Consider the following 72,089-nt stretch of genomic DNA (forward strand, 5'->3'; position numbering starts at 1 on the left):
AGCGAAAGAAGGCTGCTGCTCAGTTGAACCAGAACTCCAATCTGCATGCCCACTTGCTCTGCAGTATTTGAAGAAAATGCAGGATTTGCAGCACTCCTACCATAAACGAATCCAGGCTCTGCTAAGCCCCAAAGAAATTGAGTTGCAAAACAGAAGGTGTCTCACACAGCCAGACACATCTATTTGTTTACACAGCACAGCCTCCAATTTCCATCTCCTGAAGTACTCAGTTACAGGAGTAGTGTAATGTGTAAAAAGGACACTTAAAATGAACAACCAGTAAACACAGCCAATTTGCAGGACTCTCAAAAGCATAAGGAAGCTTTCACCAACTTCCGAGTTTAGTTAATAAAACCCAAATCTAAGTATTAGGCCCTTCGGATAGGAACCACCTCTCACTGTACTTCTACAGCACCTGCAAAAGCAGGCCCTCAACTGGTAACTGAACATGCCAGAAAAATCCCAACACAAATCACGAGTTCGGCTTTTAAATGCTGCATTGGGAACCTTCTGTCCAGGTGACGGCCTGCCATGGCAGGATTTTTATTTTTAAACAATATGACATTCAAAAAATTATTGTTCAAGGCACTGTAATTTACACCTATAGATTAGCACTGGATTTAAGAAAAATCCTAACAAAACAATTTACTGCCTTTCCGTCACTATGTTTGCCAGAGTGAAAAGAGACTGCCACCCAGTGGACTACAACCAAGTACATCAACTGCAAGCCATGACATTCAATACAGAATTGTTGAAAATTTTATTTTTAAGAAAGTGCAGTTATTTTTAGGATTTTTACCGTCAATATAATAATGTTTCAAATACATAAATTCACTTGTCATTCTGTCCTGCACCTGAAAAATCATTATCTGGATGAAGGCACTGTAAATATAAAGCTTTTTGGAATTAAAAGAAAGAAATAATCTACCAAATCAAGCTTTCAACAGAGAAATAGTTAACTAGTGCGATCACTCAGTTCAGAGGTGGGTTATGTTCTAAATGCAGCTCGTGCCATCCTCGGGAAGGTTTAAACAGAATTCATCTGTAATATGGCAATGTTGAACAGCATACACAGATAGTTCAACACCTCTTGAGGTTTGGAGTTCATTTGTATTTGTAAAATCCTTCTCCAGTCTTCTTACCCAGCTTCTTCTCTTCTACCAGTTTATTCAGGAGTGGGCTGGGTGCAAAAAGAGGATTGTTGGGCTCTAACGAATGCCATCCTGGTGGAAGAAAAGAAGTGGATGAATTAGTAACAGCTCTGTTTATATGCAAAGATAAGAGAGATGTGCACCCCCTCAGACAAATATTAACAAGTCAGAAAACTGAAGGAGGTTTGGAACTTACTCTAGACTCTCTGAGACCCTTCAATACAGCTTCATAAAGCACAGATCAGTACTGACAACTATGAGCAAATCCAGCAATTATTGCTTAGGTGTAGTCTACTCTGAACACCTTATCATCTCCATGACTGAGGATTTTTAAAACTTTAAAAAATATTAAGGAAAACTTTTAAAATATAATTAAGTACAAGGAAATAAAACAAAGGCTATGCTGAAAAAACATTCAAGTGGAAGAAATTCCAAGCTGAATTTCCACCTGTGACAGACATGGTCAGTCAGAACAACATAACACTACTGCACAGTATCAGCTAAAAGCACAACAGGTTTCATTGAAGATGCCATTTTGAAAGTGATATTCTGCCTCAGAGAGTATTTAAGCTACTCGTTCAAAATAATACAACAACTATCAACAAGCTGTCACCAATTATGTCTTTTTTTGTTATTGTACTGACATTCATCCACTTCTCACCTAAGGTGAAGGTGAGACGGTGTACTTGCATCTTTTACTGAATTTACTGGGTTTCCTATTAACTGAGAATAAAAACATGGCTGGCAGAAAAAGCATAGGGAGTCTCAATATTTGTTGCTTTTCATCAGAATTTCTTACCTCTGGTACATGTCTCTCTTCCCACTGATTCTTTTTACTTACATAAAGCTCGACTAATATTATTATTATCTTCCACTGGAACTTGACGAAGGCAGCAGAACCACCGTTTTGTCCCCCTGTACCCAGGGTACAGGCACACAGCACAAATGCTGTACTCTTACAGCACTCTGAGCTCAATTCTCATTCCTTTCTCCTCAACAGTTAAAAGGCAATGCCATAAACATTCAGTTTAAACTAATTAACACTCAGAATTTCATTAGAACATTCATATACAATTTAGCTAAAAAGAGGAAAAATAGAAGAAAATAAGCATGCAGTACCATCTATAATATATTTACTGGTATCCAACCCAACATAGTCCAGCAGTTCAAATGGACCCATGGGATAGCCAGCCCCAAGCTTCATAGCAACATCAATATCTTCCTTTGATGCATCTCCTAGAGAAAAGATTGACAGTTTGATGAACAGAGAAGATTCTGCATCTACTTGGCACCACTTATAAATAATTAACAGGGTGTTATTTCACCCCGGTGCAGCTCTTCAAAGAAATCTCTGCACGTTTCAGAACCACAAAAACTGGAGTCAGCATACACATGCTGTAGTATAAAGCCAAATCTCTCTGGAAAAAAAAAAAAAAGGAGAAAAAAGCAGCCCTGCAAGTCTGCTTTCCGTTTTTCCAGCTTCCTCCTGCATTTCAATATAGATCACTATGCTACTGAAGAAGCCACAGCTACAGTGCTCGACCTATCAGAAAGGCTAGAGGAAGAATTGGTCACTATGAAGAATCAAGAGCTACTTTTAGAGGCAGCTGAACAGTTTAAGTAAGGAAAGATCTCAATTTCAGTTTCATGAGATCAGTACCAGCTTTGGAATGATGCACAGGACAGAGCTACCCTTACTCTACAAGAGCCCCAAGGCAAGTGACATCCAGCTGATGGACAAGGCAGGCATGGGGCAAGGAGCAGTGGCAGCTGAGCAACATGCTTAATTACAGCAACTTTCACCAGAGGATACCCATCAGCATCAGAGCTGGCAGACAGGAGTGACCTGAAGAGACTACGCAAGTGCAGTAAAACTGGTGAATTCCAAAATTGTTTAAAAAAATAAAAATAAAAATAATCAGAAATGTGTTACTTTTACTTCAGTCTGTACCTCTAAAAATACAAATCCTGCATTGCCACATTGCCATAGTTAATATTCACCTCATTCTTCTGCTGGGAATGCATATTTTATACTGCCATGAAAGCAGACGCACCTCTACTGTGTATTTCTAATACATATTTTGATAAAGGCAGTGCAGTTCTTTGCAGATCCTATAAAAAGGACGAAGTTAAACAAGCCCCAGAGGTACTTGTTAAGTAACCTCCGTGCTCGATGCGTACAGGCATTCAGTGTCCAAAAGCTTGGCACACATAGCCTATGCAATTTATACACCTGAGATCAGAGAATCTTAGGAATAAAATTTTCAAAATCTCTTGTAAAGGCAACAACTTCAGTGAAAGTTCTGTATGAAGTAATAATTTTTATATATCTCCTTTTATTCTTTAAAGCTGACAATTTGAGGGTTTTTTAAACCACATTCTATTTCTGAGAAACTAGGAAAATTAGCCTTACTTAATTCTAACATAGTTTCAGTTCTCCAAATTCAAACACACATAAATCCTCAACTCATCTGAAGTTGATGCAGATGTACATTCTTCCTTTATCAAAAGATTTGTCCCGCTTTGTCCAACTAGGGACTTGGCCACCTGACATTATACAGTCGCATTATGATACAATTAAAAATAGTAACAGGCCAAACGAGGGTTGCAACTCTGGTTCAGACAAGTCTCCTAGTATAAAGCAGACTTCCAGAGAAACTTGTCTGAGTGCTTTTTTGGTTCTCCACAAAGAATATGGCAGTACAGACCACAACACATTAATATTTATCATATGCCCCCTGTTTAAATCGCTGTTAAGACACTAAAAGTATTTTGCCTATGCAAAAGCGCACGTTTAACCCAAGGAGACTTTGTATAAATAGAGACTCAAGGACTGACCCAATAAAATGGTATTTCAGTGCTTGGGCTTGCCAGGAAAGAGACTCAATTTCATACTAATGGGGATGACAATCTGGCTCAAGTGTCTACTCTGAGAATTATCGCAAGGATATGATAAAAATTGAACCTGATTCAATGAAAAATACGAATTAGAAGACAGCCATCAGGCTTTTCAAAACATAACTTCCTTTTTAAACACATTTCACTAGAGTTAAGAATTCACAAACAACTTTAGCAAGTTTGGAAATATCATACTGTTGAACGAAATACAAACAGAATAAAGATGAAATCAAAATATTGTTTTGCTTAGGCAGAAAACAGTCAATTTTAACATACAATCTCAGTGACTGCTTTCTTCTACATTTAATTAAAGTTCTATTGTCTCCTGAAATATACATAATGATGCACATTATTTAATAAAGGCACGTCTTTTACCCACACTGGAACACCCATACACTTTATTTAAAATTGTTTCTAAGAGAATGCTGCCCCCTCACATCCACGCTTTGCGTTTCAAGTCACTAAATTTGCTCTCTTCTCCCTTTGCAATGTAATTAAGTACATCTGTTGATGGATAAACAAGTAGTGTTGGTTTGTTTTTTTTTTTTCTTCCTGGAGATCAAACCATCCTTTCCACATGCTATAAAGGAGATTTTTAATATTTAAAGCGTATTTGGTGGAATCCTGATAATGGAGTGCTTTCATCCGTAAAAAAGCAGTGATTTCAAAAACAAAATGTTTCAAATGACATTCTTAGTAGCACGGAGCTATGAGCAGAGCACTTGAAATAAAAGCAATTATACTCCATAATTTCCTCTTTATCCGCTACATTATTGGCTTGTTTCCTTTTCAAAACAGTTACCAATGCTTTGAAAAATTTAGTGGTTCTTTGGGGATTTGTGATTATTTCTACCTATCCTGAGTATCAAAGTAAAAGAGATCAGCAGTGAGATGGGAGCTCCTAAAGAACCGCTGTCGAAAAAAAAGGGCATAAAAGAGGAACAGGAGGTTTTATGAGGAAACAGTTGATCCCAAATCACTTGTATGTCAGTACCGTAGTGTGACACTACTTACGTCACTTGACAACTGGAGTTTTATTTCACAAGCCCAATTTAAGTGAACACAGGAGAACTTTGCTAGTGGTCCCATTACGGGATTTTCAATCACTTCCATTAACGTCTCTTGGGATGGAGAGAAGGGGGTTCCTGATTAGTTTCCAGAGGATATTTTTTACAGTGGCACTACACTAACCTTGTCGTCTTCAAACCAGAAACATTTTCCACCACCAGAAGTTTCCCACACAAGTGACTAGTACTTCTAACTCTGTATATACTGACATTACAAAGTGAAGACAAGGTCCTTCCAACTACACATATTGGCTCATACTCCATGTTCACTACTCACTTCCAGCCTTTAAGGTTTGAAAGTTTTGAGGGAATCTCAAGGCTTTTCAGAAGGGATATAACATTTAGCAGTGTCATACATCAAAACTCCCTGAAGTCAATGTCCCAACAAATACCTCTCTCGAAGAGTCGAACGGCTTCCATCATATATGGCACCAAGAGGCGGTTTACAATGAACCCTGGAGTATCCTACGAAAAGAAAAAAAAGAGATCCTAAATAAACATTCTCTACCAGTACTACAATCAAACGCTACATGACAGATTAAACAAGTGGATGAAGACACTGAATCATCAACTTCTGGTAATCTCTAAACTATATTTTTAATCTGATTTATCTGCTTAGTATTAAGACAAAAGATGAATTTCACAAACAAGGAATGGCACATAAACATTCCTCATGACTAAGAACATAAGACTACTACAAGCCCAGCTCAGTTAATGTTAAAACAATTTAATGTGGCCAGTTGGCAAATGCCTTTTCTTTATCAAAATTCTGCTGATACCATTTCCTGAAGGACACGAGAAGAGCAGTTCTTCCCTAACAGGATTTTTTGTGTTTCCAATACTAGAAACACTCCTGGCTAAATACCACCACTCACTGGTAAATCATGCTTTTGAAAGTTAGCATCACACTTCAATAGCAAACACCTACGCTATCAATGAAAAGATAAGATACATGCTGTCAGAAGAAGATAACAAACTGACACAGAACTTTTTACACAAGCTTTAATCAAAATCAAACATATAAAGAAAAGAGGAAGAGCTTTGCAAATATAGTAGTATGTCGTACACTGCTATTATTTCAGATGTTTATTGTTCATTCTGTTTCATCTCAATATTTAATCCAAAGACTACCAAGTAACTTTCCTTCTACAAACAGGATTGAAAGAAAAAAAAAAAAGGTTCAGAGATGGAGACTGCATTACCCTCTACCCAAACTAATTTATAACAATAATTCGTCATATATTCTGCACTTCACATACTGCAAAACTGTGACACAAACAGAAAAAAGTCCACTAAGGCCACAGAGTCATTTAGCAGTACAGCCAGAATTAGAGTCCAGCATCCAGACGCTGAATTACTGCTAACTACCAGATTGCAGGCCCTTCTTTTTATGACCAAATGTCTCCTGAAAGCTGTGAAACTCAAGGCAATAGCTTGCATAAAGCTACTCAGACCACAACTTAATGGATTTAGAAAAAGTGTTCTTAGGAAGTAGGGTGTTCCTCTAGAGGAAAAAAAAAAAAAAAAAGCTGTGAAGTAATGAAGATTAATATGGGTCTAGTTACTGCAGTCTTAAGAAAAACTTGCAATGAGCACACACCATGGAGGATCCATCCAACTGCCTCACAGTTCAAGAGGTAGTAGTCTTGTCTCTAGTATGGCTAAAGATGAGCTCTTGCTTAAGCTCTCCAGTCCAGGCTTCTGCAGGACTGGAAAAGAAAAACCAAAAACTGTAAACCCTGATACTTGTGAGTTTTGCTGCTTCTCACAAGATGTCTAGAGTCACTCTACTTTGAGGAATTTCTGGTCAATGTGGGCATTTTCTTTGTCAAAATGCTTTTACTAGGGAAGAGAAACTGGACAAAAAGCAGCCTGGAAATTCTGGAAGTATTCTTACATCTACTAAAACCTACCAGCTTAAAATTAACAGTTTTCAAGAACAGATCTTCTGAACCCTATACAATCAAAACCTACTCACCTTACAGCTGACAGGACTCTTTCCTACTGCTTTACTGAAATCCACAAGAGATTCAAAAGTCCTTTGGCTGGTCATTGGAGTCTTGATGACCTGGGCAGAGGGAAGATGGGGAGAACATAAGCACGTTCATGAGCAGAATCTCTTCCATTTTCCAGTACAGCAATGATTGAACTGTAATCCAGAACACGATTCAAGATATTAAAAAAAAAAAGTGTTTTTCAGAAACCAGTTTCAGTGGATATATATGTAACAGACACAGAAATACAGACACAGGATTTTGCACATTTTGAAATTATGTGTTTCTTTAAGATACTTTCCCACTCAGCCAGTACCGATGGCAAAAGGGACCATCCTTTGGAATCTCATTTAGAGATTAGAATGTAACAGGACAGCTTTAAAAGCACAGTCTCTGTTGCCTTAGGAAACATGACGGTATTCACCCTAGAGAACCATATTAACAGACACAGTTTTGACATAAAAGGTTATAACAACTACCCTGTGCCCAATGTAAACACAACACAATCACTTAATTCTAAAGAAAATTCAAAATTTGTCTTTCAAATATATGACAGTCTCTTAGCTTTTGAGTAGTATGTTTCCATGTTGATTTTCTTCATGACTGAGTCTTTTGTCATGTGTATACTTCACAGGAGTTGGGATGCATGAAGTCATTCATTAGAGACCGAGACCTATCCCCACTCCCCTACCCCTCCCCCCACCCTCCAAAAAAAAAAGACGACTTGCAGAAGCTGCACTGGTTGTGATATTTGTGTTGAAACTGACCTCCATGTGCAGTAACTGAAAAATGCTATACATAAGCAGCTATGGCTGACCTCCTTGTTCCTACAATTACGTCACACAGAGATTTCCCCCCCATCCTAATGACTGATGTAAGGTCAGCGCAAAACAACACTGTTAGGACTGAGGAAAAGGCTTATTTCTCAGCAGAAAAAATAGTGTTCATTTACTTTGACACTAGATAAAAATATCTGAGATACTTACATAAGATTGCAAGAGTTTCAAAACACTTACCTCCACAAGCTTCATCATAGGCACAGGATTGAAGAAATGGAGACCACCGAATCGGTCCTGCCGGGTGGTTGAGTTAGCCAACTGTGTGATTTGCAAGGATGAAGTGTTGCTTGCGAATATCGTATGCCTGGAAAAAAGTAACATACGAATTGCATAAACGACGGCTATTTTTCTGACAGCAGGAGAACGATGCGCTGAACATAACTAAGACATCCGTTGGCTAACCATCCACAGAATTCTCAGAAATATCCCTGCAGATTATCACGGTCCTTTTGCTGAGGTGTAAGTACAGAAGTGATGAAATAACCACTGGAAGGGTTGTGTGAGTTTCTGCCTCCTGAGTTAAGTATGTTGAATTCCATGTTAAGTATGATGAATATCCATCACTACATTAGGTGATGGAAAAAAATACTCTGTAACTATAAAATTTTTGTTAACTCCCCGAATCTATTCCAGGCAATCCCTTCAGCAATCCTGGAAACTGAATGGTATTTTTTGTTGTTGATCGTTTACATATCTATGGAAATCTAATCATTTGCCACGTCAAAAATGCACGTTGGAGCCTTTAGAAAAATTCGGATTTTTTTTTTTTTTTTTTTTAATAATGATCAACGGTAGATGTGATGAGCAAACCTAGCACCACAGCAAAGAGCTGATGTTAAAAAAAAAAAAACACAGAAAAAATATAAAAACTGCCATGCATAGGACACTGCAAAGGATACACAAAATCACAAGAATTTTAAGACATATGAAGTCCTTTTCCAAAAAAAAGACACACTAAGTGAAATGCGTAATGGTTGTTTTGGGTTTTTTTCAGAACTATCTCAGAGCCTCAACAGCTCTGCTATACCGACATCAAACGAAACCTTACGGAAATGGCTTTTTCTTCAAACCACAAAAATCAGAAACTAAATTAGAGATGAAACCCTACCTTCCATTCTGGGCTATATCCTACTGACCTTTCAACACGCTATCCCACTGGACTCATCAAACGTTCATCTATTTGGGTATTCTGTTTACATTTCACTAAGATATAACTGAGCTTTGCGACAGAGCTTTCAGAAAAGTTATGTCCAAATTGTGGGGACATCTTAGAGTGGCATTAAAAGAAAACATTTAGAGATTAAAAAACCCACACTGATATCCATTTTTTATAATGTTTTCTCAGTTTTGGGGAATTTGTTACGGAGAAGGAAATAAAAAACATTGAGAATTCCTGTTAATACTTCTTATAAATACTCTTTTGTTATTTCCCTACTATAAAGTGGGTCTTATATTGTTCTGAGGTGAAGTACTGAAAAAAAAAAACATTCTACATGTCATAGTTTTGACCTTGCAAGGTTAATGCATTCAAAAGACACTTATCTTCACTGAAAATCTGCCACTGTATAAAAAGAATTCAAATATTCATAAAAACATTAAGCACATTGATTTGTGAGATGTAACCATTGCTAGGTTTATACCCAAGCTCACTTAAACTAAGAGATTTTACCTCAGCATCACTCTGTGGGTGAACACTGTAGCCTCACACCACACAAAGCCTTGGGAGAAAAAGCCTCAAATGTGTAATGTGTACAAGGGACATTTTATTTATGCTTTCTGCTCTGACCGACCAATTGACTTAAACGGAGTTTAAAATAGAATCCACATGCCTCTGTGACTTAGAATGACATACTCCACGCTTCAGGTGACAGCAGAGCTGGCAGGCTTTTGAAGGCTGCGGCACCGGTGAAGCCCCAGTGACGCTCTCCCAGGCACCAGGGCGCTTTCTCTTGGTGCCATCTAGCAGGTCAGTGGAGACATGAAAACCAGAGTCCAACGCCAGAGAAACACACCATCTCAATAAAACGGACTCGTACAGCCCGGCCCTGCTACACAGTGAACAACGCTTCCTTTGCACCAGCTTGGTAACCCACTGGTTCTAACACAGCCAGCAGTTCAAAACCACTGGCCAGTTCCTAGCAGAGTTTCCACATCTAAAAATAGATCCTAGACCGAGAGATGTCGACGAGCATTCCCACCACCCAGAAATAAACCGAAGGCAAGTAGGCAAGAGCTCTTAAAGTGGATATCCAAAAATTCATGTTCGTTATGATACTGTTTGGAAAAGTGCTGCCGTGTTTAAAGGCCTAAACGCCACAAAGAATGAAGGGATATTCTACAAAAATCGTAGTCTGAACTTCTTAAAATGGAAACATGAGGCTGACTCAATTCAAGAAAGGAAAACAACTGAAGAATAGGTAGCAATGCTTTACCACTTGCTCTAAAGATGATGAGCACGTAACACAGTAACATCCCCCTAGTAGGGTAATTGCAACACTGAGAGGAGTGTAACACACACAAGCGATTTTGCAAAGCTCTAAGAAAATAAAGTAGGCACTCAGACTGATGGCATCCAAGAAACAGCACTGACCACTTCACCTGGACAGTTACCCTGATGTGGAATACCTTGAGTTCCCAATGCTCTCCCAGCTCATTGCATCTTCTCTGAAAACTCACGAGAAATTCAACCCCTGCCCTTGAATAAAACTTCTTCCAATAAAGAACAGCTTTCCCACCCTCCTACATTTATAGATTCACTTTCAGAGGAATTAATAGTTCTTTTATAGAGAAAAAGGAAGAGAACATAAGTTAACTGTGCTTTGTTTTTTTAATGCAACATTTTGGTTTTGTGCTATCCCCAGACTTATCTTCATTGGAGAAATCATCCCAGTGCAAATATAGGAGACAATTATGTAGCTGTTGCAGCTGAGGAAACACCTAAGACACGGGATACAGTACAAAAGAATAAAACCGCAAGGTTTCTGTCATGGTTTAGCCCAGCTGGCAACTAAGCACCACGTGCCCGCTCGGTCAGTCCTCACCCCGCAGTGGGATGGGGAGGAGGAAATATGACAACAGGCTTGTGGGGCGAGACAAGGACAGGGAGGGATCACTCACCACTTACAGTCAAGGGCAAAACAGACTCGACTTGGGGAGAAATCAATTTAATTTGTTACAAATCAAATCAGAGAAGGATAACGAGAAACAAAGCCAGATCTTAAACACACCTTCCCCCTCACCCCTCCCTTCTTTCTGGGCTCAACTCTGCCCCCGAGTTCTCCACCTCCTCCCCTCCCAGCAGCGCAGGGGGACGGGGAATGGGGGTTGCGGTCAGTTCGTCACACATTGTTTCTGCTGCTCCTTCTTCCTCAGGGGTAGGGCTCCTCACACTCTTCCCTGCTCCAGCGTGGGGGTCTCTCCTGGGAGACAGTCCTCCATCTCTAAGCCCCTTCCTCGTTACCAAAACCCCACCACACAAACCCAACACAGTTTCACACAGCTTATGTTCCACAGGCATAATCCATCACCTTGTCTGAGCAACAGTAATAGCCCCTCACGTTTCCACCAGCTGCCCTCACAGTGGGATTTCAGTTCAGACAAGTCCTCCCTCCTCAGAAGCCCCGTGTTTCATGACCTCTCCCTACAACAGACACTTCACAGTGCCATTAACGTCCAGGGCCCCACGGAAGCAGTGCTGCTCCTGAGACTCAAAGCTATCTTTAAATAAATCTTGTCTTTGTTACCAATCAGCCACAAGTCTACCACCCCCACTGAGCTGACGCAACAGTTAGTCCACACGTTGGTTTCGAAAATTTTGAAATGATGAATCGTAGCGAAGGCTGTAGGACACCTGCGCTGACAGGGACAGCTTTCCATTCCACCGCAGTTCCACGCAGGATCAGTAAAGCCTACTGCTTCCTTCTCACACGCAGAAAAGCACTTTCTAGACGTTTCTGCCTTTCCCCACGCTACTCACATCATCTGCAACTCTATATTCCTCACATAACCACAAATTACCCTTTGTATCTAACAGCTAATATTTTAAAAGCTTGGCTACTAACTTTCACTATTTTACTAGCTTTTCTTTCTTTTCATCTAGACTTTCTACGCTGCAACCCATATTCCTCCCCATCCACTCCCCTTTTCTTTATCCTCCATGTAAGGTATCTGTTTGAAACATTTATCATAATTTCTCTTAAAAAGTAAGGCTTCTTGTCCAATGTTGTTTTTTCCAACCCTGCAAAATCATGCCTTTTGCCACAGGAAGGAGCACATCTGAACAACTACCAATATCTTTTAACACTCTGTAATGTAAAATTTGATCTTTTAAGGCAGCTATGCTTATAAAAAGCTCAGTTTTATGAAAAACAGCCTCACGTGTACAAATGTACATATTATTAAATGACACTCCAAGTCTCTGTGCCCTTTTCCTTGCCCCCAGGTTCTAGACGGTTTGCCATTTAGTACACTTCAATTTGCTCATTAGCTTTCCCTGCTGAATATGGACAAAGACTCAGGCAACCAATGGTTTGTTTCCACAAAATAAGCACAATCTAATCATGACAAGGTATCTTGATGATGGCCAAAGGCAGCTACTTACTTTTGTCTGTCAGACTACAGGTAACAGCAAGTTACCTTCTGTTCAGTGCACTGCTGTTTGTGACCATTTATCATTTTCAGAAGTACCAGGTAATTTTGATTACCGATCATATGAGTCAGCCTGAAAATCTCCCCAGGCTGAAGACAACTAATGAAAACATCTTTTCTCCCTTGACATCATATTCAAGCCACAGCTTGCCTAGTTCCTTAGTCAGACAGTTTAAAATACCTCTTAGCCAATACCCCCAGATTTAGCTGTACTAGTTAAAATCTTAACCTGCAAGCAGTCAAGGTCTTGTGATTCTGAGTCATCTATTACAAGGATCAAGCTTCCGAGTCTGCACGCTCACTCAACAGTGGTTTTGGGTTTGGATAGAGTTCAACAGTAACTTCCAACAGTTATCAAATACAGTTCAAAGAAAGCTCCAGGGACTGTAACTGAGTGAGTGCATGCTAAGAAATTATTTACACTTTTCTGTCACACACAATAGCCAGCAATGAGCTATTTCCAAACTCTTGTAATACAAAGTAAACTGCGTTCACTTAAGCCACTGTTGAGCTGACTGTGACTTACAGCTAAGAGGTTGAGAATTCTTAAAACTTTTTCATGCTAGGGTACCGAAAACAAATATTTTATCATCCCAATTCCCTATTCAAATATGGGAATGCATGTGTTAACAATACTCCATGTGTACCAGGTCAAGCTTGTTTTACCATTGTGCATTTGCATTTGGATTTGAACTTGCTGAGTGGGTGGACAAACCTTATGACTAAACATACCCAGAAGCACATCAAATGAAGCAATGCAACGAGTAAATAAACCCGTTGAACAGACCTGAAAGCGTTTGTAGCATATGTACCTGGCACAATAACCACTCCGTGCCACACGACAGTCCAGAGTTAGTCTAAGGGAGGAAAACTCTTAACAGTGTAAGAAAAAAAAAGCAGAAGATACAAAGTTCTAAGTTTTAAATCGTAATAGGAAAAACATACGTACTCCGGAGCAAACTTATCCAGCCTCTTGAAGAGCTCGTTTTTAATTTCCTGGTTCTCCACAATGGCTTCAATCACCAGATCCGTGCTGTGGACCACTGATACTGCATCTGTGCTTGTTGTGAGGTTCTTTAAGGTCTTCTCAATGAAATCAGCACCAGCCTGAAACATTTCCAAGAAGATGCAGTGTCTATTTACAATGATTTATTTTCACATGAAAATCCCCTTCCATGCTCTGAAGTGTTTTTAAGCCCTCAAAAACTCAAGACAGTCTGCCACGTTTCCAAATCAGTGTGAAAGTTCCAAGCATATATAGATATACTTTCACTGACAAAATTTTCCTAGTCAACCAAATCTGCTTTGAAGCAAACAGGAGATCTTGGAATTCATTCTTTTAGGGAGACTATTTGCTGCAGTCCAACCTTCAGCATAAGAGTCTGAGTGAACAACGGGTTGGTCAATCAGTAATGTCTGAGACAACCCGGGCTTGCCCTCCCTAACGAGGAACTTTTCCAGTTTCAAAACTTTGCATTGCTTTCATTCAGTGATTATCTGGTTTCACTCCTATGAGCAGATATGTGCTTGTTCATGAATACTTCAGGAAATGAAGTGGCCTGCGCTCACTGCAGTTTAACTGCAAATGTGGGGAAAAATGACTCTATTTTCTGACTAGTAAATCTGCCAATCACTGACACAGTCTGCGAGGACAGAAATCAAACAGAACCGCAAGACTCTGAACCAAGGGTAAAGGCAGACATAGTACAAGTGAAAATATACTTGCGTGTTAGAATATAATGTCACATACAAAGCACACGCATCGTGTGGACAATTTTCTTGGGATTAAAAGACTCCCCATAATCGTGTGCAGGAAATTATATTGCTCTGGTTATCCTGGTATTACTATAATTTTTCATCTCTACTCCCTCATGCAAACAAGCCCTTTTTCATATCCTTTGTCTGCTGAATCATTCATGCTGGTAATCATCAGTACCAGTATATATTACATATGTTAATACGCATTAAAAGAATTTAATCTGCTGTGAAATTTGGAGAAACAGGTATAGCAACAAATAACCCTTAGGATACTTAGGATATAAATTCAGATGCATCAACAGTTTCACAGTGATTTGCCGTACATATTACTCAGTAACATAAATGCAAAGTGTCTTTTACATCTAATTCATATTACTTTAGGGTAGTTAAACTTGCACTTTAATTTTCTTTGCAGTAATCCTGTGCCCAAGTCTCCAAAAAAAAAAAAAAAAAAAAAAAAGAGTCCTTACAAAGGTATTAAGACAATTTTGTCACTATTGGCTCTGGAGAAAATTGGTGCATTCCCAGGGATGCACTCAAATATAGCTTGCTATTAAGTTAGGATTAATAATTTGGCACCATCTCACATTTGGCATCTGTTTTGAAAGGTCACCTATTTTTTTTAAATCTTTATCTCAAAGCTGAAGCCTACAAAGGAAAGAAAATAAGGTAAGACATCTTTCAACCTCCTTGAATAAAAAAAAAAATCCAAGTTTTTCAGCACACTAGAAAAAGTTTTCTTTTTAACTCAGTATATTAACATGCTCTATAATACATAACTGTACACACTATCAGAACTTCAGTATGGTGGTTTTATTCTCCCAAGTTTTCCTAGAGGTATAAAGAAGATGTCAACCTCAGGCTTATCTGCAAATTTCTTCTTTGTCACTCTCTTCAAACTCTCTTCAATTCCCTTTGTAGACTTTTTAAGGATTTCTTCTGACTGGTCTACTAACACCACAGTGTGACCACTGGCTGCTGCAACCTGAAAGTCAAAAAAAAAAGATGAAACATTAGTACCATAAAACAACCAACCATATTGATCTGTGTTGGGGCAGACAACACACTAGGCAATGAATTAGGCAAAAGAGACCTAAAGAACATTGAATCAAGAGTTATGCACTTTACTACAAGAATCATAAAAACTTGCAAACAGTTGGGGCGGAGGGGAAGGGATAAATGTCTCCAACAAGTTTAGGGAAAAGGAGAAAGAAACCAATTTCTTCCCCCTGCAGAAAGCGACCTGTGCCTGGAGGCAGCTGGATTCCGTGGCTATGGCTAGAGAACGAACAGCTGTCTTGGAAGAGGAAGTGGCTTAGCTGTGATCCTTGGCTCTTGTAAGGAAAAAGGGCTGTGGAGACCAAAACTGGAACGCTGACAGGGCGAGCTGGGGGCGTAAGAGACGGCTAATTCTTGTGTTCCTGGGATGTAGCGTAACCCAGCTCTGCTGCAAGGCCATGAGCGCGTCCCTGCAACCTGAGGAAGGTGACAGTGGAGCTGGGAGTAGCAGTGAAGTGTTCCCCACTCCAGGACTCTGCACAGACCTGAAAGGCCCGCAAACTTCCTGCGCACTTGGTACAAACGCTGGCTCAGCTACAGACTGCACTACTGGGTTGTCGTTCTGGTTGGTACTCGATTAATTTCAAACATATCATGTAATTTTCTCACATTGCAACAGCCTATTAAAAACCAGCTGCTCATTATCCGTTACATCACTATTCATTAATTCATGTTTCTCTTGTTAGTTAGCAACAGCCCGTCTTCATTTTCAGAATTCTTGAACTAACCGAGTTGTAATATAATTGTGGAAAAGAGATGTTAAAACATGGTTCCACTGACTGTTTTTAAAGTCACACAACTTAGGAGCTTAGCTTCTGCAAACTTTTACTTTACATCTAACCTTGCACCTGGACACTGAAGATTCTCCTGTGCCCACAGGACCTGCTCCAACAAAGCTAGCTGAAATGAAAAATACAGAGATACTTCCTGAAGAAAAGCATGGTGCTATTCTCATCCAAGTTTCCTTGCTCATGCAGCAAATAAAGGAATGCCAGACAGCCTCTGGACAGCAGCAGCAGAACTTTAACAAGGTGTCAGTCTGCAGCTGAACATTTATCAGTCTTCTTTTTATTATTTTTTTATTTTCACTATGGTCATTTCATAAAAACAACTGAATCATTAAAAAAAAAGCTTAAACCAAGCTTGGACTTGCACTCCTAACACTTCACCTGTTGTTGATTGTTTGCAATGGGAAAGCAAGATCCTTCACTCTTCAGAAGAAAAATCAATACCAAGCACATTCCTAAGAGATGCTTCGCTGATTATCCGTTTACGATTACACCATCATTGACTAGTTGGCAAAAAATCCTAGAAAAATTAACATCCCCCTTTTCCCACCTCGTTCTTACCATATTTACACAGACAGGAAAGAAGAAAAATGGCAAAAGGTCATACCATGTCCCTGCAATTCAAACACACGCTTGCTCAGACTCTACTATCCAACGATCTTAAGAACACTACCTAAGAAACATAAGAGTGCTAGAGACTCAATTAATACTCTTTCTATACAGAAGTGCTTTTCACATGGCAGAACCACAAATTATCAACTCCTGGCTTTCAACCATACGCTTTAGCAGAGGTTAGCTTCTCCTGACAGTATGAGAAAGCCAGGAGAGAGAAGAGATCATTTCTTCCCTGTTCTAAAAGAGAGGAGAAGCATTATTAACAATAAAGCGCAGAGGAGACCCCACTCTGTTAGAATCATCTCGGCTTTAAGATAATTTTGGATTGATAAATCAGAGGCAGATGGTCAGCAAAACAATCCTTTGTCCTTAACAGTGGTAGCAGACCACAACCCTTGTTACTGCTAAACACCAGACACGTTTCTGTGGACAAGCTGCTCTCTGAAAACACACAGTCTAACAGAATATGCACATCAGTTCACTTTCCCTGCAGAATTACAACCTTTGCATCGTGTACATCTTACTCAAACATGAGAAAAACTTTCTTCAAAGCTGTTCTTTGATGGTTTCTTCAGTGGAAGCCTCAAGCTCTAGTATCAAGGTACAGAGGAGTGTTTTACCAGACAAGTTAATAAACAACTAGTTAATTCCTTAGCAAAAGAAAAAAAACAGCCCCAGTATTCCTCCTGCTAGAGATTTGCCAGGAACGTGAGAAATCTTCAGTTCTGAGAAGGAAACCTATTAATTCATTAAAATGGAGAATTGCTTTTTATGAACTCCAACCTCACAGTCAGTTTCCACTTGGGGATGCCTGCATACTCCAATTACTCTTGTGAAGTTTGTGAACTACCCTAGTATCACAGAATCATAGAATGGTTTGGGTTGGAAGGGACCTCAAAGATCATCTAGCTCCAACCCCCTTGCCATGGGCAGGGACACCTTCCACTACACCAGGTTGCCCAAAGCCTCATCCAACCTGGCCTTGAACACTGCCAGGGATGGGGCATCCACAACTTCTCTGGGCAACCTGTTCCACTGCCTCACCACCCTCTGAGTGAAAAATTTCTTCCTTATATCTAATCTAAATCTCCCCTCTTTCAGTTTAAAGCCATTGCCCCTTGTCCTATCACTAAATGCCCTTGTAAAAAGTCCCTCTCCAGCTTTCCTGTAGGCCCCCTTTAAGTACTGGAAGGCTGCGATAAGATCACCCCGGAGCCTTCCCCAGGCTGAACAGCCACAACTCTCTCATCCTGTCTTCATAGCAGAGGTGTTCCAGCCCTTGGATCATCTTCGTGGCCCTCCTCTGAACCCGTAACTTGGGCAACCGGCTTTTTCTATGAATTAAGTAAATATCTAAATTTAAAATCACTGATGGGACCATTCAGTCTTCTGTCCCAAAGCTATCAAGTTAAAGACGAACTTGAAAGCCAAAGGCCTGAGATTAAACACTGGGAAAATAAGTCCTATTTAAATACTAACCATTTCATAATTCTGCAAATGACTGACAGCTAAATGTTCATTTTAGCTGCTGTATTCTACTTTAATAACTTGCAAAATGTCACTTGATCTGCTCCCTTGGCAAGTTAAAAGCAGCTTCTTTCTTAGACCAACATTTTCCAAACACTATTATTACACACTGTCTGCTTTATAAACAGTCCATGTAATGTCTTAAGAACCAACTTAAGCAACTTAAAACATTGACCTCGGTGCTTCTGGCCTACCTGTCTGACCCGAAGATGGGTGGACTCGCAAGGGAACAAGTCTGAAAGCTGAGCAGCGGCGGGGCAGCAGCTTCCCGCTCCGCCGCAGCGCTACGCCCCAAATCCGCAGCAGTCCGACAACGCGGCGGCACGGCCGCGTCCCGCCACGGCCCCGGCAGCCGCCGCCCGGGGTGCGGTGCGGCCCCCGGCAGCCCCGCGACCCGGCGTGCCTGAGCGCTGACTCACCGGACGCTGCTCGGCGGAACGAGAGCGGGGACCGACCGCTTCGCCTTCTCCCGCGCTCTCCCCCGGCCCAGGCGGGGGCCGGGCAGAGCGCAGCGCCGGAGCGGGGCTCAGCTCTGAGGAAAACACCGAAGCGGAAAGGCAGAAGCGAAGGGGCCGCGGGGAGGGCGGAGCTGGGGTTCGCCCGCCGCCTCAGCCCGGGAAGCGGCCCCAGAGCGCGAACCGCGGCCGCTGCCAGCGCAGCCTGCGGGGCAGGAGAGCGCCGGCACCATCCCCGCCTCACCCGAGCGGCCCGCGCCGAGGCGAGCCCCGGCCCCGAGCGAGGCGTGACGGGGCCCTCCCGCAGCCCGCGCCGAGCCGCGGCCGCCCAACGGCCGCCATGGCGCCGCCGCCTCGCTCCCCCTCACCCCCGGCCCCGCCGCCGGGCCGGGCCGCGCCGCGCTCACCTGGGCGATGCCGGCGCCCATGAGGCCGCCGCCGATAACCGTTACGTGCTTGACAATCAGCTTCTTGGCGGCTGCCGTGGCGGCGGCGGCGGAGGAAGAAGAAGAGGAGGCGGCGCGCACGAAGCGGCGGGTGGCGAAGGCCATGGCGAAGGCGCGCGGCGAGCAGCGCAGAGCCGAGACGCGGCCGCGGTGCCGGGCGGGGCGAGCGCCGCGCTCCGCCCCGGGGGAAGGCGGCGGCCGCTCCCGGGCCCGGCTGCCCGCCGCGGGGCTTTGGATCCTTCACCTCCGCGGCTGTCGCTCCCTCCAGAGGAGCCCGGCGCGACCCCGAGGTCGGCACAGCGCGGACGCTGCCGCTGAAGCTCCCCGCTCACCCCCGGCGGGCGGCAGGCTCGGTGCGGGGGCTGCGCTGACCCTGCCCTTCGCGGCACAGGTCGCTGTGCTGCCTCCAAAACGTTCCCGTTTCTCTCGAGGGAGCTCGTTTTCCCAACGTTAGAGCACCCCCGTAATAAGTGTTTCCAAACTAGAAGGGGATTTCACGTTCAGGCTAGCACACACGGCACAGCGAATGAAAGAATATCAAATCCCGCCTTTATAAATGCTAATGGCCGAGTCCTAGCAGACACAGACCGCCATCGTTTTCATAGAATTACAGAATGGTTTGGGTTGGAAGGGACCTCAAAGATCTTGTAGTTCCAACCCCCCTGCCATGGGCAGGGAAACCCTCCACTACACCAGGTTGCCCAAAGCCTCATCCAGCCTGGCCTTGAACACTTCCAGGGATGGGGCATCCACAACTTCTCTGGGCAACCTGTTCCAGTGCCTCACCACCCTCTGAGTGAAAAACTTCTTCCTTAGATCTAATCTAAATCTCCCCTCTTTCAATTTAAAGCCATTGCCCCTTGTCCTGTCACTACACGCCCTTGTCAAAAGTCCCTCTCCAGCCTTCCTGTAGGCCCCCTTTAGGTACTGGAAGGCTGCAATAAGATCACCCCGGAGCCTTCTCTTCTCCAGGCTGAACAGCCCCAACTCTCTCAGCCTGTCTTCACAGCAGAGGTGCTCCAGCCCTCAGATCATTTCCATCCAATTCTTTTATCGCTAGAGCGACCACCACGTCAAGTCAGCAACAGCAGCAGCTGACAACACAGCAATTACAGCACATTCTACTTGAGTCAGCATCAGGTAAACATTAAGCAACTTGTTTTCTTCAGACAAAAAAAAAAAGCAGAGTATTCTCCTATCTCTGCACTTTGTACCAAAAGTGCAACGCAAAAAATTCCCCTTTTCCTCAGCCTCATCTGACAGCAGGTTAGTCAGGAGCAGCAAGTGGCTGCTGGAAACAGCTTTACTCAGAGGCTCACTGTTCCTTGTGTATAAAACTGACAGCTGAGCAGATAATTAACGAGATTCCCTAAAAAAACAGAGACGTACCAAGTTACCTGCAACCTAACTCCAAGGTGTAAGACACTGAATTTCCACACACAGCTGTGCTTGTGAGCACCCACACCCACTCCTTCCCCACGAGCACTTCGGCTGTCTCCTGCTCAGCCCTCTCCTCGTATGTGCAAGGATATCCTGCCTCTCCCTGGGCTCCTCCTGGGTCAGATGCCCCAGCTCTCTGTCCCCTGTCCCAGGCTCTCCCTGGGCACCCCCCTCCCTGTCTGCCCTCTCTCTCTGACCCCTTCTACGCCATGAGTCCAACAAAACTACATCTCTACTCTGCCTAGTTTTCTCTCCCACCTCATTTCTCAGACGGTGCATCTCCTCCTGGTGGCAACTCACTTGACCTTTTATCTTCCTCATCTCTGCTCTTCCTTCTCCTTTTATTCCGAGTAACCGTTTTTAAAACTGCATTGAGTGAATGAACAGACATCCCTTTCTGTCGTTTGATCACAACATCCCTGGCATTCTGTTTTCCCAGTATCAATTTATTCCCCCACCTCCTTCACTCCTCATTCAAAACATTTCGTAACATCTCACTCAAAAGCTTTCTTTGCAAGATGTAAATCACCAAACATCCCAAGCTTAGTCAACAAGTGGAACTCATTATAATGACTATGCAAAGCTGTCAAACACTTATTTGGGAATTACTTTATTGAAAATAAAATTACACTGAAGCAAAGTCTGAAGTAATTTTTAGAAATAAAGACATTTTCAGCATTCAGAAATAGTCATCCAGTTATATACACAAACATTTTTTCAATAAGGCATTTGAGATGCTTCCTCTGCTAAAAAAAACGAAGGGGAAGGATACATTTACAAATACAAACCATATCTGCTAACACTTTACTTACAGTTTACCAAAGATGGCAACACATTTTTAAAACCACAAACATTTTGTTGCTTTTATGCTACTGCTTACCTACTTTCATGGCATCCTGTGAAAATTTCAGTGCCTCTGGAAGGCATGAAAGGCAGGTCTTGACTGTCATTTCCAGCAGCATCTTGCATTCTGGCAGACATCGACATGGTTGCACCTTCAGATGAGTATTTTTAGCTTGTCGCACTATGCAGCATTTGATTACAGGTATCGTCAAAAACCGCATCTCAAAGTACTATTTGTAGAAGGGTAATTTTCAAATGATAGTTTTTCAAAGGTGACATTTTAAACTAAACCCAGCAGGCAAAACGAGCACAACTACGTACAATTCCACATACAACGGAATTATATGAATTGTGTCTTTGGAATCCGTACAAAAAAAAAAAAAATCCTAAAGTGCTTTTCGAATGTGTCCTCATTGATTAAAAGGACAGGTATTTTATATAAGGGATCAGTTGCACACCAACATCATTATGTTGCTTAAAGAGGCATTTCAACAGAAAGATAAATATTATCAACACTTAATTTTAGCTTTTCAATTAAGCATATATAATTTTAAGATTTTCCAGACAAAAATCTCAACTGTACAGAATCTATATATTCACTGGAAAACATAAAGAAATAAATGCTTATTACTCCAATACTGTTAGCTTTTAGTGCAAGTTTACTAGCAGTAGTACCAAACTCAACTTTTCATTGTGCTATGGGGTTTTCAAGAATTTCATGCAAAGAAAAAACTTAACATGAGCATGGGCTAACCTGTAAAGTCGAAAGTTAGCCTGTGTAAGAACTGGAAGTTCTTGCACAAAGAGTGGGGTACTTGACCAACTAAATGTATCATTCAGAAATTCAGCCACTGTTATTTGAAACAGCTAACAGAAAACCTTAATTTAAATCCAAAATAACTATCTTAACAGTCTTTGCTAGGCACTACCTGGCTTTTAAAACTTCAAGTTAAAAAGTGACGAAACCAGAGGTTAATTTAAAGCTGAAGAGTTGACTCTTCTTTTACAATTTAGGTTTAGTTTCTGCTACGGAATACCCAATCTCACATTACAGTCAATTTCACATTCCAGTCTTGTAGACTTGACATTAAGAGGACTAAGAGTGTTTTCTAGATCTCCAGTGAAGCGGGGAGGGAGATCCTTAGAAGAATACACATGTACTTATTACATCTGATATGAAATTCTGCTACATCCAAAGATGTATAAAGAGATTTAAGGATGATTAAGAACAATTATGTAAAAGCTAATTATTACATATCCTCCAAAAGATCACTTGTGATGTTTGAGAGATCGTTCAAATAAAAGGCAAAACTGAGGGCCTCCTTCCAGAACACCTAACAACAGGTTTTCCTGGCAATTGGCTTGACAGTGGTAAACAGCACTAAAATTTTGCAAGTGAAAAGAGCAAGGTACTGATATCGTATGAAATAAAGACCTTTTTATGCCACAGGGAAGACAACAAACAGAAAGCCTTTATGTTCAAACCTCAAGTTTGTCAAGTTCCTCATGTTCCATGCCTCAATGTGTAAGATCTACACCTGCAGTGCCATGTTGATGCCCCATCTGAAGTCAGACTCCAGTTCCCGAAGCCAAACAGGTTGTGGCAGTACTGTCCACAGTGCCTGTAAATGAAAAACCTGAGTGCAAGTCCCAGCTTCAGGATTACACATGTGGAGTTTCCCCCGATGAGTGGGGCTGTTGGTCTCATCCAAACTGCAGCCAGAGAACAAGACACTGCTGCTGACATGGGGAAACAGCAAATGCAAAGTGGCAGCACTGACGTTGTCTTGAGAGATCTGCTGGGTACCAGAGAGAACAGACTTCTGCTGTTTCTTGTTAGAGAAATCTGCTCTCCTGTATATTCTGAGATAAAATATCTGCATCCAGACACTGCGTGCTCCTTTCACGTTAAGAACGTGGTATATTCAAGGATTCACTTGGCCTCCAAGCCGGGGTTTTTAGAGTTGGTACCTGTTTGTTTATAGCAAGCCCTGATAGGCAAGAATGTTTGGATCCAGGAATCCAGACTGATTCAATCCAATAGACACTGACGAGTTACTTGCAAGAAAGAATCCTCCATAGTTAAAAGAAGTGTCATTTAGTCATTTCCGAAAAGTATTTGTCATTATTTAAGCTTAGTTATAATGTGGTGGTTTGGATTTGTGAGGGTTTTTTTTGGTTGGTTGGTTGTTGTTTGGGTTTTTTTTACACCAATAACACTAATATCCTCTCATTCATTAATCCTTTTGGTATTGGATGATGTCCTTCACTCGTTTGGTAAATTAAATGTTTACATACTGCCTTTTAGCAAAATAACAATTACTATTTGCTAAAGCATTCATAGATGTTTTGGACCATTCTCCCACAATTAGTATTTGACAAACTGACAGTAATAGCTTACAGGTTTAAGTCCAGCAACTTTTAATATCAAATTGCAAACTATGCTGTCAGTTCATTTATGGAATGCAACAGCTGACAAAAAAAAAGTGTAAATGGATCATTCTCACTGACTATGAAAGCCTACGCAGTTGGTGTTTTTCTGGAAAGAAAGTAACAAAATAAGCTGGAAACAAAATAAAGTTGGATTTTCAAAGTGCAATATGTCTTCGTTTAATCTTTTTTGATATCATTTCTTCAAAGCTATTATATTGAATGGACATGGAGCTAAAGTCAGACCAAACCTTCCCTCCATAGATGGCTTTGCAGCATTTTCAGGATACAAAAAGGTAAAACTTTGCATTAGACTTGCAAAAATTAAGAACAGCTCCATTTTTGCCAACTGCTCCCCCATGCACACACGTTTACCTGAAGAACAGTTAGAAGAGACATATTACTGTTTTTATACTGCTGGTCCACTTGTTAACACACATGCAGTTCCTATGCTGGCATAGTCCAAACACAGAAATGCTCAAGATACTATTAAGTTATGAACTCTGAAGCTTTGGTCTCCCGTGTTTGAGTCTAAGCCTTGCTCAGCTGTACTGCTTCATGCTGTACTGCTTCATACTAACAGCATTTACATCCACAGCAAAAGTATTATCAAAGGATAATTCACCATTTCTCATTTCTGCCTGTCAAATCGACATGTTAGGAACCAAACCCCTTTTGCAAACCACCAACTGTAATAATAAAACAAGTTCTGTAGTTGGTCCGATGCACAACTTTCACATCTCATGTCTCCAAGGCCCTACACTTGAAACACCACCACCTCCCCCAAGCCACTACTGACTGCATGTGGATATCTTACCCATTCCGAAAGGAATGAACGCCTCTTTCTTAATTAGCTGGCCATTTTCATCCAGAAATCTTGATGGTTGAAATTCATCTGGTTTCTCCCAAATGTTAGGGTCTCTGTGTACTGACCACAAATTGGGCACAATCACACTGCCCTTAGGAATAGTATATCCCTGCAGCACTTCAAACAAAAGCACAGAGACAGAGGATCTGACAAGTTGCTAGAAGTAAACATGGGAGTAAATATGCATTAAAAAGACAACTAGAAGATGTCAAAAAAATCATACAGATCCCTAGATGTGGGCTGCAAACGTAGCAGGAGCTTAAGGCGAAGGTGATCTCTGCTAGCCTGCCTGGGTCAGAGCAGCTGGAAAGACACCAAGTTACATCAAGAGCTCCCTGCGGGGAAAACGCAGGAGCAATCATTAGAAACGTACTCTGCAGTGCTGTGACCCAGTTTCTGCCTGTTCCTGTGCTGTCACAGAGCCCCACCACAGTGGAGGTGGACGTAAGGAAGAGGGACGGGTTTTGAACTGTTATCACAAAAGGGTTTTGAAGTGACTAGTCTCATTTCAGCTTGTTGCATCTCACTGTCCTGCAAGCCAAAACATTTAAAAAAGCAGATCAAGTATTGCCACCTCCCACTCACTGCAACCAGCGTTCAACCATGTTTATGAAAACATACAGTCAACATGACAGCTTGGGAAGGGATATTTATTCTTGTTTTCTGTAGATGTGGAGCTCAATGGTGTACAGAAGCCTTCTGAGCTTTAGCAAACCAATGGCTCTGACTTGATGTTTTCAGACCCCTGTGTCAGACAGCCAAAACCAGATGGCTGTTTCAGGTACAAAGGTGGATTCTCAGCTGCCAGCTACCACTGAGGCACATCAGTCAACATGAGCTGACCCCCAGAAAAGAAACCGCTCTAAATTAGAAAATTTCTAGATGTTAGGTCAGACATGCTGATAAATAGAAGACCATCTCAAGCCCACCCACCCTCTACAAATCACATTTTACATACTTGGGTCACATGTCTAATACATAAAGGACGTCTTTGTAAATTCTCACTAGATATCCCATCAGATCTCCATCCACAAAAGAAACACTGTATTAACAGGTCTCTACAAATGCTTACCAGCAGTTTCTGAGGCCATTCGAGGAATAGAAAGGGGAACAACCGCAGTCATCCTCTGCACTTCCATAATGGTTGCCTCTGTGAAGGGCATCTGAGCCTTGTGGGTAAGAGAAGGAACTTTGTCACGTCCTAGAACTGCTTCAATTTCTGCATGAACCTTCTCTATTCAAAGGGAGTGAGAAAAATTAAAAAATAAAAAAGATGCATAACGTGAGAAGACATCATCTCAATTTCACTCGCCTGTGCTTCATTGCTTACACAGATTTGTCAAAAATGACTGCAAGACGTGATCCCTAACTAAAATAACTGCACCAACATAAGCCTTAAGAACAGACTCAGTTAAGAACAAAACCACCAGGCGCAATCTTCACAACTGACAAGAGGGAAGCTACTGAGACGTGAGACATTGCTAGCGCTTCCGTATCGGAAAAGTACAGGAAAAGTTCTGTTCCAGCTCCAAAAGTATTCATAACCTTAGTTTAGGAGTTTAACTATACAGTAATTTGAATGGTGAAAACATCAAGCTTCTGGCCTACTTTTAAAAAAAGAACAAAAAGAGACTGCACACAGCATCTGCCTGAGTTGGCCTCTGTCCTTGGTGGGATCCAGTTCTCAGAACTGGGAAAGCTGCTGAAGAGATGGGAAAGCTTTTCATGCAGCTGCTTTAGATACTTCATTCTGGAACTATTACTGCCAAGCGTTGAAGCCATTTAACTTGTTCTTGCTGTTTCCTACTTTCTCCTCACGGAACCTAAACTCAGCTATTTCCCAGTTCTCCCAGAGGCAGCAGCAGATGCTCCTTCCCTCACAGAGCCCTTCTGCAAAGGAAAAACAGAAGTAAACAAGCTTATCTCCCCTCTCATTCATGTGAGGCAAGAAGTGTCAAAATGCTTGTTTGTCCCTTTCATCTCATTAAAGGCTCAGCATACAAGTAATTCTCTCCATAGAAGTTTCCAAGATGCAAAATTTGCTTCCCCCATGTACAGGACAATGCTTTTCTTCCAGGTAACTTGGAATGTGGCTACACAGCAAAATACAATCTTCAAAGAGGAGATCTCAAAACTAACCTTTAACTAAAAATAATAAAAGTCACTTTTCATTTGTTACCCTTGATATCCTTAATATTTTGTGGTTGTCCTGCTTGCCTTTTCCAAGATTCAGAATCCAGGCTGCTGATTCTTCGAGTTTTTGCTCTTTTCTTTCCTTAGCACTGACTCAAGTTTAAACAAAAGCTCAATGCAAAAAAGTTTCTCAGAGTAGCGTTCAGAAATACCGTAGGAACTGTGTCTGACGAACAGTTGCTGCCACCTACGGGGTTCGCTGGGAAAACAAGTTCTCAAACGCACACACACAGGAAAAAATACCTCAACAGCAAGAGATTTGCTAACGGTGCGGCTCTCGGTACTTGCTTTGTGGTCTTTTGCTACTTTTTTTTAATGACACATTATAGACCTATATTCAGGTATGCACGTCCACAGTAATTTAATTTAAACGAGTACAGTTTTCAATATTAAAAAAAAAATTAAGGAGACTGTCTCATGCCAAACGTCACATCAATATTTTATCCTGAACATTTCTTAGGCAGTTGTAAACATATGTAGAACTATATAGAAAGCAACCAAACTTCTGCTTACAATATCAACTTCAAAACCAGAAACTTCAAGAGTTCTCTGCTAACAGCATGTTATTTGAGCTGCTCCACCACATTTCATGTATTTAAAAATCCAACACGTCTTCAGAAGTCAAGGACCAAAACCAAGTCAGGGAACAGACCAAACCAAATAATTCCCACTATCTCCCTATACGCACACATGCATATAGATGTGCACATCCACCCGTGTTTTTTTTTTTTCCATGTAAAAAGCAAAACTGGCTTCCACAGACAAATACATTCTTTCTGATGTTTTCCCCTGATAGCTTTTCATTTGCCTCTCCAGAAACTGTTTGCAACATGTGCTACTGCTAAAAGTTATTCGATTCAGGTATTTCCTTTAGGGGATAAGAGAAATATATTACCAGGAGGGGAAAAAAAAAAAAAAAAAGAGACTCCCATACATGACTCCCAGGCAATCAGGATACATAAGGAATGGGATACTAGGAGTAAGAGAATTCCATTACATAGCTAAGAGATACACTCCGGACTACTGAGCTCATTTATATTGTTTGACAACAGTCACAACATAAGGAAAGGGGTAAACAGACAGACGAAATAAAACTGCTAGAGATCAGCAGAAGGCAGAAAACTGACTAGCACCTACATGTACAGGACCAGGAAGCAGGGAAAGAGGTTAAAAAAAAAAAACACAACATAAAACTTCTAAGATCTCATTTGTGTAATTCACAGCATATCTAATTCACGTAACTGCCTATCGAGTCAAGCAGCAATAACACACAACCATTAAAAACAGAAGAATCAGCTTATGCAATAAAATTTTATTTTGCGTTTGTCCTCAGTGGACCCTCTCTCCCAGATATTGAATTCATGCCCCATTTTGCAATCTTTGCTCAACAACTTGATAGACTTTGTGCAATGACCTATGATCTTGACCTATTTAAAGAGCCCATTCCAGACACATTGGTGCTGCAGACAAGTATCTATTTGCTTATTTGCAAAGCAGCTGCAGCACACGAAAACCTCAAAACCTCAAATGCTTAAAGAAAGTATTCCAGGTTTATATTGTTCTTAGATAACTTGATGTTTACCCTTCTTCACTCCAGGTTAGGAAAGCAGCAGTCTCTTGGGGAAGTGTTTCACGACTACAAACTGAGGCAGAATTACCTAAGCAGAATCTGTCCATCCTGTCAGGGCTTCCAGTCCACATGTACTTGACAGTCTTTCCAGTGGAAATCAGTTGCTATGTAGGACTTTAGGAGAAGCTGCTAATAAATTAATAAACCAATTCCTTTATTTTTCTTAATTTCAAACATCTCATTTTGCTGAATAGTACTGAAGAAAATGCTGGTTTTGCAAATAAGTCTTTGGTGATGGAAATTTATCTTTAGGTGTCCTGAAATATAACTCTATCAAGTACTATTTTGATATTGTAACCTCTCCACCACCACTGGTATTTTTTTACATCCACAAAAAAACTACAAGTAATTTTCCAGAATTCTGTCATAAACAGTAACCAGATCATAGCACCATCAAATAATTTGGATTGCAAGTAATCTCTGGAGGTCATCTAATCCAAACCCTTACTCCAAGCAAAGCCATCTTCCAAGTTAGATCCAACTCTGAGAGTAGATCAGACTACTCGGGGTCATATCCCACTGAGTTTTGAATACTTCCAAAGTCAGAGATCCTGCAACATCTCAGGGCAATCTGTTGCACTCATTGCTGTCTTCATAGGGAATTTTTTTCCCCGGTATCTGATCAGAATTTTTTTGTTGTACACTGTCTCTGCTGTCTCTCTTCCCTCCACTGCACACCTCAGAGGAGACGGTCTCTACCTCCTTAACATCTTCCGATCAGGTAGTTGTAGACAGCATAAGGTCTCCCCTCAGTCACCTTTCCTTAACACTGAACGAGCCCAGTTCCTTCTACCTCTCCTGTGGGGCCATGTGCTTCACGTGTCTTTCTCCCCTCCACATCACCAGCAACCCACCTGCCATGACCGTTCAAGACTGATGAGGAGATGCCTTGCGATGACATTGACCAGCTGGTGCCGTGGACTTGTGTAAGTCCAATTTGCTTAAGCTGTCTCCAATTTGATCTTCCTCTACAGTGGGTAGTGTGTCACTTCCCCAGACCCCGCCGCTAGGCTCAAGAACCTCCCTGTTGAAGGAGGCGTAAAAGCAGACCTTACCACCACGACGTTATCTCACATATCTTCTATCACTACTACAGGCCTGGAATGCCACAACTGCCAAAGCTTTTGAAACACGCTAAGGTTCCCTGGAATTGCTTGGCAGAGATAAAGCTGTCCCAAAACAGCAGAAATGCATAGAGTGAAGGGCCATTTACACAGTTAATCTAGAGCACTAACCTACAGACCATCGTAGCAGAGCAAGATAGAAGATGTCCAATGACATACCAATCTTTCGAATTACACATACACATGCACTACTTGCACTCCAAATAACTTCCCTACTGTCACTGTTTGCTTCTGTTTCTGAACATTCATGTAGCGCTTTACTTTTTGGAATAAAGCACCCAGAACAAAAATAATCTTACCTTGTACTTCTGGGTAGACAGACATGTAGAGCAGGCACCACAGTATCGTGTTGGAGGTAGTGTCTGTGCCTGCAATGAAGAGGTCACCGATGATAAAAAATAGGTAATCTTCATTAAAACTGCTCTCCTTGTTGTTCTTTTCTTCTTCCGCATGGATGAAGTACATATCAATGAAGTCTCTGGGATTTGCTGCATCCAGTGTATCCCTGTGCTGTGCAATTATTTTCTTTAGAAAAGCAGTGATATCTAATTCTGTTTTCCGAAGTTCCCGGAAAGGCCCGAAGGGAAGGTAGTACAGCCAAGGGCAGATATTGACCAGGATCATGTAGCTATTCACGCTCAGCTCTAGAGCGCGGGCCATGTTCTTCAGCATCGTCTTGAACTCGACATCTTCATAGTTAAAACGCCTGCCAAAAGCCATGGAACAGATAACATTGGACACTGCGTTGCGAATGATTGGAAAGGGATTAAATGAATCCTTTCCATGCTTCAGCATTTCCTCCTTTACAAACTTCAGCTCCTCAATGATTTTCGGCTCTAAGCTGTGTCTTCCTACTCCAAAATGACGTAGTGTTGAGAGAGAGAATTTCCTCTGCTGCTTCCAGACAGGGCCATAAGGTGCAAAAATAACACCTGGAAGAGAAAAGAGGGAGTCTGAAACCCAAATGCTCTATTTTGAAGATGAAATAGTTAGACAGGCCCGCAACCCAAGAGCCAGAAGAGAGGGAAACAACACACAGCAAACCTATCCCAAGCACTGGGCTAGAAGCTACAGGAAGAACACAGCAACATTCTTTGTAATAGTTGTGGGAAATCCTGTCCCTCCTTTTGCCAATCAGGGAAATGGATATAACAGCTAGATCAGTAGTTTCACTAGTCTTTGCAAGACACTAATAGATGGAGAAAAGGTACCGTAGATGCTTTGTTACAAACGATAGCAATTTTGTGGGAATTGTTTACTCTGGGACACCTGTTAGCTATAGCCTTTTCTCCTCAATGTCCTGAGACACAAATACCTTCAGTAAGGCAGAAGAGAAGATACTAAAACAGACACCGGTTTGCATTTCTTTTCCCCTTCACGTTATAAAAATTTCTCAATACTGTTGAGAATGTACATATTTCTATCGCAAGCAAGGTTTTCCTTCAACTATAATCAAAACACAGGATATGCATGCCGCAAACAAACTGGGAAAGTGAGGACAAGTTCAGTGCCACTTGGCAAAAACCTGCTTGATTTGCATCTCAAGAGTTTGGATGCCTCTAGGCACGCATTCTGAATCATTGTGTCATTACGAAACAGGATTTAAATTCAATCCCTCAGCTTCAAATATAAATATTGCTCACTTACAAACATCTCCTCTGTTGAATTAACAGACCACACCAGAGGTACTGCCCCTAACAAAATACACAACCTGCTATTTCTAATGTACTCCACGGTTAATCCGAGAAAGTTTAAAGTCATCAAAACACGGGCTAGTTCTGCTTTTGCTCTTCTAGTAAAGTGACACCATGTCTGTGTTTTTCTGGAAATAAAAAGTTACTTTTTAGAAGCAACACCAATTCTTCTGTCAACTGCACATCTTTACATTAAATTAAAAAGAAAGAGAAATGGCCATAAGAAATTGGCAATAGAAAGATGCATCACATTTCAATACTTAACATTACCAACATCACTATTACAACTTAACGTTCATAGCCCCTAATGCAAAAAGGAGATTTTTGCAAGTAAGAAATGTATAGCTAGAAACAGAAATCTGTAGATATGTAATATGTACATTATCTATATGTAATATCTGTATAGAGACAGCTATACTCAGAAGGGTCTGCAACCCCAAAGGTATAAATAGTTTAGTGTGACATAAAGCTGGTAATCTTTCTAGCCTGACTTTCTGATTGTATTATCTACTCAAAGTAGTAACGACAGACCAAAGAATGCAAGTGACCTAGTTTCAAAAGTCATAAACAAAATAAGCAGAACATTATGAATTCATGAGTCAGAACAAGCTGAAAATCAGCTGAACTTCATTTCCTCTTCATGAAGATATTCCTTAGGAAATTTATTCAAATGTCTGCTCCCTGTCACTTTACAAACAGAAACAAACTTTCCAGATCCTCTTTCTCAAGTAATGTTTCCTGGTAGCATTGGTGTCCTCAAGTAGAGCAGGTGAAAAAACAGGCTTATTTGGCACTGAATTTGGCCAAGAACCAACTTGGATTTTCAGGGTTTGTGGCTGGGCTGGAGAAGAACCGCAGGTTTCTTGGAACAAAACAGTAAGTTATCACTATTTCTATTCCACAATAAATATTTCCAAAACAGACTATACATCCACAATCTTTTCCCTTTTCTGTCATTAGGAAAACTAGTTTTAGGATCCAAATACCTTCATAAAAGAAAACAGATCTACTGTCTTGAACATAAAAGACGATTCTCCTAGCCACAAGAAGCCTCCTCATGCTCAGAGTCTCTCCAGCAGTCCTGCACAGGGCATGGCTGCGTGACACAATGTCTTCCAAAGCCCTGAAACCCCAAACTACTGCAGAATGTTAACAATTGATTTGCAAATTGGGAGACAATAACATAGAAGACATATTAAGGAGGAAGAAGAGCATAAAGTTAGAATAACAGAGATAAGAGAAGAAAGAAAATTTCCAACTGGATCACTGCCAGGCCATAATAATGGAATAGTACCTCACTGTTTTCAAAGAAAATCTCTGCATGACCTGAAAAGCCAATGTACCCAGTACAGACAAGTGTATTTAAAAAAAAAAACAAACAAACAAAACTGAAGAAAATACAATAATAAATTTTGAAGCAACAAGAACCCAGAATAACCAGGACTTCATGCCCTCTGTATAACGAGCACGTACATTTTTCATTTCAAACAGATAATGAAAACCTTTCAATACAATCAACAAAGCAATAAACACACAGAAAAAAATTATATTATTTTATTCTCCCTTTTCACACAAAAAATTCAAATCCTTATGACAAGCAAGTTCTGGCAAAGGCTGATTCTCCCCCTCCAAACTTCTCACTGCTTGCTTCAGTGTTGTCGCAATACTGGGAACACTGACAATGTCACAGAATTCATGACAGACGACGTTCGACTTCTGTATCGCCTGGTGTCCACATCTGGATGTGCATAGGGCAGGACTATAAAGGCAGACAAACCACTCAAGCTTCATCCACTCTAGAGACTGAGTCTTTGGTACCTCTCATAGCTACAGAATACAAAAATGCTTTACTAAACCAAAAATGACAAAAGCTACTTTTTCTCCCCGATCTAGCATTTGTCTTTCCGCAGGTGTGTGTGAAGAAGCCTGCGGTTAAGAATTAACCTCCATCTTCTCACTTAAGTTCTCACTGCACTTCCCATCCAGCCAGGAAGGCCGCCCTTCTGTGCTACTCAGTTGTTGAAATGCAGTATTTGCCATTTTGGATACTTCTACCTGCTCTCCCCCCAGCACAACATTTTATATTTTATTTGTATCTTACACGCCATAGAGCCACACACAGCTGAGATAAGCCCTTCTTTCCTCCGCAACATACCCAGCCGGTCAGCTCAGGGTAAAGACAAAAATACGACAGAAAACGCAGTTGAAAAGAAAACAGCCCCATAAGTTTACACCAAGTAGTTAGTTTACAGAACAAAGATGCAGGAATCCATAACGGACGCCTACTGAATCAAAGCATCCAAGCATTGTAGTACACAAGTCATGAGCGGCAAATCTGAAGTTACACAATCACCTCGCTTCCAGCAATTCCTTTCCCAGTTCATCCGAACACAACTGTTGCTGCCCTGATCCGTAGCGAAGCCTCGCCCGTGAACTCCCAAAACTAAGTGTTGGAGGCTCCTAGACTAAACTTAGAGAGGCCTCCAGTTTGAATGTTGCAACCCATCCACCTCCTCCATGAAGGACACACAAAAACGAACACTTGTTAGCCCAAAGCTCTTATGGACAACATCTGAGAACTGAGCTAGAGATTTACATTGTGCCTATACCACAAAAAAAAAAAAAAAAAAAAAAAAAAAAGAAAACATAAAGCTTTCAGAAAACATGTATTGCTCACCCCTTACCCCACTGATTCTGCAGCAACTGCCTTGCCAGTAGCACAAATGTGGCATCGCAGAGGTTTGGTCCTCTCCTACATGCCACCACTAAACCCAAGCCAGCCCACTTAGAGCAGCTGTGACTTCCAGCAGCTTCTGCAGAACTTTGTGCAGGGACCAGGCAGACTCACACTGCCCACATCCACTGACTCTTCCCTTTATGTACTCAAAACACGCTACACCTGTGGTTCATTCTATAATGTTCTTGCATCTACAGCAATCCAACTTGTTGCACCAGCTAACGTAAGCAACACGTTAACAGCTTGGTATGTTTGATAGACAACTGGGCAACTCTCACCTAACAGTCCTCATACCTGAGCATAACTGTGGTGACCTCCCAGAGAAAACTAAACGTAAAGCAACGTAATGTCCCTGCTCCAGCACAAGCACAGCGCAGGCGGGCACGGTCCCTGCGCTTGGCTGCAGCATGCTCTGGGTCGCAGGCTCCCGACACTTTCAGCTCTCCTGGAGCATCCAACCATGGAAGCTGCTAACTTGGTTATCAGAGATTTTATTCAGGCATTTACATGAATTCTTTGTAAGCAGCATGTATTGACTGCCCTAGCTACTCTTGTGTCACCGTGTTCAAAAAAGTCTAACAGAGAACTGCCTGCAGAAAACAAAAAGCACAGAAAATTCACAGCATTCAAGGAAAAAGAAATCCATCACTAGCCTGAACATGCAGTTTTACAGCACTGCTGAAATTAATCTAATGTCTAACTGCTTTTCCCCTTTCCTCCCCTAGTCCTTGCTAAACGTACTGTACCTGAAAATATTCACGCCTTGTAACAACTACAAGCCAGTAAGATCTCTCCCAGATCAATACTGTTAATAATTCATTTTTTTATTCTTTAAACCAATTACAGCAATAATACCGGATTGCTTTTTAATAAACTCAATCTAGGTCCCTTACTTTCCCCGTATCTTTATAGAGGTAGTTCTGGTACAATAAAAAATTGAAGATAAAACGTTCCAGGCACTGAACCAATAGATTTCCTTGGCCTCAGACAAACAAGTTTGGCATATGAAGAAGCCTCCTGGGCTATCCCTCCTAAACTGAAAAAGGAAAGGCAGTTTTCCACAAACACTGAGATCTGTAACGTGCCTAAAGACTAAACATGAAGAAATTCTTACTGGCAGGGGGAATCCGGCAGGGGGATTGGACTAGATGATCATTTGATGTCCCTTCCAATCCCTAACATTCTGTGATTCTGTGATATTGCCATCACGTATTTAAGCTCCCCATGCCCCTTTTTTTTTTTGTAAAAGCGAGTAAACTCCTTTGATCTAATAAAAAAAAAAAAAAAAACCCACAAAAAACCCACAAAACAAACCCAACGTGCTCGGTAAGTTTTGACAAGCAGAATAATCCATCCATCGCTACCTTGCTGAGAACGGGGGAAGCACACGGTTACTTCGCACCGCTGCCAAAGAATTCAAAATTCCTTCTCCTCATAGAGCTAAAATCCGAAAGCCCCGAGGTAACAGACTCGCTGTTCCTTCAATCCCCGCGCAAACGCCACTCCATTGACCGTACGCGAAGGCAAAGGAACAGGGCATTCCAGCCGCCGCGGAGCCGGCTGCTGCGCGCAGCGCAGGGATGCTGCCCGTTCCCCCGCGGGTACGGCGAGTTTCTCTCCGCCACCAGCAGCGCAAGGGACACCGCGGCGAGCGAAGGGCAAGCGAGATGGCTGAGTCTGTAACTCACACCGGTTATCCATAAAATTCGGCGCAGCACAGCACGCCACGAAGCCGAACGGCGCCCGCCCGGCAGCGCACCGAGCGGGATCCGCCGAGCGAGGCCGCGCCCCCTCCCGCCGGAGGACGGGCTGCGCCGCCAGCCCCGGCGGCGGCCCCCGCGGGACCCTTACCCTTCTTGCGGGTGATCATGAGCACGATGGGGACGGAGGGTCGGTCGCTGAACACCTCCGCCTTCTGCACCAGCGCCTCCCGCACCGCCTCGAAGGTGTTGAGGACGATGAAGGGGCGGCTGCCCACGAAGAGCCGGAAGACGCTGCCGTACATCTTGGTGAGGCCGGTGAGGAAGACGTGGGGGGAGAAGGCAGGGGAGCCCCGGCCGCCGCCCCGCACCTCCACCGCCCACCGCCTCAGCAGCGGCGGCGGCAGCAGCGCGAAGGCGAAGTTGCCCACCAGCGGCCAGGGCGCCGGGCCCGGCGGCAGCCCCGGCGGCCACCGCCACCGCCGCAGCAGCCAGTAGCAGCCCAGCCAGCACAGGGCCGCCAGCAGCAGCTCGGTGGCGGTGGGGGCCCGCGGCAGCCACGGCCAAGAGGCCGTTCCCGCTGCCGCCGCCATCCCCTCAGGCGCCCTCCGCCTCCCCGCCCTGCCCTCGCTCCGCTCCCGGCGGGCAGCGGCTTAAGATGGCGGGGGCGGGCGGCAGCCGCGGCCTGGCTCCGCCGCCGCTGGCCGTCTGGGCGGGCAGCGGTCCGCCCCGGCCCGGGCTCCGCTCCCGCCGCGGCGGCCCGAGGGCCGCGGAGGAGAGGCGGGCCACCGCGGCGGCGGGCGGCGCAGGTGCAGCGCGGGGCCAGCAGCTGGGGCGGGGGGACCGCATCCCGAAAATTCAGACGTGTGTCTGCAGAGGGCGGGGGGGCTTTGTTAAACTCGGTAAGACGCGAAATTCGTTCTTGCAGGTTTGTTTTTTGTTTATTTTTTTTTTCCCCCTTGCTGTGGTGTTTGGTTGTTTTGGTTTTTTTTTTTTTTTGTTGTTGTTGTTTTGTGTTTTTTTTTCCGGGGTGGGGAAGGGGGTATCAAAAGCCTTGGACTTAATCCAAGTTTAAAATATTTCATGAAGCACAAGCACATATATATAAAATCCATCTAGTAAGAAAAAAAAAAGTGACTGCTCCTCAGAGCCTCATAGGACTTACTTTTAAATGGCTTTTACGCAAAAATCTAATTTTGTTGGAGCTTAGAAGGAATGAGGATACAGGTGATCCTTCTTCCTTTTCCCAAATAGAAAAGCTGGCACTTCTAGGCAACACACCAAAATTTTCTATTTTCATAACCAAGGACTAACCTGGAACAATGCCCCAGCTCTAAGTTAAGTAACTGGTTGGCACATGCAGAACAGCACAGAAAGGCTTCTAGGAGCTGAACCTAAATTTTAGAGGAGACAGGCTTTTAGTTCTTATCCTTCCCCATTAAAACAAACAAACAAACAACCACCCACAAATATGAAAAACCGCACACAACAGTCAAAACACCCCGCCCCCCATCCCCCTAACTGGTTTTCAGGGTAACTTCCCTTCCCTGTGCACTTAGTGCACTTTCTCCAGCTGATCAACAGCCTAAAATGTAATTAATTAGATGTTGTAATTGTAATTAGATGCTGAAAAATACTACTGCATGGTCATCCAGACCATTTGCAGCAGCATCAGTAATTTTAGTAAGCGCTCTTGATACTCAAGTACATCACCTTTAAACTGACACTCCCCCTTCCCCCCCAAAAAAAAGGCAGCAAGAACAAATGGTGCTTACCCCCCCCCCCCAAAAAAAAAACCACTTTTTAATAAGTAGTTGAACATTCAGTAAAGATAGTGACAAGTGGCTCTTAAAAACAGTGGCTAGACTATATTAAAAAGGTTTTATTGCAATTATACAGAAGTAACAGGAATTTTAGAAATACATAAAGCTTCAAATATTCAGGGTCAGTTTTCCTCCAAGCAATTAAGGCAACTGGATGCAATCTCTTTAATCTAATATAAACAGCAAATGGTATATTACCAGCCATAGATGAAAGTAGAAAAATGAAGATCTCATTTAAATTGCCAGAACAGAATGCAGCCTTTTTTGTCTGCATTTGGCAGAAATTCAGTGACTAATTACAATGTACATCAATAAAATGCATCTACTAGAAAAATACAGAGAAAACACAGGTGAAAATTTATCTGAACCAAAGGCATTTTAAATCCAAGTCTTAAGGAAAGTTTAAGTTCTGCAGTCTGAAAATAATTTTAAAAAGCTAAGCTATTTAGTACAGCTGAAACACATTACCATTTTTGTCTGTTTTCTTTATAGAAGAGTAATCTAGCCTCACTTCCTTCTCCATGTAGTTGAGAAGTAGCAGTAGATAAAGAAATTCTCTCTTTGCCTCCATATGAAGTTGAAAGATTGGTTTCAGTGGCATATGGCCAATTCTAGGTTGCCCAGAGATTAAATTTTGCATTAATTTTGACAAAAAGGAAACTACTTTCATAGTTAAGTGAATTTACTGATCAAATGTAAACTTTGCTCTGAAGTATCATTAAATTGATGTTTCTACTTCAAAATAGCAGAAGTTGTGGCAACATTAAAGTCAGTTTTTCCAATTAAAATTAGAATCAAATAGCCTCTTTTAAAGCATAAAATTAATAGCAAAATATAACCAAGTACTTTACTAATATTCTGCATACTCCAAACAACTACATATAAAAGTTTTAGCACTATAATGTTTTTCTTGGAAATCATTCCTTCCTCAGTCCTAGTATCAGTGTAATAAAAAACACTCTCTTAATTCCGTACTTAAGGAAAATCCATTCCTCAGACTGTTTTGCCCTAAACTGAGTAATCAAAGCATTTAATGACTCTAATTTTAACAGGTGAAAAAACCTCCATGTAACAAGCAAACAAAAAAAAAAACCCACCAAAGTGTCATTAGTGTCAAATAGAATAGTTCAAATTAACTTATTTTTCTTTAAAGATAACCAAGTTACAGAGTTAAGGCCCAGGCAGAAACACTGGAAGTTTAATTAACACAGTAAACTTCCAGAAACAATGATACCCCTTTCTCAAACTTTATCTTAGCCTTTGAATCCTACCAACACGTAGGACTACTGACCAGTTACCCTATCCAGTTGTTGAGTTAGCACCCATTCTCCTCAAGTACGGGCTCTGGTTTTATATGCTGTATTTAAGCTTTGGGATTTTTATTTCCATAGGCACTTTATTCACAAAAACACTCTCCTTGTCAAAAGAATATTGGAAAAGATATTTGGAAGTTCTGAGTTAGACTAGTGCATGGACAAACACATTTCTGTAACTCTCAGCAGATGCTGACGCTACAGATCTGCTCTCGGTCAAGTGCTTGTCACATGCTCGTTTCTGCAGAGCATTTAAACATGCAGCCATTTATCTCAATATTTCTGTAAATATTGCATTTTTTTGGTAAATTAAAAAAGATGGCCAGATAGGAAAGTCATACTTCAATGTGTCTTAGAACTGTTATGGATGTCTTTGTTCTATCTTTGGCTCTTCCAAGCGTCCTACTAGTAAAGGAAGGGCTGAGAGAAGTAGCAGGACACAATACAGACTACTGTTACTGGACTGTCCATCTTCACTCCACACAAAACCCAGCCAGCCCTGCTTTTATCCTAGATGGCAGGTTTGTTTCTGCTTTAAATGAAGTTACTTTAGACCTGGAACATTTTTTGCACAGACACGGAAGTTCCATAAAATAGACCTTAGAGAGGCCCATTTAAAGTACGAGGTGCAGGTGATTGAGGAGAACTTATTGTAGTGTATGAAAGAACATGGTTTAGTGACCAATACCCCAGAGTGCAGCTACTTTGGAGCAGAGCAAGTGTGCTGCAGTGTTGCAGACTGTGCCCTTGCCAGCGTGTACCCAGACACGGCACCCGCTCTGCTTGTCCACGTGTCCATAACAATCAAGAGCACCACATTTGTTTCAGAGTAGACTGTAGCAGGATTTCCAAATGTGTTACGGGCAGTCACTTTTACAGCTGCAAGTTGAGAAGTAAGGGGACTTTAACTAGAACTAAAGGCTTTGTCTTCTCTAGGGAGAGAAAGTGTAGGTACTGCTGCCCAACGATGCCTCTTGGAAAGATTTAGAAGTGCATTGTCCTTCATTATGTGCAACAAAATCATAAACAAAGGGGAGGGAGGCAACAACCTCTTCTGCAACAGAAGGTACAAACCAATTTTTCATCTTAAGAGAAGGTTGCTTGTGAAGCTTTAAAACAAAGTTAGAATGCTACTTTGCTGTTCTGCAATCTAAACAATCCTAGTTTAAGGCTTTCATGTTTTTATAGTTGCCTACTATGAATTGCCTTGATAATTATGTCAAGTTTCATTTCTGTTCTTTAGATATGGTTACATGGTCATGTTCCTTCACAAGTTTTTCAGAAGCTTCAGCAAAAGATGGATCTACACTGCATAATCAGTGTTCTCCTAATAGTTTGGTTCATTTCCCATCCTCTCTCTGTCGCCAAGGCTTCAGCAGTGATGATGAAGCCAGATTGTTTTTTAACTATTAGCCTATACCTTAATCCTACCCAGTACAAATCTTATATTTTAGACCACTTTTCAGAAGAACTCCTAAGCATGTATGAAAATTTGATCTTGGACATGTAGTCCAGACCCATATACACACCTAACATTTTCCTGCATTAAAAATACTATAATATTTTGCAGGTTTTTTTATTTAAAACAGAAATAGAAATAGGTCATATTTATATAAAAAGCATTTGGAACAGGCTTAAAACAGAGAGAAATTCTGCTTTATTGAAAAGGTGTCACAACAGCTTTCCTTAGTGTTCATGGGTAAGAAGAGAATACCAGCTCTTGTTAATTAAGAAATCATTAGCACCATAAATGGACACAGGTTTTTTGATTTTTAAAGATGTGTGTGGTCATGTTAGTAGTGCAACAAAGTATTGCATTTGTTAGTACACAGACTGACCATAAAAAGTTTCAACTTGTGTGTTCTGGGTAAACTACATAGGATGATTTCTTTAACATGTTTTTACCAAATTCATGGCCAACAGTGCAAGTGATCATGACAAATAGCACCTTTGGAGATAAAAGCTACAAGATACTCACATTATTGCTTGTTTAGAAGTACAGCTAGTGCAACAGGGTTTGGTTTGTTCATGTTTTTTTGTTGTTTTTTTTTTTTTTTGTCCCCCTCACAGTGAACATAGATTGCAACATCTTACAAATCACAACTCTGGTCTCATGGTATACAGCAAAGGACAACACTGTGTTGTTAACCAAGATAACTGATGTGCTAGAAAGTGTCCACCCGAAAAGTTTAGCAGCATAACAGTCAACTCTTGCTAATTACGAACAATTTATGTAAAAATGAGGCCCAGTTTGCAAACATTAGTAGAAACTACAGCACAAAAGGTCTCTAAGTAGCATAATTTGTTATTGTAGCATTATGCTGTACAGTGTTTGCAGAACTGCACCCTAAAGCTACAAAAAAACTGGAAAGGCCATATATTAGCTCCTTGTCATGCAAGTATTACAGCATTCCTGTATTACCATCCAGGGTTCCTCAGCAGCCAACAGCTTCTCTTGCTTAGTACTTCCCAGGTTGGATACACAGCTCCCATTAGTGCACAGAGCTACGGATTCAACCTGGGCGAAATCATGCAAGAAAAGCTGTTGGCCAACGAGGACGAAAATGTGCTGCAGTTAAAAGTGACGTCCTGTGCTGTTTTTAACAAAGTCTTTAGAGTTCTCCTCAAAGTCACATGGAAAGCACAAGAACCACAGCCATCAAACCATTATTTCCTCTTTTACTCTCAGGCTCCTCTCCTCGCTGTGTCTCTGACCTCACAAAACACCCAGAATTTCTCTTATTTCACATCTCTCATGCTCTCCTGAGTCAGGAAAGTAAACACAAAATGAACGTATGAAACATTTAAAGAACAAGAGTTGATTCCTGAGATAAAAAGTGTGTCCTAGGATGTTAGGTTTTGTACTTGAAAATAATTTCGAATTTCAAATTGTGCAAAGATGTATCTGATGAGAATACCTTTTAGCTTTAGTGTTAATTTTGGAGCTTTCTCAAACGTAAATCCTGCTCTTTCGTATTGAGCCTTTTAGAAAAAGCAGTTAATAGAAGCAAATAAAGTAAAACAGGAGAATAGAAGCAGATAAAGTAAGGCAGGAGCCCAAAGCAGCCTAGGCTAAAGCGTAAGCAGCATTTTGAGTGGCAACAAACTATGAAAAAAAGTGGAATGCAAAACCAGTTTTTACAGAAGTAACAAATCACCAATAACAAGTTACTCAAAATGCAAGAGGGGTTGGAGTTTAGCAATACTGTTTAAGGTCCATTTACAAACACTTCACTGGTAGATGTAGAAGCAGGGAGATAAATTTCCTCTTCATGTTCTCAGCACTCCTTTCCAGCTCTAATTAACAACAACATCATTTAAAAAAGAAAACAGACCCATTTTAAGTGTAACTGTCATAAAGTAACACCAGAGTATATACTCTGTTAAATTAGAACACAGCTCATGACTGGTTTTACAGTGGTCTGCCTTTTCAGCCCCTTTCATAGTTTCCTGGTTTATAACTGGTTTTCGCTAAACTTTTCAGCTATCACCACCTTTGGTACTGTGCCCTCAGTCAAAAAGGAGCTAAAAGGACAACCAAAGATGCTCAGAGCCTACTATGTAAGTACAACCTGGTTTATCTTCCCAGAGAAGCCTCTGTGTACTGCATCCAATGTTGCTTGTGCTACAGAGACCTCTCCCCGCACATACGTGCCTGCATGGTGCCTGGGTCCCCAACTGCTCAAGATGCCTTTGCTTCAGACTAGTTTCTGACCACTTTTAATTTTCATTTCATTCAAAAAAATCCCAACCCTCACAAAAAACCACAAAGGCAAAAGTCACCTTCAAACATGTTTCAGCAAAGTTATTTTGTGAAAATTAATCTCAGTTGGCACAAAGGAGATTCTTCTGTAATAAGTCTTTGCAGTTTCACAAATGCTAACCTCCAAAAGCCCTTGTCATTCAAAGGGAAAATACAAGAGCTGAAATTAGTATTATATTATATAGGCATAGCTTGAAAGAAGAGTATTTCTACTAGAAGAAACCCACACATAGAGACTTTAAAAACACCTTAGGCACTGTATACAATGGATCTACCTTTTTTCCATTGACATTTGCCAGAAATAAAACCAGTTAACTGTACAGGAAATAAAGGGCAAAAATACTCAGTCCTCATCTAGGGGAAGGACTGGGCCAACCAATACAGAATCATTTGAAAAGGACTCAACACCAAATATAATGGTATAATACAGTAGCTTTTTTCCACTAGAGTGTGGATAAGACTGCCTGCAGCATACACCCAATATAATTTGAATTCAAAAAGTCACAAACTACTACTTCCAGCAAGAGCTGGTTTGCCCTCTCCTCCTACCTGGGTTGCATCTTTAAGTTAAAGGTTAGCCCACAGCAAACAAACTTCTCGTAGTATTTGCTGAACTCCAAGTCCTTAGGAATTAAAATATTTTAATTGAAAACAAGTAAAATCTTCCTGAGTTTTTAAGCAGTAATTTTCACCAGGAGAGAAGGAATGCTCAACACCAGTGCTTTAAATACACAACTAGAGACTGCACATTATCATTACTTCATCTTAAAGCATCGTTCAGGCATTCTGAGCCTTTTGTTAGGAAAGATTATCGACTGAAATAAGAGGTGGGTTCAGAACTAGACCTTTTTCTTGCAATATTTAAGCTACCCGTGCCTAGCCTGAAATTCTTATGTGTTACTATCTAGGTTAGTAAGACTTAATCAAAGGGTTAAATCCATGGAAAATTGAGCCAACTAGAAAAAGCTTCAGTATGTTTTAAGCATTGCAGCACTTCCTTCTTGTTTTAGAAAGTATTAGTGACAGCTTGGAGGAACAGCTTATGAAAATCTGCTATCGTATTTTAAAAATCTCCAAGCATCTCTCACCGAGTTAGGTTTTATTTTTATATTGTAAGTTACAGATGAGAACCAGCACAGTCCACAGCACAAGACACACATCTGTACTGTAGAATGAAGTGCTTAATACTGCCTGTTTCCCAAGAGGTTTTTTCCAGCACTATTACACACAAACAATTTAATTCTACATTACTTAGACATCAGGTGTAATTGTAGCTCAATTTTTCGCAAAATATATGTATGATCACTATCTACTTTAAGCGTTTTCATCTTCCTTTCTTTTTCTTGTAAATACTAGAAAAGGCTTTGTCTTCATTCTCGGTTTCTCGGGACATTTTTGTTTTGTAGACACTAGGAAGCATCATTCAGCAGCATATGAAGGCTAACTGATAAGCAAAGTTACTTCAGTGGCATGCTAGGATATTTTTCCCATGTGCACTTAAGCAGCAACACTAATTTGAATGGTGTCCAACAGAAGTATTTATTTTTAAGACCCTTTTTATTTTTCAGTAACTGAATTTAAGATACTGATTTTACAATGCCTGGTATAGAACACTTAACGTTCAGAAGTGTTCGATCTTACAGTATCATGCTAGTTTTGTGTGTCTATAGACTTCTAGGTAAGTCCAAAACATGTATTGTCAAATTATAAAGATGACAATGGAGTTTTGCAGCTGCTAAGTCTGCTAGTAAGGAAAAATGGTTCCAGTACATCTGATAGATTGGACGTGTTTTCAAAATTGCCCCATGGATCTTTCAGATAGTTTTTTTAAGTTAAAAAAAAAAGCTGTGGGAAGTTTCATTTGAAATAAATGGAAAGACTTCACCTTGCACTGAGGTTAATGGATCTGGTCTTTAGAACTGTAAATGATACCTCACATCTACTTAAATGAGAAGAATTTGGGTTAGTACCAAACAACTTAGGATAAATTGTCTAGCCAGATACTAATGATGGGAGAAAGCCAGAGTTTGAATGTCTTCTGATGTAAGACACAGATAATTAGATTATTGCAAATCCACTTAAGAGAATTCTCTCTCATCTCTTAAAATACTTCTCAGTTCTGTCCTCTGTTACTGAGCTTTATTTCTCCATTACATGAAGGTAGTATATCTTAACACATAAATACAATCTTCATGATTTTTTCTTCTTTCTCTCCCATATTTTTTTTTTTTTAAAAAAGCAAAATCCAGTACTAGAGTTCATAGCAACATTTAGCACAGCTCTTTTTGCTACAACCCCAACTGTGGCTATCTTTCCAAGGAAACAGCAACAAACAATGAACATTTAGTACCACTTACGTCCACATGGGAGTGCTGCGCACGTACCATAAAAATGTCAATTTACCGTGGATTCAAGTACACGTTAATCATTTCTGGCATTGGAATTAAGCATCTGTAGCATGGCCATATAGCACGTTTCCGTAAATGCTCAAGTTAATCTTTTAAATCCAGGTTTAAATTTAGGTTAGGCATTTAAGAAAGCCTATTTCATAAATACAAAGCACCCAATAGCCTGTAAGTCATACTAATATACCAGGTGTACAAGCGTAGTGCCTCTTTTTTTTTTTAAATTGTTGGGGAAATTCAACATGTAAATGCTCTTCAGTAGAGAGAAGGAGCATTTTATGTATAGTCACAGTCCAGGTGCAGCTTATGTGACTTCTGTAAGAAAGATCATTATTGCAACTCTGAGGAAAAAGTAGTTAGTGACATACTGCAAAACACTGGGCACGTACAGCCCAAACACACCTATGATCAAGTGACCAGTACATTAAGTGAAGTCTGAGTTTCTCCTGTTCTTTTTACCCACTGCAATCCTTTTTCCTCTTAGGATGAAACCATGTTTTCAGCTTCATAGTATTTATAGACAATGATCACCAAGTTCTTAAAACTAATAATTTTTGTGTACCAGCTGTGGTTTTTATTGGATAAACTACTACAGCAGTAAGCACTAGCATATACCATTACTTACCCTGTTTCATCACTTATATATAGGCCTAAAGAGTATTCAAATACATCTATACTACCCAAGTTTGCAAAAGCAATTTAAAGCTATTGAGGGAGTAGAGAAATGGAGTCTTCTGCTAATTAAACACACACCCTCTTTTGAGGGCTTTGATACAATGGAGAAAATTTAAGCACTTAAGGGAGGGCCAAGTCAGAAAAATCAAGTATTTTGAGCTAGGGCTACCATTTCAACTTTCCTTTTGTATTAAAATAGAAATTTCTGTCAAATTCAGTAGTGGAATGAAAGCTCACACTGCCCAATGAAAGCATATTCTTTACTTGGTTTCATCACTTTTCATATTTTTCCTCCCAAAAATCGGAATAAGTGTAAAAAAAACCCAAACACCTCATCCTGCATGAAGAAATTCTATTTTGCAGATATATTACAGAAATCCCACTGAGAAATGGTGGTGGTTATGCAGACAATTAGCTATCTAGACTATCAAAGTATTTATTATTCAGCCACCAGATGAAAAAAAAAAAAATCACTGTTTAAGCTACTTTTAAGCTACTTACTGGAACGCCTTTCACCATGTTATTTTCAAGGCATGGTTGCCACTAATGAAATTCATTCACGATTTCTAAAAGATAGTATTTCTACAAGTGGCTTAACATGACCATACTTAAGATATCACAAAGCTTAGAATTCAGCTTCCAAAAAATTATTATGCTCTATAAATCAATACTAACATAACAAGTATCTTGGGAGGTTTACAGACTGACATTGAACAGATTTATTTGTATGATACAGAAAAAGGACTTTCAAATAAGTGTTTTGGTACTGGCTTTTTAGCTGCTCAAGGTCTGCCTCCAGCAACCAAATGAAAACCTAAGTATGCCCATACACACACAACTTCCAGGGGCATGTTGTAAGATTCTAAGCAGCTTGTTTTAAATAACAATACCGAACATCAGCAAAATTTCTCTCTTAGCTAAGTTTTACCAAGGCTGTATTGTAAAGAGCATTGTTTATTGTATTACTTTGAGAATGCACAAAAATATTTGAAATGCACATCAATAATATTCTCATGTACAACTCACAGCAGTTGATCCCCTTAACTGAAAAATATTTGAATACGCTGTATTGCATTTTATAACTTTAACTGGACTTTTTAAAAACAAGTCATTATTTAAACTGTGTTCACACTTGTCACTCCGTTCAAGACATTCTTAAAACAAACAGCATTTCCTTTTTATTAGTATCAGGTCAACACTTAATGCAGTTTTATCTTTGCTATCAGGTTTTGCTGAAGATTTGAAAATAAAATTGAGTTAACCACAGAAATTAATACAGAACATAAATGATTAAACATGGTACGCTAATTTTCTACTTTGCTCTCCCAACAATACAAAACAATAAAAAATGACAAGAACCAGGTAGCTGTTAATTTCTGACTTTGTTAGATGTTTAAGCCACAGTAATTTCCCACATTCTCAGGCAGCTTACTTAAACAGCAATTTTAATTGGACTGAAACTCCGGAAAAAAAAGGAATCTGCATGTGAGTTCTACCACAGTGTCATTTAATATGAAATGGTTTTAGGTAATAATTTAAGAAATGCTACTGTTGTAGGTATTAATCTCTGCACTTTTTTGTTTGGTTGTTTTTTTTTTTAAAGTCAGTTACAGAAACATGTGCCAACAGGTAAAAAAATAAATTCAATGCAAAACTATGGCTCCCAAGCAAACTTGCTACATAGTTTCAACAAGAGATAGCTACCAAAATTAAAAAGTTGACTTTAAATATAGACCCATTTTGGATCTGGCCTTGCATTCCTCAAGCAGGTGAGATCGGAAGGACTTTTGCCTGAATTAAGAACTGTATGATCACTCTTTCCAGTAAGTAGTTTTATTTAACATGTGTTTAACTACACAGCAGTGTGTGCTTTTGTGTGTATATGCATGTACATACACCAAGAGGCACTGTATAGCTATATACACAAGGCCAAACTGCAATTAAAGATTTAGACCTTGAAACTGTCCTTTTTTAAAAATAAAATTTTAGGCTCCTTGAGCTCTGATGTTAGCAGCTATTCTTAATTTGCAAAGTCATCAGGTAGCACAACAGTTTAAATATAAAATTACTAATAAAAATGTAAAAATTGGTATATAGTAGAATATATGGGAGATAATGGTGGTAAGTAGTATTTTAGGGTCATAAGATATTCATACCCACAGAGTGTAAAAGAAGTCAAGACTCGCTTCCAGTTGTACCAGTCTTAGGAAGGCCTTACCTTCATTAGCAAGAATAATGCAACAAACCACTTCCCCACAATAGTGGTGGTTTTTTATATACCTCAATATGCCAATATCGTGCCTTTACATTTTAGCATGTTTTTGCCCTTACACACTCCAGAACTCTGAAGATGAGATTTTTTGGGTGCTTCTGTGGATAAGTGATAGTTAGTAATGAAAGTGTTAATGTGGTCTTTGGCACCTCTATCTCATTAGTTAAGCAAAGTCCTGCTCTATTTTTTCTTTAATAAAAAAATCCCATCAGTGGTGCATTCTGTTAGCACTGAAGAGTAGAATAGGTCTGTACAACCTGATGATAGGAAAACTTATGAAATGGCAATATGTGTGTCTACAATTGTCTTTCCAATCAATTGCACAGAAGCTTGGTCCACTTCTTCAGTTACAGTGTAGTCCTCTTAAGAACTTTGGTTACAGCATTAATGTTTTGGTAAAAAAAACAGAGCAGATGCTTTCCTTCTTTTCTTCAGGTAGATTTTTCATTATCCTCTCCTGTCTTCTGAACCCGTGAATACTTTTTGCATGAAGATTTGAAGCAGCTAGGAGGCCAAGATATCGGCCAGGAAAAGCTGCAAGGAACAGAGCCTTGCACATTCTTCTCAAAGAAATAAAATATTGGATACCACCATGCTCGAGAAAGAAAATTTGTCTGCGAAGAGACCTTTAAAGTCTGTATTGACAGAAGTAGGTAAAGGGGAAAAGCAAACAGACAATCAGTTTAAAGCATTATAATCAATTACGTTGAGTCAAGACAACTACAAAAATGCAATATATTTGCATGCATTTCAGTGAAGATGAAGTGCATTTAGCCTAGAAAAAACAAAGTACTGAGATAACATATACATCATAGTCCAAATGTATGCTACAAACTGAGCACCTTTAACACAAAGGGATGCTTTGTTGCTGTACAAAATTTAGGGAGACAAAGTACTCAAGTCTTTTTGAACGTGAGTCCTTTCAGGCATGTCATGTTTCTGTTGATGGCCAATAGTTGAAAACTAGATTAATACAGCTTAAGAGCTATGCTCCTACTTGAAAGTGTTCTTGAAGCAACTGCAGCAGATACCTTCTGAACAATGTACTTTTAGTGACGTTTACAGAACTGTCACTAGAATTTTAGTATGGTGTAGGTAATTCAGGTTGGTCAGAAATTATGTTACTAAACTACTGTTTATTCATAAGCTTAGACAAACAAGGGCTATTCAATACATCCACTACAGCATTAAAACCTTGTTAGAAAAAAAGTTAAGCCAAAATATCAGGAATTTAAAAGATAACTTTATAAAAAAATTGAAATAACTTAATAATAGGCACAGATCAGAAAAAGAATATCTTAATCCATTAAGCATTCACTTACATCACAGTAAAGTGAAACTCCTTGCCCAGTTTGTTTAGAGGTTCCATACTGAAGTTCATTTTTATTTCAAAATTAGAACATGCAGGCTATACATTGATTCTAAAGGTATGTGCCACTCACCTTTTCATTCGCCATTGAGTGGTACCACCAGAAGAGCCGTGTGGTGATATAGTAAGCAATAATGACATCTACGGTATAGTGTTCATGAGCAACGAGGATACAAATTATGCCAGCAGCACTCATTAGCCAGCAGATTAAGTGATACCACCAGAAATGACGTGGTGAATCTGTGAAACAGGGAGGTGATGGGAAAAAACACACAAAAAAAGCCATATACATTATCATAACAATCTACAAAGGAAAGAGGAAAAGACAAAAAGATTATTTATTAAGCCTACTAAGTTTTAAAACATAACTCATTTATACCACATTGGTACAAGAACCCTGTTTTAACAAAAAACATGACTAAAGAATTAGGTGATCTTACTTCATAAAATGAATCCAAGATGAGTTTGCAGTTAAGAGACAGACAGTCATCCATTTTCTACTCAAATTAAGCTTTCCAGTTAATTCACTTCTAGGGTATGGGGGGGCAGGGAAAGAGACAGAATGGAGGCAAGACATACGCTTGGACTATTTTATTTGGGTGTATTGAATCTCTGCTCTTTTTACAGTCTATGCTCAAGTAAGCTTACACTCAAGTAAAGTGTCAGAATTGATATAACCTGAGCAGAGATCACAGATTAAACAGGAAAAGACACACTATTTCAATTCCGAGGTTTTAACCACTTTGCATGAAATCTCTGTTCTGTGAAACAGAATACACTGTACAGGGAAGTACAGTATGTGAATTTATACCCTTTCGTTAAAGATTAACAAATAGGAGTGAAGCTATTCTTCAAAATGCATTGAAGCCACTTCAGTGGAAAAGTTCCCTTGCCCTTCTTTCCCCATTGAAAAATGCTTTGGGTGTCACAATGACCATTCATAACTTTTGACAGGCTAACGGGCTTCATTGCACTCACAGTGGGAGGCCTTGGCACTTCTTGCCTTCTGGGGCAATGGTCAGCCTCTCCTTTCACACAATACCAGCAGAAAAGCTACTGATCTCAACGAGCCTACTCAGTAGTAATTTGAGAGGCCTGTGCAAAATAGTTACTGTAGGAGGACTTCAATTTTGGTGCAAATGTCAAAGCAGTAAATTCTCTCAACCCTCCCCAAAACATTGCAGACGTATCTGTATCTACTGATTTAAAAAAAAAAAAAAATTGAAAATAAGAAGCCAAGTCATCTCAAGAGTTGACAAAAACAGCCTCAAGCAAGAAAGACATACCAAGGCTAAAAATGTAAATAACCAGTCTGGGCAAAAACACTGGAGTGCAGGAGAATAAATGAAAAAGCAGCAAAGGATGAAAGGAAAAGAACAGAGCAAGAAAATCCACTAAGCCAGAAGTAATGAAAACCTCAGACCGCATGTGGTACTAAAGACATGTCTTATCAAAAGAGCAGAAAGAATGCCATAAACAATCTCTAATTCAGAGCAATTATAGGGCTTATATAGGACGTAGAAAAGGAAAGCTACGCGTTTCTCATGTATAGAGCACAACTCCACTAAAACATCTGCCTAACACTCAGGCTCCAGTCAAAAGGCTTATTGCAAGAATGCGTGTGATACAATTCCTCCAAACCCCTTACGATAAAAGTACATGAGTGGTACTAGCCCCAGAAATATTGGGTTATCTGCATCTTTCCTGATACTAGAGAAGAGTACGTGACCAGCATTAAGCTGCAATAACATACACAAAACAAGGCAAACAACAAATCTACTATTAGGCTATTGTCCCAGTACTGCTCTGGTAATTTTGATGAGGGACACACGCCATCCCCCCCCAGCAACATTCACTTTACAAGAAGGACCTAGGCCTAAGAATCACTAGACTGTGATCAGCATCTTAAATCACCATTTGAGGAACATCATCTCACATCTGCAGATTTGAAGTTTGCCATATTAAACAGGCAGTTTTATATATATTTTTTTAAGGCAGAATGTAGCACTGCAACACTTCCTTCCCTCAACATTTTAATAGAAGGCAGGCATTTGGCTGATGCTGGCTAGTCTTATTTTTGTTTCAGTGAGAATTACACATCCCCATGAGCCAAGCTAGCATTTGCATAATTTGGGACACAGCAGTAGGAGAGAAGATTCCAATTCCAAATGTGAACTGGAAAGGGAACTCCTCACTACGCATTCATGAGCGGCCAAGTTCCCAGGGCAGAACTATTGCTTGCCACGTATCAGATTCAGAAGTAGGTGCTCAGTTCTCCAAAGCTTTGATTGATGCTGTGTGCACAGCATAGTTGTTTTTCCCAGCCCCCCCACACCCCCCACACCCCACAGCAATGTAAAGTTAACAGGGAAACCATAACCCCAACTATATCTTCTGTGTGCTTGCCAAATTCTTACCAGCTTCAAGAGATGCAAGTAGGAGACCCTAGCAGAAGACATCCAAGGAGCATGAATCAACTTTCCATTGTTTGGAGTAAGTAGTACAGCACACTTAAAAGAAATTACATTGCTCCTGGATGTAGCACAAGCGTGCAATGGCACTGTGCTCAAACCACAAAAATTCCTTAAAAATCTAACGTATACCAGCCAACCTGCACAGAGCTAATTCACACAATTAACTACAGTATGTTTTACCCAAAATTTGAATAACTTGTCAATGAATAATGGAAAGCTAGCTTGCGTCAATCAACCCATAAACACTGTATATAAAGAAGTGGCATGTCTAGTCAATTAAACCCTTAATTAAAGCCCACAGTACTTCTGCTACACTCACGTTCCATTTTCACTCAGCAAAGTCATGATTTGTATTTCAAACCCATTCACACCCAGTCTGTGTACAGCTGACCAGTAACTTTTAGAGGGCAATAGTTCTACATGCACTTTTATCATGTGTTTTCCCAGTACAACAGATTAGAACCAGCAATGTGCACTGAGATACCATCACTTACACTCTTTAATGAACAGGTAGATCAGCGTTAATACCACAGTGTGACCACTAAACAAGAAGTCTCCGCACAGGATGTGTGATCCAGTTATGGACAGACCACCACCAGAAATCAGTCGCAGGATCCTCTGAACTTTCGCCTGAGAATCTCCATTCAACTAGAATATCAGAAAAAAAGTATATAAAAAAGTTATAAGTTTATTAACTTATAAAACTTAAACCATAAGTTTACTCAAGTCACTTCTTGCCCAAACACTTGTGGAGTCAGGGAGACAGAGAGAAAAGGACACAAATTGTCCTCATTTTCTTTGGCTTTCTTTCATGTATTCTTAAACAAATAACCATGTGTATCAAAGTTGACAGGAGCTGAAGATCAGCGTGGTAACACTAGCATTCTGTCTGTACTTTCCCAGGTTATTTTAAAATATGTATTTTATGAGAACGAGATGCAGAGTATACTGGAAAGTTAAACATTAAAAATTTTTAGGGTCAGGTATCTCATGATGGTCATTGACAGAATGGATAAAAACACATTCAAAACCAGTTCCACCACAGTGCAACCTTGCGTACCACTGCTGTCATTCTGTTCAGAACTAAGCAATGTTTCTACAGGACAAAAAAACCTCAAACTCGCTTAATTTTAGATTTGGTTATAAGCTCAGTCAGGACTTACTCAGATTTAGAGGATATATTTTTTTAAACATGCATTAGGATCAGCTTTTGATTTCTCATACATATTAGGCGAACACTCAGTTTCACCTAGCTGTTTAAACATTAACTCTGGAAAAAAAAAAACACAAACAAGATAAAGGAGTAACTGAGTTTTCCATAATCAGAAAAATATTCACAATGGACAACAAAAGAAATCCAGAAGAGCTATCAAGTTTTTCCAGAGTTCAAGTAATTTTAATTTTTTTTTATGTTTTAATGCTAGCAAAATGCACTTTCAGAGACATTTAAGTCTTCCTGTGCACACCCTTTCCCATTCCTCAATACAGTCTACTACACACAAAGTCATTCTGCAAGCTACTAGAAGAAATCAGTTGAATCTTTACAATAGTGGTACATAAAGCTTTTTCAAATAGATACTGATTCATAAGTAGTTCATCCACTATGTTCCTAATTTGTCCCAATGTGAAAGAGTAAGACTGAACAGACACAACGCTGTACCTCAAGACTGATGAGATCCTACACAAGGAGTGACAAGTTTATCCCCCAAGTAAATTGGCAGTATTTTTAGATTTCAAAATGCTGATCTTCTCAGTGCACAACCAAACTGTTCCTTCCTCTCTCAAGCACAGTTTTCAGTGCAGCCAATAGGATACCATTTGTTCCAAGGCAACTTTATGTCTACAACTTTTTATTAGTGACCTAAAATGGCAATAACAATTCCTTTGTGTCACCACCTAACTACACTGCCGCAAAATTTTTTAAATATTCTTGCAGAAATATTAGCATGTACATGTTTCAGCTCATTTTAATAGCTGAACTTATTTTAGTCATTTATATACGTTTTGCAGGTTGGAAGCAGGGACAGGCAGTTGCCTTCGGGTATTGCAACAGCTCTTGACAAAACAGTGAGAGGCAAAGGACAAATAATATGATAAAATTGTAGTTTTTTAAAGGGATACTGCAATGCAAGCTTGAGTATGAGCCTGTGAATTACAATATTGTCTTTAGGTATCCCACCATGAAAAAAAAAATATTGCTGCAGTATTAGCTTGAGCCTCAGAAGGAAGTTCGCTAATTTGGTAGCAGCACTATTTTCAACACAGGTACTCTCCTTTAAAGCATCTTAACTGCATCAACAGCTTGAAGCTCTTTCTGTATCACACAACTTTTGGCTTATCACTTTCTATGTTTCTGAAGACATCAACTGAAAGTACTTTGTGTTATTTAATAACACCTGGAACATTATCTTCTATTTGCTCTAAGGAGCCGTAAGGACTCAGGCAGAGACTAAGGCAAGAATTAGAGAGGAAAGGCTCTTACCTTTGGTGCACACTGAAAATGCATTCCAGGCACAGGTAAGGTGGTAACATACATAGTAATACAGCGGTACAGATACAAAGTTCCTATTATAAAAAAGAACCTGCGTCCCACTATTGATCTGAAAGTAAGGGAAAGAGGGGGGGAAAAAAGATTAAGTACCGAGTTCACATTCGGGATATATGCATAACAGTTACAGAGCTCCAGCTTTATTATATAGCTAAATCCGTAGAATTAAAGAGCAGCTCTCAACCTCCTGCTCGTCACTGCACACTCCTCTAAATCAAATCTTAAAAAGTCTTTGAGGTTTTAGTCTTGCTAGCTCATAATAGTACATAACTATGAGGACAGGCTGAAAGAGTTGGGGCTGTTCAGCCTGGAGGAGGCTCCGGGGTGACCTTATAGCGGTCTTCCAGTACCTCAAGGGGGCCTACAAGAAAGATGGGGAGAGGCTGTTCAGGAGGGCCTGTTGTGATAGGACAAGGGGTAATGGTTTTAAAATAGAGGGAGGTAGATTCAGATTGGATATTAGGAAAAAATTTTTTACCATGAGAGTTGTAGAACACTGGAACAGGTTGCCCAGAGAGGTGGTGGATGCTCCATCCCTGGAGACGTTCAAGGCCAGGTTGGACGAGGCCCTGAGCAACCTGATCTAGTTGGAGATATCCCTGTTCCTTGCAGGGGGGTTGGACTAGATGACCTTTGAAGGTCCCTTCCAGCCCTAACCATTCTATGAACCACAAAGCTTACACCAAAGCTACCTAAACAATTTAACATGGCCTCAGTCTAACTGAAGTGGGCAGTTAGGCATAGTTTTCCTCAACTCGGTGACCTTCTCTTTATAGTCCCATATTCCAACCACATACTTGACTTAAATATGTATAGTTTAAGCAAATGAAGACAAAGGAAAAAGTTTCTAGTCTAGCTGTAGAGGACAGTGGGTTCCTCCTCAAATTTAGATGCCATTTTTTACATCATCATGATTTCCTCTGTTTAAAGATCACCATATCAGTAAACACACTTTGAAAAGCCCAATCCCAGAATAAATTTGACTAGTACAACATAGGTGTCAAATTCAGATTTAAATAATGTTATTCAATAATCAGGAGAATCCTGTGTTTCCATATCTAGCATGGACACAGAAGCATTTTCCAAAGTCATCTCTTGGTCATTTTCCAGTCAGCCCTATTCTGCAATATTGCTACAGATTCTACTGTAAGATTTCTTCTATCCAAAGTGAATGAGGGAAACTGATGTTCTGAAAACATACAGCAGAGAAAAAAAATACAGCTACTTACTTGTATCTAAGAAACAACCACTGGAATATCCATAGTCCAACTAGTATCATTCCATTTATTTCTGATACAGAAAAAGCCCATTTCACACGATCAATGTAATCAAAAAATTTGTCAGGCAAGGGAGGGCTTAGCTCCTTTGGAGGTACTCTCTCATGGACCACAGTGATCATGACAGTTGTTAGAATCAAGTTGAAAAGAGCATAGACAAAGGCAATGCCTGTTTTCCACCATTCCAGAGGAAATTTGTTCCTAGACTCAGAAGGCATAGCAATCTGGATGTAATCAGGATATTTCTTTGTTGGTTTTCGCAAGCCGTTAGACAAGCCCTTTGGTTTGCTAGTGCCATTTTTGTTCTCTTCACTGACTGAGAGAGTAGGTCGTGAGTAGCCATTAGAAGTGTCATTGTTTTGACCCTCCATATGCTCTTCGAGCTTTGCTGTCTCAATGGTATTCATTCCCAAGATGTATGCCGAAATCAGGTTTAGTGATCCGTGTCTGGGCTCTCTAAAGTCTGTTACTCCTCAAAGTCCAATGTTCTTGTTCCTAGATGAGTTTTTATTTCTGTAAAACCCTAAAAAGTGTCCATTGTGCTTTCACTATTCAGATACTGCAATGCAAGTCATGAAGAGAACTCTTTCTTTCCTCTAGAGCTGTATCACCTGCAAAAACCAAACAAAAGTTACTGAGAACCTTCAGAACTAGTAATGTTACGCTAAATAAATATCTTAAAAATGTTTTTTCTAAGTTACATCCAAGTCTACTTACATATACAGTCAAAAGGCAAACTAGAGGCAGGTAGTTACTGTGAAATAATTCAAGCCAGTTCCTACTGAGTAACTTGACAAGTCTCTCTGATCAGTTAGGAACTGGGAGCAATTTAGGCTTGCTTTTTTTTAATGATCATGACAGCACCTGCTTTATCACTTGTCAGAATTAGGACTAATCCATGTTTGCAGCAATATTGACTTTTATTACTTAGGGGCATTCCATACAAAATATCTCCTTTTGGCCCTAGGATTGCTACAGATATTAACAGGGTTTGTCCATGTGTATCAGGAAATCTTGCTAGTTCAGGTGATAGGACAGAAAGTAGAAGGGCACTACAAGATTTTATTTTGCAAGGCATAAAGTAGTTTAGATTAATCTAGAAAATCTACTCAATGGCTTGATCCATTAAGTTTTCTTGGATCTAAATGAGTATTTCAACCAAAACAGTAAAAAAAAAAATGTGTCTACATAGCTACTGTAGTATCCACTAAATCATGTCTGAAATTTCAGAGATTTGACAAATATACCTCTGTAACACATTCTTAGTAATAGTAAGCTAAATGTAGAACAAATGGATCTGTGTTTGTCCTTCGGTTCCTTAGAAATACATCTAAATAGATTTTTTTAAAAAAGGAAAAAACAGCAAGATTCGTTATCGCACAGGATTTATTTCAGGCTGCATTTGTGAATTCAGTAAAATCTCATTAGATAAAAATCAGGTAAGCACACACATTTTATAACAGCATTTTCTGCAAAGAGAAAAGAGTGCAGTTCACCTCTACAGAACTAACATTGCTGTAGTTAAAACAAAGGCCGTTTCCGTCTCCCCTTCCCATCTTTAAAGTTATGTGAAACAACTAACTTACCATAGTTGTGAGGTACCTATTTTTATTACTCTGTTCAGCTCCTATGGCAAAAGTAGTATTATCATATACAGTGTTCACTATCTACCAGCAAATTATAGTTACTTTTTTTTTAACTTGTTCTTCTAAGAGAAGTTCAACACTACCACCACCTCAAGTCCCTACATGCCAACATAGGCTGCCACAGTTTGCCATGCTATATGTACAATTAAGTCATCATGATGGAAACTAGAGCTGCCGGTCTTCCTAACCGTACATCACAGAACTCGGTGTAAGAGAAAACAACCCACTTAGGAAAAAACCTGTCCAGTAACTCACCTCTTGATAGCAAGGACAATGTAAAACCAAAACAGCCTGGAAAGTTGGGTGTGTTGCCCTCCCCCCTCCCCCCCACAAATAGAGAAGATATTTAACATGGTCAGCATGTAAATCCCACTGATTTCCTGGCTGCTGTCCTTTCTGCTGAAAGAGAAGGGGTAAAGGTTCAGATCACAAACATGCACGATTAATACAAATTTTACTGAAATAGTCAACAAGCATTTCTAAATTAACCTCTCGGCAGTGTTTCTGAAATGCACTGTCATTGGTTGACCTTTTCTAAATCCCTAATCAACAAGCATACAAGAACTGAAATGGTCACACACATCCCACTCAAACAACTCTCCACACCCCCCAAAAAACAACACCCAAGAAAGCAAGAGGAGATTTCAGATGCTTTTTCTCCCTCTTACTAATCAGACTGTAAATTCTGCTTCCCTAAAAGAAGGGGATGTTTAACCCAGCAGCCAGGCAACGTTCTCTCTGATGCTTCCTACAAGTAAGAATATTCCTTTAGAACAGCTGCAAAAGCAACAGCCTCACTTAAAACTGTAGAACAACAACATTTCAACTTTCACAAGTCCTTTTCTTAACACACACATTCTTCTCTTCCCTTTTATCTACTAAAGACAAACATACGACAGAACGCTTAAGTGACAGTACAGAAAAAAATATGAACCTGTCTATTGGCTTAAGTTTTGGAACATGAGTCTACCTGGTGCTCACCTACTCAGTCAAGACCCTTCTTCTCAACACGGTATTATATATAGCAGTCACTGATGTATGGAGATCAGCAATCAAAACTTGATATATTTCATATCCAGTGCAGTTGAAATATTTTTAGAATTATGCATTTACTGAGGAACAGAGAGCATCACAGTATGTAGCAACCTTAGTTATTTCCTTCTTTTCCCCACAAATATCTACCACCACTAGTAACATAAGTAAAAGGAAGATTTATTTTTTTCCCCCCAGAGATTTAATGATATCCAAGTAAGCCTTCAAGATCAAAGAGCATCTGAACTACAGATGAACAATAACCTAACAACCTAAAAGTAGAATGGCACTCGGGTTTTTATATTAACTTATTAAGCAAAGCAATTATACTTACAGCTTGCAGAAAAAAGTTGTGTTCCTTCCTGGTACTTTTCAGTGTATTGTAAGGCACATTGATCTACCATTTCTTATGGCTCATCAAGATTATTTCAAGCGGAGTGCATACTGTGGTCAAAACTTTGTTTACATTGATAGTTCAAGGTGCTATACATCATCTCATCAGTGACGTGTAAGAACATAAAGGCTTTCCTTTTAGTAACTTTTCAACCTGTTTCTCTCGTATGCTAAAACAAAGCGGAAACTCTATTGCTGAGAAAGACAAAACAACTCTGCTTGAAGCTTTCAGTCCCTTGCTGCCAATCTGATTGGCCAGAGAAGTGACAGATACAGAGCACCAACAGCCTAATCATCCTATGATGTAGGCTGTAACAGCCAGAAGTACACAGGTTTTTATGCCAAGTCCCTGTCTCTAATTCACATATCCATTCAAGTCCCAGTGAGGAGTGCATTCCTTTTAGATTCCATGTTGTCCTTATGTTAATTTAGGTGAAATATCCTATTGCTTCTTTTGGTGAAGCTGGAAAGCCTTTGTCAAAGCCCCCTATCAAAAATTAGAGATGCTGATAAACTACCTAGTAGTAGGCCTTAGACCACTTCAGTAACCAGGCAGCAATGCACAGACCTGGCCATCTTGCCAACATCTAGGGTCTGAAAATCAAGCCAAATTGCTCTAAGCTATGGAACATCCACTGAGGGAGTCTCAAAGACTCACACAAAATGGCCCAAATATCCCAAGAGGATAAATAAAATTCCTGTGAAAGGATAGACTCAGGTTTTAGGAACAAGTTTTCTTTTATGGAACCACTTCGATGCCTTCTAAAAATAGACATGTACACTCATCAAGGAGCAGAGCTTCTTAACCACCTTAAGTCCTAATTGTCACAAGGAACAAGTTTCAAGGAAAAATCTTAAGAGTGAAAAAGATGAAAAAAAAACAGGAGTCCTAACTGTTTATCTTGAGCTTCTACTGGCTCCCATGCAAACAGTTTCCTTAGCTTTTAGCATCCCCATCTGACTGTCATTCCGAAGAAAATAGCTGACTGGGGGTACAGCTTTGAGGCAAGTGTAAGAAAGCACATCTACATTTGGCTCTTTATACCAGAACTTACAAATAACAAGCAGTTTTATTTATCTTGTTAGTCATCCGATTTTCACATAAAGGTCATTTTCACATAAAGGTAGCTCAATTGATGTTTCTCATCCAGTATTTGGGACTTCTGTAACGTTTCTCGAACTATTTTAAATTCTAGAATTTATCAAGGACTGAAAAGTCACAATTTGCATAAGCCTTCCAAATAAGTAGTTCTTAACCTGCTGTTCCAAATATGAACAACACTATTGGAACAAGAGCATCCAAAACAATAAGACTGATCTACTTTTGACATTAAGGAAAGCTAAATACTCATATACAAGATGGAAAAGGTTTTAGGTATTTTTAAACCTTATTCACTTTTGTTAAGGTTGGCTCAAACATTTGATTCAGTTATGATATATTGTTGTATTTGGTAGTGGCAGAAAAAGGGTCTGTAAACGTACTGCAGAAAAAATTTACACAATTGGAGATTATGATACTACAGCTTTATCTCATTTTGTAATCCATATCACAATTAGCAGGAAACAACTGTTAGCTAATTTGTATTTTCTTCAGACAAATTTTTAAGACTATCTATAGGAGCAGAACTAGAAAAGAAGCTAGGTAGCCTCTGCCACCTTGACATCAATGAATAAAAACTGGCTTTTTTGGGTTTCTCTTTTTATTTTTAAAAGCATTCCATGCCTCTGTTTTTATAGTATCCCTTCTTCCATGCTATATGTATGCCTCACAGCTTGTAGACCATTGGGGGGAAAAAAAACCCAAACAAACCAAAAAAACAACGGCTAAACCAGATCTGAGCAAAGTACATTCAGGTATGCAGAAACAGGACTGAGTTCAATAGGTTTGGTTATAACTTCTATTTCCCTACAGTAAAATTATTTTCAGAGTTCCATCCATCTTTCAGCTGTACAATGTTTATGCTTACAATATATAATGCATGCAAAAAGTGAATTGCAGTTTATCAAAAAGTTACAAGTTGATCTTCGTTCTCTAACAGGCTGCCAACGCATTTCTTGCTCTTGTGATGAAGTGCAAGTTAAGATAAAGCCGTATTCCAGAAGTACTGTTCATGCAAATGCTCTCAGAACTGAGATTATCATCACGTTGTCACTTGCAATAAATTTCGACTTTTACAAAAGGCATTAACTACTTATCCTGTATAAAAGTCTTTTCAGGAGTAGAAACAGAGCAGATACTCCCTTTACCTCTTGAGAGGGGTATTTTGCACTTTTCTTATTTAGGATTACTAATGTACCAACGGAAGCTGTATTTTAAGGACTAAATCCCTACACTTACCCAGATAGAGGGGAAAAGCTTCAAGGTTACTGGTTTTCTAGTGGTACAATCCAAGTTTTACCAGTTCTGTGGAATTCTGTTCCTTCACACCTCATAATAGGAAGAAGGATATTAGTTTCCATTTTCCTGGCACTTAGAATTCACTGTGTTCCACAGCACTGCCATGTTTCTGAAACAGTATGCCCCAAAGAGCACAAAAAATACTTATAACCACACGTGTAAATATGTAGATTATAAACATATGTAATTTTTTTCTGTAAGAGCACTCATCAGGACCCCAGTGACTACCTAAGTAAGGAAAAAAAGTATCTTTGAGCTCTTTTATCATTCTGAACACTGCTGAGTAGGTTTGCCTTAATCACATGAAGGCATCTTCAAACTCTTCAACTGTTTGGTCCCCAGACTCCAAAGGATCATATCTGGTAACTAAGAGTTGGATGCCCTTTACAGGTGCTTTGTATCCTGAGATCGTGACAGGTTTACATTCTCCTCCTGGTTATTTAGCCTTATCTTTTAACAACCAAGATCACAGTATCTGTTAAACAGCCATTATTTGTTTTATATATATATGATTTGTTGAAGTAACTCATTTGGGCAATAATCCACATGTATATGACAAACACAGACAGTTTTACTTACAGGTTTACATTTTTTCCTAAAACAAAGGTTTTGAGAATGGTCAGAGCCCTGCCTGTAGAATCACAAGCGCCAACAGAATAATCCAGGTTAGAAGAAGCCTCAGGGGGACTCCAGGCCTCTGGCCAGAACCAGCTATGACATCAGATTAGGTTGCTCAGTACTTCATCCAGCTGTACCTTTAACACCTCTAAAGATGTACAACCTCTCCAGGTAGCCTGTTCCACTGCATGGTTGCTCTCACAGTGAAAGGGTTTTTTTTGTTGTTTGTTTTTTGTTCTCCCTGTTCCCTCCCCCCCCAATCTACTGGTTTTGTATCTACTTCTTATCTTCTTGTGTCTCATCCTCCCATCACTGTGACGAGCCTGGCCCCCATGTTCCTGATGACCTCCTTGTAGGTATGAAGGGGCTGCTGTTAGGTCCCCCTGAGCCTTCTTTTCTTCAGGCTGGAGCAATCCAGCCCCCCCCCCCCCCCCCCCCCCCCCCCCCCGAGCGCCTGGGCTCCTGACCACCCTGACAGTCCCTCTGCTAGGCTTGCTTCCAGTTTATGTTTTTTCCTGGATCAAGGACCCAAAACCGGATACAGTATTCTGGATACAGCTAAGAAGTACTGAGGAGGGAGGAATAATCACTTCCCTATAAATACTGGCTATGCTCCTATTAAATACAGCTCAGGATAGCGTTGGCTGCCTTCACTGCCAACGCACACTGCTAAATCCCTTTTCAGAGCCGCAAGAAATACTGACCTTCTTCCAACAGTCTAAAGACTCCCTCGCAACTTCTTCACTTCAGAAAAATGAGATTAAGAATGAGTCTTCTTCGTATGTAATTCATCCTCTCCAAAATGAGCCTGTTTCAGTATTTCAGACCTGGACAGAAGAGTCTGCTAACCTGAGATGATACTTGAGCTCTGGATCAGGTGCTTTTATTCAAAAGGCAAAAAAGGTGCTCTATCACTCCGTATTTCGTAACATCACAAAGAAACGTTAGCCTTACGTCCTTTTTTCCATTAATTAAAAATTACTATTATAAACACTCTACAAAGAGTGGAAGTCACTGTACTACCTCAGTCTTACCAGGCAAAATAACTTCGGGAGAGTGCCAGAAGAAACCTCTGATCATCAGGCTGTTATGCAGTTCGCTGCCTGCGCGTCCCGGGCTCCTCACTACTCAGTTGCCTCTGTTCTGCGGTAGCTTTGCAGACACTGCTGAGAACCACTGTCCTCAGCGAGATCCCTCTGGATGGGACAGCAAGGTTTAGGGATGTGCGAAGAGCCTGGCAGCACGTCTTGCTGGCTCACACAAAAGTTGCGGATGACTTACTGCGGGGTGGAGGGCTCGGCACAGAAGAGAGGAATGTTTTAGACTGTTTTGTAAAATCCTCCCCTAATTACAGAGGGTAAAGGTTGCGCTTTATAATGGAAAGTCAGGGCCAGGGATTAGTCACCACTTTCAGCACAGGGTGGTGAGGAATCACGGTGACTAATGTGGGCTTTAAAGCGACGGCTACAGCTTATCGGCCGCCAGGCAGCTGGAAGAGGAAGTCACAGACTTAGAATAAATTTATCAGTGCTACACCCTAAAAATATTTGCATGATTATTAAGAAGATAACGCCTGTCATTTTTTTTTTTTTCCCCTGTGCTACTCCCAAAAAGCAGCAGTGCCAACTCCAAAATAAGGTCACATTTATGAGAACATTCTCGGATATTTTCTGCAGCAGTAAGAACCCTTTTCCTAAAAGTTTAAAGTGAGAGGACAATAACTGCTTAAATCTGGAGAGTATTTTACAACATTAACAGGTAGTAAGTAATACACGGACAAGTTGCACAACCCAGACAAAAGCTATTTTTTATTTTAGCACCGAAGTACACACAGAAGTCCATACCTCACAACTCACATTCAACAAAAGCCTGATACAGTCATTAGTCCTTGCGAAGCTATGACATTAAAGAGAAAACCATTAACTGTAATCCTCATCTAGTGAAAGCAGAAGGACACCACATGAATTCTTAGGACAGGGCATACTTAAAACTGGTTAGTATCATTCTGTAAGCTAGTTTCACATAGCCCTCAGGTCGATTGGCACATTACAAGTTATAGATCTCTAAATAGGCACAGCACTTTGTGTTCAGTGGTTCAAGCAATGAAAACATCTCTTTTCAGAAACACTAATATCTCCTCCTCTCAACCCCCCCCCATCTTAGCATATCCTGTATCTGTATCCTGATTGTGTTTTACCCTCTGTGCCAACACTAAAAATTGAGCACGCTACACATTGTTGACTGAATACCTTCTCCTCTCTCCCCCCTAAAAACTCCCAGATAGTTTTCAGCTTGCTCAACTCTGATGAAGATGCCTGGAAAGCTTAATTAATATTAGTTAAGAGGGATGATACAGACACAACACATCCTCCATCATTGACGGTAAACACACAGATTGGCTGAAACTGATCATGAAACACGATCTGCTCCACTATTTTGGTCTTCCACTCTACCTTCTTCCTACAGCTAGCAGTTCCTAACCTCACCTACTACCAAGGAGTAACAGCATAAGGCTCTCACATCCCAACCAACACCCCCAGTAAGACAGAGATGGGACATGTCATTTTCAAGTCATTTTTGTTCACAGGCTCTGACATCCAAATTTACATCCAGCTCACACAATGAATGTTAGTTTCCCTCTTTTTTTTTTTTGCAGCTTTTCATGCCACACTTTCAGAAGTAAAGCCAGGTAAGTTTAATTCTAGCACCAAGAAGTTAAGGACTACTGAGCAATTTCAGTCACTACCATGACCAACCCACACAGATGTTTATGTAGGGGATTAGAGCAACAGCAGAATTTTTTCATAATATGTTATTCAAGCTTCCAGTTTGCCATATCAAAACTACGTTTCCTATATGTAACTGAGTTTTTCACTGAAATTCTACCCATCGAGTTTAAGCACTACACAGTTAACACTTTTAACAAAAAGTCATCACAACCTAAGCTTCCAGTGCAGTCCTATGGTCTTCCTTAAACTTGTTCAAGTCTTCTATTAATAGAAAATCTTGACCTAATGGAAGAAAATACTTTCCACATTATGCTGACAAGAAAAAAACATTTCCTTTTTTATTATTTTATTATTATTAGTCAGAGAAGAAGACACTGTTTAGCTTTAAATACTAAACACTTAAGTACTATTATTCACTTCAATACTTCCTTCTTCATTTTTGGTTCAGCCAGATTGACAAACAGAACACACATTTCCTTAGAATTATCTCTTCTCCTGCCTGGCACGCTATCTCCCCACAACACTAGGTATCATTGTTAAATAAAAGTTTCAAAAGGATGGTAACAGCAAGACAACAGGAGAAAATTACAACTATCACCCAAATTCTTTCTGTAATACCCTTCCCAGACATTTTGCTGTCTCCATTTGAGCCCCACCTGAGAAGTCAGAAGAGGCTAATGTATACTGATGTATTTTTACTGCCCCTCACAGAGCTACTATGTACACCAGCACCTAACTAAACGCCTCCAAAATAATTCAAACCTCTCTTTGTTCCCTGCTAAACTGCAGCCTTTGGTAAGAAATATTTTCTATCCTCATTTAACAACTCTGCATTGAACATCACTGCAATAACAAAAATCTTTTTATGCCAAGCCTCTCATGAGGCTCAGCATAGAGACTCTTACCATTCACAACAATCCTTTCATTTATTTTCCTTCTCACAGCCTGAAAAGTTTATTGCTTTTTTAAAGCTTTTAAAAAGAATTTAAAGAACCAAGTTAGTCAGAAAAGATTCAAAGAACAAAGTTAGTGATGCTCATCCCAAATTCCCATTTACTAAAACCGCAAGGTTAAGCTATTCCTTCAAGAAAACAGCCAAGTACCATCTTCAACATTGCTCCTAGAAAAGCCATCATGAGATGCTCTCATTGTGGCATTAGACAACTGCTTTGTAACGTCTACATCTTGTCCAAGCACACACAGCATGACTAAAAAGGTACAAATGAAATAAATTATCTAATAACTGGAGTTATACTGATCTTATCCTACCTATTGGTAAACTCTGGTGTGAAAGTACTGAGGTTACTCTGAATCTACATAGAACGCTTCTGTAATACACTGTGCCACACAACTTCACTCTGTAAGCTACCTCATATGCCCAAGGGAGGCTTCTCGCCATCATTGAACATGTTATCTCTAAGAAAGTAAATGATCACTCAACCTAATCAAGCATGAATGGGAGGTGGAAATACAGGCTGGCCAATCAAACTGTCTGCTAAATGGCATTTGTGTCCCTTGCAGTATGCTGCAGCTGAATATAGTTTATTTTTCATTTTTTTTCTTCAAAGACTTGAACAATAACACTACTATCACTTTAAATTTAGAGTCGAGATACTAGTTCTACAGTAAAAAACACCAGGCTGGAACCCAAATCCAGTTCTGAGATTTGTCTTACTGTCCATGAGAAATTTTGGGGGGTAGGGGCACAGGGGGGGAGGAGGGAATAAATATGATCAAAGCAGAGGGCAGAAAAGAATGTGTGATCAAACAATGTTTCAGAAAGGACATTTGGAAAGTTGTTTCCAAATATATTTCATAGTTCTTGGTCACATTTTCATGTGACATACTAGAGCTCTGAAACGTCTTTCTAAATAGAAAGCATTTTATAAAAATTATTCAAAAAGCATTTCAAAGCATTCTTACCCCATGCCCAGCCAGATATCTATATATACACTGATTTGGGAGAGGAAAGAGAGGACAAAGATGTCACATAGACTAGCTGAAATATGGAAAGACTGTAACTGCAAGGTGACCAACAGATTCTATAAACTGTTGCCTCAAAACAGTGCAGCAGCCAGAACTGCAGCTGACAACTGTTAAAGAGAATAAAGTCAGTGTCATCTCTAGACTCACCAAGACCAGTGATGTTGTGAGTATGTGCTAAGTAACCATGGTGCACAGTAAACAAGCGATGAATCAACTAATTCCATGTGACCAGTTACAAAAGTCTAAGGAAAGAACTAAGTGTTCAACTGGAAATAGTGTGATCAGTTTTAAAAGAGAGAACCAGAACTCAGCAAAATTAGAGCACAGTAAGGACAATTATTCTGGTCTACCAACTAGTGTCTTCTCATGAAGGACATCTGACTACATATTGCTATTTCTGCTGTGCTCCTGCATAAGTCCTCCTCAAAAATACCGACTATGCCAAAAGATATTTGCATGTATCAGCAAGGACAGTTCATGTACTGGCTTTAGAAGTGACCTACCTTTAAGGCAAACTGACATAATGCGTGAGAATTATTGTCCAGAGCAGAACTTGAAAGCTAGATAGACACTATAGTGGCTTGGGTTTCAACAGCTTTCATCAACATAGCACTCCAGCAATCTAGACCACTTGTTAAAGGTACCTACCTAGCTAAACACAGGCCAGCAAAAGGGCTTGCAGAATTTAGCCTCTCCTCAAATCAGCTGTTCAGGAACTGCTGCTGCATGGTCAATTTGCAGCTGGAGCCATTGCATATGCCTCTGCTCTTAACTACTGTCCTCAGGGAAAGTATCATCTTGCCAGGAGTAGGACAGTGCATCCAAATATCACTGGTGCCAATACTACTCTTAAGAACTCACATCTAGGGACAGAGAAGGGCATGAAGAGAAGTCTCACTGGGACTTAATCTAGAAGGTCAACCACGCTGGTTTCACATGACAGTCACTACTTGAAAAAGCAGGTAGTTTCACAATTCTGTATCTGTGTAACTGAAGAACAGAAGATAACACTTTACCTGACAACATGACAAGGATGATATCAAACACGTGAATATCATACCTTGCACGACAGACATTGTGTAACAAGAAGCATCTCCACACTAGCAATTACAGGACTGCAAAGGCAAGACAAAAGCCCTCTAGACCAATGCAAAATAAACCAGATGGCCTATCTACATTAGGCTACCACCCTAACATCTGAGTATTACTAAAACGTTAATGACAGCTGGGGCAGCCCAAGAAGATGGCCCCAAACATTCTACACTAACCCCAGCTCATGCAATCTGTTAAAACTGCTTTATCAAGACAAGGATTCAAAGATGGGGCTGGTTCAGGACTTGCCATACAAGCTCTCACCCAGAAGGGCATTTTTTATTTAGCTAGAAGCAGAAGTCAAGCTGGAATACTAGCAAATTGCATCCTGTGTTAAGCTGCTCCACTCCTCAGTGCCGCAGTAATAACCAGAGTTAGTTCATGCAAACAGTCTAGGCCATGCAATTTTAACTCATATTACAGGTCAATGTTAATTTTATTTAAATGCATGAAGAAGTACAGTTATCTCTATTGAATTTCTGTATAAACAAAGATAGTGGATCACAAGTTACCCATATGCAAAGTGGTTTTTGTTGTTTTAAAAAAGAATGGAAGGAATTTATCTAAAGTCCTAGAGCCAATGTATTTTTTCCCTTTCCTAATACTTTGACTTTTAAGAAATCAAAGAGTCTTATTTTTGTTGGCTTTTTTTTTATAACCAGAAGCTCTTTTAATAGTAGACACACATGAAAAATGTTTATTTAAACTGTCTAAAAGTCTTTACACCACAAGGAATGCAAAATGGTGCTCTAGCATAACATATAAATTTAGTTAGAATTTTGTAGCTTAAGTCCTTCACAAAGCAGGATCTATGCTCTACAGCAGATAATCCCTTCTTAAAACTTCCCAGATGAGTCCTCACCATTCAGTACCTCACTCAAGACAAACACACAAGAAACAGGTTTTCTATGTAGGAGTGTTAGTATTCCAGCAAAGACTGGGAAACAAGTCAGCCTGAAAATCACGTTCAACCTCTGAGCAAACCTGATTTCCTTTTATTTAAGATAATGCACATTGTAAGCTGCCTTAAATATTGAATACTCAGATGTGTGGGTCATAAGCAGAAAAGGAGTGTTGCATCTTTTGAGAAAGGACATCTTTCAAAGCCAAAAATGTTTCTTCCTACACTCCTGGGATAGCTATGCTAAAGCATACACTTAAAAAAGTTATACCATCTTCAACTCCAAAATAGTTCAATTCCAACACAGTAATTAACTATTCTAGTCTAAAAAGGACTATTCAGAGAAAGCTCTCAGCTTCCCAGAGTTTCCTCATGTCTGACAGTATGATTTATGAAACAGACTCAGACAGAATTGAGACCTATTCACCTCTGCCTCTACAGGGCAACAGCACAAGCCCTGTGATGGCACAAGCTGTGATTTCTTATTCTGCAAGGAATCAGTCAGGACAGTCACCTGGAGCATCCAGGGTCAGAAATCACTGTAAAATTTCTTAAGTATGTTCATACAGAACACTGAATACTCATACACACATACTGAGACATTTTCCAGCAAGAGCTGGTTAGTTTTCACTAACCGTCAACATTTAAGCTAAAGTGGGGACTTCACAACAGGCAATTTGAAAAAAAAAACCAACAAAAAACAACCCAAAATCACCAAAACAAAAAAAATAGAGAACAGTTTACTATTCGGTTTAACTAGATGAATCATTTTCATCACACATACACAGGAGACAGAATAACACGAGACACCTACATACTTCAGAGTCTCTAAAGTAGTTACTCCATTCTGAACTGTTAGGTAAGAGGCTAAATGTTGTTTGACATGTACCAATGTGAAGAAAGATCTATTTGAAATATAGCTTGGTCATCTGCAAACATACTTTGTGAGCAACCACTCCATAGGTGCTTCCTGGCTAAGAGGTAAACACTGACAAAAAGGTCCTCTCAGACAAGAATAAAGTTACATCAGGCTGTACATTAAACATAAGGCCAAAACTGATTAACCAGTTTTGGTGCCTCGATCTCCTCAGAAAAAGGTCCTGTTGAGCTAAGGTACAGGTCAATTCACGATTCCACCTGGCCTACATGCCTTCAACTCCCCAAACAGACTTGCTTCAGGTGAAGCATTTCCATCTGTTCCCTCCAAGTCTGACATTTTGCTCATAACAAGTTTGTGTCAAAGTTGGTGAGATTTAGCAAAGAAACGAGCAGCAATCACATCATAGTTCAAACAATGCCCAAGAAATTCCGAACTAAGAAAGCAGAGAGGTTTTCTAGATGTACATGTACTTCCAATTCACATACCTGGAATTATGAAATGACACAGCACTGGCAAAAAAAAAGGAAGCAGAGGTTGCCTTTGCTCTTTAACTCGATGTACAAACTATCCTAGACCTATAGAACTCATGAAAAGAGACGAGAAGGGTAGAAACAGTGTTTTAAAACAGTTGTAATAGTGACAAGACAAAAAAGTCATCCTAAATAACAAAACATTTTCTGTCCACTGTCTTTTACTCCATTGACTCACACTATTACAAACATACAACAAAAAAATACCGTGTCCTGCAGTTTACAAGCCTTTTGATGAAAGGAGAAAGGCTTGTAACCTGATTCTAATGGCAAACACTATAGAATATCACTAAAAATGCATGTGCAAGTAGATTTCTCCTATTCCATTCTCAGCAATGCATGGCCAAATCCTAAGTCACATAGTATCAGTCTAATGCTATTATGAAAATGGTTTGTATTACTCAGCAGGTGTGTGTTATGGAAGACTAATCAAGACTGTTCTTTGAGCAAATTATGTGAGGCCAAAGTACAATACTCCTCTTGTAACCGTCCTTGTAACTGCAATACAGACTTTGATAACCAACAACCTTTTCTACGTATTACTCACATTCACAGTCAAAATTTTGACTGAACTGTGTTGCCTTAAACACGTCCTAGAAAGGCTTTCAGTGCTAAAAGCTTTGTGTCTGATTTCTCTGCAGCGGGATGTCGGGGGAGGACAGGAAGAAAGCACACATGCATGCACACTCAAAAAAGAGTTGTGGGTAAGGTAGAAGAACATAGTTCTAGTGTCTGCTGTTAATGTAGCACAACAGAACAGAGAGCTCCTGCTTTCCTGCAACTCTTCTCTGCACTCCAGGCCTTTGAGGGGGAATAGCATCCCATTTTAACTTCAGTCACCCAGTACTGAGCTGCTCAAATGTGAGAGCTAAAGAGTTTAGTCTAAACCCTACGATGTTTAAGAGTTTATTTTAAACTTTCTCTAAGTCCAAATTAAGAAAAAAAATAAAAAACAACATAAAATGTTTATGGGAACATTTCGTCCTGCAGAGTAAGACTAAGCCAGGCAGTTACTTAGCTCATTCATGTCCAATGATGAGAAAACTGTACACAGGAAAGTATAAAGTGCCTGCAACCTGTAGAATTATGCTTTTAAAAAACACTACATATCAATGAAAAATACTTTTAGAGCAAAAAGCATAATTTAGATTTTTGTTAGAGCCGAAAATGTCTTTAGCCCAACTACTTTAGCTTTGATATTTTACAGGCATTGTGCCTTGTCCTGTGGTTGGTGAGCTGTGTTTCATCCATCTTTTTAACTTTCTTAAAAAGTACAAGTTACTGACTTTTACTATAGACATACACATTATTCCACCCTACTTTACATAGACTAGTTGTTGTACACAGAAGAAATGACTACTTACCATAGTACTTCTGTCTGCTTGTGCATATGAAAATAGCTTCCTCTATGCAGTTCTTAAAAAATTGGCTAAGCTAATGACCATGGTTACCACAAAAAAAAAGCTATCCTCAGTGGAGAGAGCTTGCCATTCAGCTATATAGCACGTGTGGTACTCAGTTCCATGGTGGTAAATTGCCAATAAGATGATGAATTTTAAGTAGTGTCTGCAAATTCAGGATACAATTGCTGCAGTGGACAGAAGTTTAAACCCTAAAGCTCAACTATTTAGTAAGTTGTCTTCACATTAACTTCTAATTTCACTATGGCACCTTAGAAGGAGTAATGCCTTTAAGACCTATGTGTCAGAGCCAAACAAGATGCCACAGCTTTTCCTCTCAAGACTGAAGTCCCATGATGAAGTTAACATATCTCTAGGAAAAGAAAAACACTGAAAAGAGGTTTATTTTAGTGCATGATCATTTTTAGTAGTAAATACAGAATTCAAACCATTTCACTGAACCCCCTTTCTCACAGGATGGAAAGAAACACAACTACACTTCGGAAGACCACTTTTAGCTTTCTGGCATGTTTTCCACATGAAGTACAGTTGTTTAGATTGTTTCAAAATCACTCCCTATAGCTGCGTGCAAAGCATACACATGCAGTGAAACAAAATTATGTGAAAACACAGCAGACTGAGCATCTGCACTTCTTCAACAA

General features: G+C 40.2%; 3 protein-coding genes and 1 long non-coding RNA gene across 4 annotated transcripts; 1 reads left to right on the forward strand and 3 right to left on the reverse strand.

Annotated features, from left to right (window-relative positions):
* Positions 1–746: 746 nt before the first annotated feature.
* On the reverse strand, positions 747–19,349 carry HADH (hydroxyacyl-CoA dehydrogenase). Its single transcript, XM_086612556.1, has 8 exons — positions 19,206–19,349; positions 15,211–15,339; positions 13,546–13,703; positions 8,127–8,253; positions 7,095–7,184; positions 5,509–5,581; positions 2,271–2,387; positions 747–1,223 (listed from the first exon to the last, which is right to left on the reverse strand). Exons 1-8 carry the CDS (start codon positions 19,347–19,349, stop codon positions 1,105–1,107), a joined length of 957 nt encoding a protein of 318 aa, XP_086468682.1. The 3' UTR covers positions 747–1,104.
* Positions 19,350–21,289: 1,940 nt separating this feature from the next.
* Positions 21,290–36,496, reverse strand: CYP2U1 (cytochrome P450 family 2 subfamily U member 1). Its single transcript, XM_086612555.1, has 5 exons — positions 36,055–36,496; positions 30,072–30,704; positions 25,898–26,059; positions 24,775–24,942; positions 21,290–24,332 (listed from the first exon to the last, which is right to left on the reverse strand). Exons 1-5 carry the CDS (start codon positions 36,494–36,496, stop codon positions 24,154–24,156), a joined length of 1,584 nt encoding a protein of 527 aa, XP_086468681.1. The 3' UTR covers positions 21,290–24,153.
* On the forward strand, positions 36,176–48,629 carry LOC147528753 (uncharacterized). The gene is made up of 3 exons (XR_015222182.1): positions 36,176–36,212; positions 42,524–42,600; positions 48,590–48,629. It is a non-coding gene; the product is annotated as an uncharacterized LOC147528753 (long non-coding RNA).
* SGMS2 (sphingomyelin synthase 2) lies at positions 48,586–56,229 on the reverse strand. Its single transcript, XM_009979328.2, has 5 exons — positions 55,775–56,229; positions 54,480–54,597; positions 52,492–52,645; positions 49,597–49,763; positions 48,586–48,789 (listed from the first exon to the last, which is right to left on the reverse strand). Exons 1-5 carry the CDS (start codon positions 56,227–56,229, stop codon positions 48,586–48,588), a joined length of 1,098 nt encoding a protein of 365 aa, XP_009977630.1.
* Positions 56,230–72,089: the final 15,860 nt, after the last annotated feature.

This window comes from Tauraco erythrolophus, chromosome 5 (assembly GCF_009769465.1).
Source record: "Tauraco erythrolophus isolate bTauEry1 chromosome 5, bTauEry1.pri, whole genome shotgun sequence".
NCBI classification, from domain to species: Eukaryota; Metazoa; Chordata; class Aves; order Musophagiformes; family Musophagidae; genus Tauraco; species Tauraco erythrolophus.

Excerpts from the sequence above, each read along its gene's own strand:
- SGMS2 (XM_009979328.2), bottom strand. The coding sequence starts at position 56,229 with ATGAATACCATTGAGACAGCAAAGCTCGAAGAGCATATGGAGGGTCAA. Across the intron at positions 52,646-54,479 it reads ATTTTCAGTGTGCACCAAAG|TTGAATGGAGATTCTCAGGC; the intron begins GTAAGAGCCTTT and ends CTGATATTCTAG. Across the intron at positions 49,764-52,491 it reads CTACCTGTTCATTAAAGAGT|ATTCACCACGTCATTTCTGG; the intron begins GTAAGTGATGGT and ends CCTGTTTCACAG.
- HADH (XM_086612556.1), bottom strand. The coding sequence starts at position 19,349 with ATGGCCTTCGCCACCCGCCGCTTCGTGCGCGCCGCCTCCTCTTCTTCT. Across the intron at positions 7,185-8,126 it reads CTATGATGAAGCTTGTGGAG|GTCATCAAGACTCCAATGAC; the intron begins GTAAGTGTTTTG and ends CCCTCTGCCCAG. Across the intron at positions 1,224-2,270 it reads CAGTAAATATATTATAGATG|GATGGCATTCGTTAGAGCCC; the intron begins GTACTGCATGCT and ends TTCTTCCACCAG.
- CYP2U1 (XM_086612555.1), bottom strand. The coding sequence starts at position 36,496 with ATGGCGGCGGCAGCGGGAACGGCCTCTTGGCCGTGGCTGCCGCGGGCC. Across the intron at positions 26,060-30,071 it reads TGTCTACCCAGAAGTACAAG|AGAAGGTTCATGCAGAAATT; the intron begins GTAAGATTATTT and ends CCCTTTGAATAG. Across the intron at positions 24,943-25,897 it reads AATGGCCTCAGAAACTGCTG|TGCTGCAGGGATATACTATT; the intron begins GTAAGCATTTGT and ends TTTTGTTTGAAG.